Genomic DNA, 71,478 nt, shown 5'->3' with positions numbered 1-71,478 from the left:
ACTGACAAGCAAAAAAAAAAAAAGTTATCCAAAAAAAATTTGCACCTAAAATTTAGGTGCAAATTATATTCATTGAGACAGAAAAAGTTGGGGCTAAATATTTTTTCAAGGCCAATCCCGAAATTCCCACCTGTTGCAAGTGGCCGTAGAACACAACAATCTATGCAGCTGATGGCGCGGGAGCAGTTGAGTTTTATCCGGGATTCGACAATTATTACGCCGACAGTTCAGGCGGGAACAGCTCTCATCACTCCGATAAAAGAAGCTACAAATAAAATCTGTCGCGTTTCTCCTTGGTACAAGGGCGCCGGAAGCGGGGGGGGGGGGGGCAGGGGGGCACTTGCCCCCCCCAAATAAATTTTTTGGGGGGCAAAACGAGATTTTGCCCCCCAAATGTGCCCCCCTGAAAGTAGAAAAATGATAAATTATTTAAGGACAAAAGTAAACGAAGGCACTTTTCTGCCTGATAGTTGTCATTTCCATTGTCAAAAATGAAAAAATTTTGTCCTTGACGGGGCAAATACATTATCATAGTAAGCCTCGCGTCTTTTTGACGAACAGTGTTCCTCTGTGAAACATACCTTTGATAAGCTCCTTTTCCATCTTATTACAGTGAGATAACGTTCAAACTTTTAATGAATACATTTCAGACTAAAAGCGAATAGAAAATTGATAGTGGTCCACCAATGATTAGGTTTATAACTCTATGATGCTGGCTGTGTCGTCTAACAAACGCGCGGTCGCCCAGAAACGCTCAGACCGGACCCGATATCACTCACGCGCGTGAACACTAGTTATTCGAGCAACATAATGGAATCTATGCCCGGGGGGGGGGGGGCATTTACATTGACGAGTGGATACCATGCGCGACCACAAAAAAAAACACGAAAAAGGATGTCTTTTTCACGATATGGCACGTTACGTACGTAACGTGATAAGGGTGTCAAAAACACAAAAATAATGAAAAAAGGGTATCTATTTCGCTAGGAAAATTACGTGTTTTGGGTCGAATTTGTGGGGATGATAAAACAAAATTAAAATGTTCTATAAAGGATGTCCTTTTTGCCCCAACACTTCGTGTTTAGAGTCCGATTTGCGCAAGGTTTAGAAGGTGGGGGTCGTACTAAACCAAATAAGGTAAAGCAGACGACCGAAGGACCCGTAACAATAAAACATTCCTGTACTTGTTTAGGGGTTCATTTCAGGGAATATTTACTAAGAGTATCGTTTTGTTACGTGTTTAGGGTGCTTTTCGAGACCCCATGGTCGCGCAAGGTATCCACTCGTGAATGGAAGAGCCCCCCCCCCCCCCCCGAGATCTATGTCATAGCTGTCAAGCCCAGAAACCATAACATCTCGAGAAACTTGTTTCAATTATTTCATTTTCAACTCAATATAAATTGAGTTGATACAGTGATAACAAGACAGTGCCCTAAAGAAAATACCAAGGTCATTTCAACTCAATATAGACATGTTTTCAGAAAATTATACACAGAATAATCATGTGTAGAGGATTATAATTCATGTTGTGAAAATGATGAATCCCACTCGAAAGCAACTTAGAGATAATGTTTAGACATGAAAAAAATAAAATCATCTGTGAAAGTGTCTTCTTAACCGGACTCATATTATCCGAGATATGAATAAAAATGTAAATAAAAAATATAAAAGAAAAAATAAGCGTTACAGTACTGCTCAACTATAAAAAAAAATCTTAAGATATTTTCACAGCCCCGTATTTTCCTCTATTCCTTTTCATTGGCATGATTGGAAAGCGTTTTGTCTGATACTATTTCAGCTCATATGATATAGCACTAATGTATTTTAGATTCCAAAACTTCTTCCCATTACCTGTTACTAATCAGATCGAGATGGCAGCTAGCTCTGGTTCATCCCAGCTTTTGTTATTCATGGACGTTTGCAAAAAAAAAAAAAATCCGGGAGTGGGTGGGGCTGCAAGACCTAAATTTTCGAAGAAACTTAAGAGCGAGGGGGCTTGTGATGGGGAGCTTTTGCATTTTCTAGAATAAAATTGAAGGATTTCGTGCACAATTTTGGTGAATTTTGCCCTCTCGATCGGCGGCCCCCGCCGCGTACGGTCAAAGGCCTATATTACATTGGTTTGAAACAATTTCATGTGCAGTAAGGCTCGTAATTTGCTGGCACTGCGACCCTGATCATGAAGAAACACCAGTCTGGGTCAGAAGAGGGGGAAACAGAAGGAGCAAAAGGAACTCCAATACTGTTTAATTCTCAAGAAATTTATTTTTGAATGCTCTTAGAAACGCAACTTTTATACTCCATTTTTACACAAAGTCCTTACCGTGGGGGGGGGGGGGGTGTCCCACAGCCTCTCCCGCTCGATTGCTTCGGTATCTCACGCTGTCAAAAATATTGTGCCCCCTTCGGGATTTTGCCCCCCCCCAAAAAAAAAAAACTGAAAGTGTTCCGGCGCGCCTGCCTTGGTAACATATAAATGCTTCGACTTTGAACACTCAATGATGTGATATGAACTGTTTTCAAAGTCCGCATAAAATTTAGAGAGGGGGACACGTCCCCCCCCCCCCCCCCCCCGCTTCCGCCGCCTATGAGTGTGACTGATTTTTAACCAAAGATGTACAAATCTGTCGTTCAAATAACAACATAACCTGTCGGAAAGCTTTGTACACGTAAGATTATGTGAATCTATAAGCCTTCTCATTGAGCTCATCTTCATTAAGATTAACTATTGTATGACAAAAAAAGAATGAAATATATAATAAATACTAAATAACCCTTTATATGCAGTTAGAGAGGTTCCTAACTTTTCTTTTTATTCTACACTATTTTATTTTGAAATTAGTGACCATTTCCCATTATAGCAGGTTATGGTCATTTATGAAAATGATGAAAAGAAAAAACTTTATAATGATATAAATGAAATGATAAATTATTCTTTTTCCTGGAAAGAACATAGGCCTACTTGAGCATTTATATAGGTTTCCCGTTTATCCTGATGCACTGGATAGTTCCGAAATGCTTAACGGAGTCATATTCACTAACGGTTCCAGGTGGGGGCACTTCCGGCCTGTGCCCCAACCCCATCTTTTGAGAGGCATAACAACAAATCGTAATGTAATTCTAACACAAATGTGCCCCCCCTTTTGAAAGCGAGGGCCTTTTTATTGGCTTGTGAATTTTCGTGGACAAAATGACCTCAAATATTTGGTGCTTATCCCATTCGATATTAATAGCCACCATTCCATTTAAGTTCAAATGACCTTCTTCTGACCATGCGCAAAATGGAACGAGGAACTGGTTTACTGGAGATCATTTTTAGCTGGTGTGAAATTTATATTGATATTGATGATATTAATAATGATAACAATAATAATTAATAATAATGATATTGATAATAATAAAAATAATGTTAACAATAATAGTAATAATAATGACAGAGGATAGGCACATCTATTAAGAGCATAAGTAAATGGTGTAGTTCTCTCTGCGCTTTACTCCTATAAATAAACAAAGACAGTACAGCCGAGTGCACATTATGTGACGCGATTACACTAAAATCCGAATGCAATAAATTCACAGTTAGCCCAGGGCCCGACCTGCCATGTTCTAGGTGCGATCCGACTTACTGCAGAAAATCGCTGACCAAACTTGACGTGTCATATCTTTCTGCGATTTTTCTGCGACTTTGATGATTTTATCCAATTAGATTTGTCCTAGAAGTCTATACGTTTCCAGTACCACCTATAAAAGCACAGACAAACCAGTGCCCCCCAAAAAAAAAACACACACAAAAACTAACAAACAAACAAACAAAACCAGGCGGTCGTTCTTCTGGCCTGACCGCGCCGAATTCTGACCCAGTCGCATTATTAGTTTGTTGCTGCGCTTGGCCTGGATCTCCATGCGACTCGACATAGTATAAATTGAAAAAATGACGTATTGTTTGACTGCCTAATTTGGTGTAATGCTGGATTGAATAAATGATTAATGAATATTATTTAATTCAGAATGATTAACATTCAGAGCATTTGAACATTTACTAGAGAACTCGGCAGTATATAATTACGAATTCATTTGACAATCATGGTGTTGTTTTATAGAACGCACCCGCCGTCAAATAACGTTCATGGTGCTTGATCAACAAGTTACCCCCTGCAAAAATCATGATAAAGCTCCGAATATGAACAAATTCTCCAAATAAATCTTAAATTACACGATACAAACAGGTACAAACATTAGCTAGTATATAATTTTGCTCATTCGTTCATGAACCGACGGACATAGAAGGTAGTCAATAGGAAGTTCTCGCCATGTCGAACTCTTTACAACGCATGATAATGATCCGGGGGGGGGCACTTCCATTCACAAGTGGATACCATGCGTGACCATGGGGTCTCGAAAAGCACCCTATACACGTAATTTCCATATTCTGAAAATGCACCCCTTAACAAGTATTGGCGTGTGAAACCCTACCCTTAACAAGTATTGGAAACAAAACGATATACTCTTGGCAAATATTCCCTGATATGAACCCCTAAACAAGTACAGGAATGTTTTATTGTTACGGGTCCTTCAGTCGTCGGCTTCACCTTATTTGGTATATAGTACGACCCCATCTTCTACACCTCGCGCAAATCGGACTCGAAACACGAAGTGTTGGGGCAAAAAGGACATCATTTATAAAACATTTGAATTTTGTTTTATCATCCCCGAAAATTCGACCCTAAACACGTAATTTTCCTAGCGAAATAGATACCTTTTTTTTCATTTTTGTGTTTTTGACACCCTTATCACGTTACGTACGTAACGTGCCCTATCGTGAAAAAAGACATCCTTTTTATGTGTTTTTTTTGGTCGCGCATGGTATCCACTCGTCAATGTAAGTGGCCCCTCCGGGGATAATGATTCATGACTAGTTCTATAGTCAAACCTGTCATGACATGACTTGTATTTTGCATGTGGCGATAAAAGAAAGAAAAAAAATCAGAGTGAATTTCCAATACTCAGCAGTCCTAAGGTGGAATTGCTAAATCCCGGGCTAAATACATCAAGAAAACAATATAAGGTTTAAAAAAGGAGATTTTGCTACCCCGAAATTTTGTCGATTGTTGTTGAATCACAAATATTTTTTCATGTCATAGTTAAGCGAGCATGTTGGGTTACGGAAAGAACGGCTAGAATCCACCATATCATGGTCTGAAAAATGTCACCTGTGAATTTTGGAAAAAGTGTCAATCTTGCATTTAATGGGTGCTCAATATTGCATGACCTGTAGCGGCCGCAGAAACGGGGAGGGGGTGGGGGCTTAATTTTTAGCGACCACTTTTTTCCCAAACCGTAAAAATTACCATCCGATTGTGATTTTGTGCATGGTCAGTCCCCCCACCCCACCCCACTTCCAAAACAGTTCCGCAGTCCCTGACCTGAATCGCCGTTTTTATTGTTTAACACTGAAATAAGTCAATAGATGAAGGCAGACTTCTTTCAAAATGATTTTGCTCAAAACCCTTTTTTGTTGAATATTTACATCTGAGTCACGCCATTCCACCTCTCCATCACTCTCTCCTTTCTCTATCTAAATATCTATCTATCTCAACCCCCGCCCCTCTCTCTCTCTCTCCCTATTTTTTCCCCCTCTTCCTCTTTTTTCTTCCCCTCCCTTTTCTTCTCTTCCTCTTTTTTGTCCTCTTTTTCCTCTCTCTCTTTTTTTTCCTTTTCCTTTCCCTCTCTCTTTCCTTCTCTTTCTTTCCCATTTCCTCGCCCTTTTCCTTCCTTTCCTCCCCCTCTTCCCTTTTCTTCTTTTCTTTCCGCCTTTCCTCTCTCTTTTTTCTCTTCTTCCTTCCCCCTCTTCCTCTCTCTCTCTCCCTCTCTCTCACTCTTCTCCTTTCCTCTGACTTTTCCCTCTACCAACCACGGTTTCTCTATTCATCAGTGTTTAAATCATAACATATCAGGTCACGATAGCATGTGAAAGTATATAGTTTAATTAGTGTGCATGTTCATTATCTCACAGATATTCAAAGTGGGAGATTCCTTAGAAGGATCGTTTAAGTATGACACTTCAGAAAAAAGAGGTACAAGAAAAAGCCAACTTTTACCTTTACAGAGACCATTAACTAGAAAATGTAATTCAACTTACAAAATATTCATTTTTTAAAACGACAACTCTACTTTTGGACTCTCATTTTGCATTTATGCTCTATTGTTAATCAATAGTTAATCATGAAAATGGATAGTTTTCTTTTGGAAAATGTTATACTCCAGTAGGCACGCTTTACCAAATTACAATTATGGCAGTATATGATATCTTACTTGGCATGATAACTGTTGTCAAGCAACCCCCTTTATCAAGTGTCGCATAGTCATTACGGTTACGTGGGGGTATAGAGCAAGTTTAATTAATTAGAGATTTGACTTCAAAGCCATTACCTTGATGTATCTATATTGAACAGAAATGTAATGGATCATCGGCTGCGAATACTAGACACAATGGCCCGAATTCACAAAGGTTTTGAAAACCCACGGTTGAATCCATGGTTTATGCAGATTTCCTGTATAAATTACGCTTAATTTAGCGCGTATATAAAAAATGTCCAATGCTGATGCGCGCTTTTGTCACAGTGCGCCAAATTGACGCCTGTTATCGTGGTTAGATACGCTATTTTATTCATGAGTCCACTGTTTGAAGAGTGGACTCATGAATAAAAACAGGGGCCGCGGAGTCGGAACCGGGGGTCATCCTCAACTTTTAACGAGCACAATCGCGTAACAATATATACATTTCTATTCAAGTTTTTTATGTACAAGTTTTGAGAAATAGTTCCTTATACTTTCAAAGTTATGACCTTTTAAAAACTCAACTTTGATTGTAACTTCAAAGTTGACGACGCTGCCATCGGAATCCGGAGCGGCGCCCACAGCCTCGCTTCTGCTATGCAGGCAAGACATATTGACAGTCTGATTGTGATTGATCAGCCCACCCCATTTTCGGCTCAGTGCAGCCACCCCCCCTTTCATTTCCAGGTGACTCGGACACGACACTTATACCTCGGTCACATATTCTCTACGGCGAGTCGAAAACAGCCGTTTTAACATTTTTGTACCAGCTACACATAGATTTTAATGATAAACTAGCACATCAATGATGTGGAGCTTATCCGGCATCTCGCAACACAATTTAACACAATTTTTAATTTCAGCCAAATTGAAACTGTAGTGAATTATATTGGTGACATAAATTGAGGATATAGAATTGAAATTGATGAAGAAATGACAAAGAAGCATTTTTTGTGATCTATGAATAAATTTCATATGAATTAAGTATTAATCATTATCTAGTCAAAGTTTCTTAACTCTGTGTAGAACCTTGGTGAACCTAATGTAGCTCTCAGATGGAACAAAAATAACCAAAGTCAATCAACAAATAAATAAGTAATTTTTGTGAGTTTTGAAAATATATGAATAAATTAGCATATTTACTGAGTTTCAAAATTCTATGTTGAAATTTTGTATCACCACCCCGAGCTAAACAAAATTGAAATCGATCAAAAAATGAAGAAGAAAAACATTTCTTTGTAATTCTGTGTAGAAGTTTGGTGAACCTCATAAAGTTCTACAAAATGAAAGAAGAAAAAAAGTAAAAATCGGTCAAAAATTAAAGAAGAAAAGGCATTTTATGTGAATGTTTACAAATAGGCATAAATCAATTTCACATAAATTATCATAAAAATTGTTCTAATCAAAATTTCAAAATTCTGTGTAGAAGATTGGTGAACCTCATGAAGCTCTACAGGTTGAAGAAAAAAAAATCGTTCCACAAATAAAGAAAAAGAAGCATTCTATGTGAAGTTTTAAGAATATGCATGAATCAATTTCGCATAAATTAGCATAAAAATTGTATTGGTCAAAATTTCAAAATTCTGTGTAGAAGTTTGGTGAACCTCATGAAGCTCTACAGGTTGAAGAAAAAAAATCGTTCCACAAATAAAGAAAAAGAAGCATTCTATGTGAAGTTTTAAAAATATGCATAAATCAATTTCGCATAAATTAGCATAAAAATTGTATTGGTCAAAATTTCAAAATTCTGTGTAGAAGTTTGGTGAACCTCATGAAGCTCTACCAGAATGAGGCAAAAAATTCAAAATCGGTCAACAAATAAAGAAGCCTTTTTTGTGAATTTTGAAAAATGCGCATAAATTAGCATATTTAATGAATTTCAAAATTCTGTGTAGATGTTTTGAATCCTCCACCTAGTGCTATCATATAAAGCAAACAGAATTGAAATCAGACTTGAAATGGCGAAGTAGTAGCATTTTGAAATTGTGGACGGACGACAGACGCCACGCCACGGCATAAACTCATCTTGCCCTTCGGGCCGGATGAGCTAAAAATGAATAAAACGGCTGTTTTCGACTCGCCGTACGGCCGCTGTTGAGCAAATGTGACCGAGGTTTAAGTCTTGCTCCTGCATCTATTGCCACGGGATTTTTTTTCGTCGAGTTATAAGATAATGCTTACAATGTAGGGTTGTAGGGTTTTATTTAAGGTTTAGGAGTAGGTTCTGGGTAGGGTATATCGTTAAAGGTTATTATCGGTTATTCGGTGTGTGGAATAATATCGAAGGAATAGTCGCCTGAGCAAATGCCATATGGAACCCATGTTTCAAAACCGTCCAGCGGCCCCTGTGTATAGTCAGGTACCTTTTGTTATGGTACATATATATAAATATGTATTGTATAACACTTTTTGCATTTTACGGTGTATCAATGCCAAAATATATGCGTGTAAGGGTGGTGTATGGTATGAATGTATATTATTTCTGTATTACAAACGATTCTTATCAATATCTTATTTGACATTATAGGATTCGCAAAAAATTATTTCAATGATATTGAAGACTCCTCAGCATATCCAATGTCATGGAAAACGAATTGCGTGATCGAGCCCTACCATGTCGAATTCAATAGTTCAAAAAACACCATGTCTAATTTGATGAAACATGAAAAAAATAAATCAAATAAAAATTAGAACAAATTTTCGGTAAAATGTTAAAATGCTATCTTGATTGATCACAGAATCAAGACTGTTTATGCTCTAAAATCTTTTCTTTGTATCCCCACTGTTTTTAAGAGTAATTCATATTTAAAACACTTTGACATACACTTTTGTAATGAACATTTTTTACGTTGTATTATTATTATTATAGTGATTATTATCATTATTATAGTGACAGTGAGAAAATATTCGTAACCTTTATTTATTTATATAAATATAGACACACCTATAAGTTCATGAAATACTTAATCTAAATTTTGCTAGTAAACAATTCTTTTGAAGTGCTATTTCGTCTGGTCAATTAACACAGTGCTACAAACAACAAATCTATTATGAACAATATAATGTAAAACAACGGCAACACCAATTTATACCAACATGATATTCACTTAAAATTGACACATCTAATTCTGAAGTAGTATGAACCGCTTATAATGCATTTCCTTGTGCGTTTGCTTTCTTTTAAGTAGCTATATCTTCAACCTGTACAAATTACCACAATAAAGCTACATACGTGACCAGGTTGTCGTTTCATAAAGCTGTTCGTCAGTTAAGAGCGACTTTAAGAACGACTGGTGAACCTTTTTTATGCGCTTAACCATCGCCAATGAATATACCCTTCACCACAAGAAAGGATCACCAGTCGTTCTTAAAATCGCTCTTAACTTACGAACAGCTTTATAAAACACCCACCAGGAATATTGAGAAATTGAAAACACACAGTGTTGCCAGGTCCGAGCTGAAGAAAATCCCCAAATGGCACTCGAAAAATCCTCAAATTGGACCCTGATCCCCAAATTTTAAAAATCACAATAATTTATGAAAAAGTGAAGACATTTATCATGGTTATTGCCCAAAATTAGTCAATATGTGTTTGTCATACCATACACAGCAGATTTTTTTTTTTAGGTTTCGAGATTGGCAACCCCACCATCCATTTACGGTAACGTATCGTACAACCAATGAAGTTCATGTAATGAATTCATCGGATGATCTAGTAGATCAAAGCGTAGAGCATAAGATAATAATCTATCTCTATGTATTTTAGCATCATAATTACTGAAAAATAACGAATCTTGGTGCTTTTCATCAAAACCTTCAAAAATCCCCCAAACTGCATGAAAAATCCCCAAATAATTTTTTCCATCCCCAAAGGCTTCTCGAAATCCACAAATTTTCAAAATTTGGGGAAGGAGATCCCCAATTCTCTGTCCGTGAACATAATTACTACTCAAAATGTATATTTTTCACACTGATAATTTTCTATGTGACTAGAAGCATGCAAAAATCGTAAAATTAAATAATCTTAAATTCCAAATATTAGAGCACAGCTGCACGAGAGACGAAGCAAATCCACATCAAAGAAGACATACGTTTACATACTTCTTTTTTCAAACACATGCACACAATTTTGTCAAATTTCCTTTCTTAAGAGAGTTCTAGGAGCAGTGAACGAGAACGGCGTCGTAGTCGTCTGAACGTTCGAGTCAACGCCGTCGTCTGCCCTTGTTCGTACCACAAGAGCGCAGTTCACTTGCTCAAATGCATAGGTAACGTGGCGAGGAATTAAATCACAGATTTTCACGTGTGCAGTCAAGACCACTTAACTCCACAACACTAGTCCACGGCAGATTACAATTGTATATACAAAACTTAAAATATCTTCATCTCTACCTATCATCAACTTAAAGCCCTCCGCACACCTAACGACTGGTCAACGAACCTATTTTGGAACAAATCGCATTATGGTTAATTTCTGAAAAAATATTTTTTATATTTTAGCTTCAAAGCATATGCTTATTTGAGTTTAAAATTGAATGTTAGAAATACGAATATGTACAGTTTTTGAACAATGGCGCATCTAGGGGGGGATGCCACTTTGATTTTATTTATTCATTTCCACATTCCAATAAGCATATACAAGAGTAATCATATTTTCTTAGTATAACATAATAAGGAAATGATATAATCAATAACATATACATATATATATATATATACAATCTAATTTAAATATATCTATACCTGATAAAATTCTTTTTTTTTGTAAAAATAAATAAATGAATATAGCAGAAAAAATCTATACAGATATCAACATAATACATTTGAAATGTGGGAGACCTTCGTCTTAAAGCTTGTGTAGAGTTTTGGTAAATCCACCAAAATGCACCTATCACTATTCCAATTCATTGCTAGCTAATATGAATGGATATGCCCTATAACAGTTGTGATGTGGAGGATATGAAATGAAAATGTGTTTTACAGGATAAATTTTGCTATTTTACATGGAAATTTAACTTGATCGGGTCACCCGATCAAATTAAAATATCTGTGTGTTCTTGTCTTTCAATTAAATCCTATTCCAATTCATGGAATGGGCTGAAACTTTCAAGATATGTTCTTTGTCTGTAACTTTTGGATATCTAATCACTAAATTTATAAGATAAGTGCTTGAATGCCCATTTTTTAATTTAAAACAAGCATCGCCGAGAGAGGGCGCTATATATCCAAGATTTGAATATTTGAAATTTTCTCAGAGAAGTGCAGTTGGAAAAATATCTAACGGTCTCTATACGCTTCAGTAAGACTGTCATATTAGATGATATTCGATTATCAATCACATTATTGACCCTTTACCAAAGCTATACACAGGCTTGAAATTGATGAAGGTCTCAAAAGGAAAGGGGAATGAAAATCAGACAGACAGTGCAATAAAAGAGACTTATCTTTTATTGCACAAACTGATAGGAATATTACCAAAAAAAGTAGATAGGGAAAGAAAAACTAAAATGAGGAAGTTATAATCATGTTAAAAAGAGTTAAAGTGCAAGTGTGCGAGAGTGCAAGTGCTGGGGGGGGGTTGTAATATCGGTTGGTACGTAACACACAGAGATTTTAGGTATTACATTTTAACAGTGTATTTCTCTTCAAAACAGCCTTGAATGAATAAAGTGTAGAGCATAACTTAATGTCAGGTGATAAATTATTCCATAAATCTGCACCGTAATGTCTAATTGATTTGTGTGCTTTATTAAGGTTTGGATTTGTGAGATGAAATTTGTTCGAGTTTCGTGTTGGATGAGAAAAGGCAATGTAAAAAAAGGACGAAGAGAAGGAAAATGAACGGGTAAAGGAAAAAGGTAGGTACGAAAAATAATAATCCGCCTAAATACCCTGTAAACAGAGATTCAATTTACATTTTTCATTTCAGTTCTGCAAAATATATGCTTGTAGGAGAAAGTTTGCATTCATTGTATGCTGCTCCTAACTGTCATCGGTCAGTATACCTGGCAACTGAGCGCGCTCACTTAGTGACTCAAAAATTTTGCTGGTGCCCCCTCCCCCCATGCCGTGACCCACGGTACGTCACTGGACATATATCTATCAGAAATGATTATTTACATGCGGCACCAAGTCATCAACCTAAAAGGTCGCCATCCGACAGACGTAACCAGGGCTTAAACCTGGAACCTCTGGAATACATTCAAAGTTTCTATTTTTTATTCATGTAAGCACGTAAACACGTAGAGCATGCACGTTTTTTTAACCAAATTCTTCGATTCATCAGCTCATTATATCATCAAATTACCTTCCATTAATATTCATTCTTGTAAAAGTATGTCAAATGCAAGGAGAAAAAAGTGTCCATTCTTGTTAAACGTGCGTGATCATGCTGACCAGTAGCATCACCATCTCAAAAGTCATATGCAAACATTTTCTATGATTACATTAGCTGGTTAACAAGAATTCCACGCTCATTTCAATCGCACTATAGGCGTACATCATCATATAAAAAATTAAACTAAGAAATGAAATATTTCAATATTAATTATTTTAAATATCAAAGTAAAGAGATAACCCCACACTCAAACTTAAGGTGGTATGACCCACAGTAGACATTTGACCGAAGGACACTGTAAGAATTAAGACAGAACGGTTTAGTGACCAAAGGCAATTATTTACAAATTTCATCTTTCAAGTTGCAGAAGCATATACAGGCATAGCAATATATCTTTTTAATTTTCTGAATTCATACATTATTTCATATTGGAAACTATACAGTGAGTAATGAGTATCACTAAAAAACTACAATTTGAATAGCCCCTTGCAGTTGAATAAAATACTTGCGTTCATGGGAATATATTTTTTTTCATAGGACTTTGGTCTATGATGGAAGCGTGATTTATGCTTGGGTCGCAAAAATTGGTTTGTGCAAAATTGTTGATTTTCACGGTGTATAGGAAAAATACAATGAAACGAAGTCGCTGTGACGTAAGTTTCTCCTAATACCTTTGCAGTTTTAGTCCATGAAAGTAAAACAGACATATCGCAACTTGTTTGAACTACTCTACTACCAAAACGAACCTACTTCTAGGTTACGTATACCAGCTGGAGCTGAGGTCATAAAATGAAGTAAATCGATGCCAAAACAAGTAATTGCAATAAATATATATCTCCAGTCTCTTTCGTATTATACACTTTGTCCTTTGATTGGAGGTTGGCATTTCATCCTTCTGTGAATCATATTTCTCCACCCTTTTCCAAGCATGACTTATCGGAATAATCAAACCGATGTCATGCAATGGCCTGTATTCTGAAGTCGGGTTTAACTTAGGCCATAGTCTAAGTCTGTGCTGAAATTATGGGAAGCCAAACACGTCAACGTGTTGTTTCTATTGTATGCTTCTAATATTCACTGTGCTCTTTCCTAATTCTTTAATAGGGAAGGCACCCATCGTATTTATCCTTCACAGACAGTTGATAATGATTTGAGAGTCAAATGAGCTGATTCATTGGACCTCTACTGTTAGAGATTTATGTCACAATTGGCTATTCATAGTTAAACCGCATTTTTAGACCAGAGTTTGAATTAAACCAGACCTCAGAATACGGGCCATTGTCTCTTTATGATTTATATTTTGCACAAACTTTTTTTTTATCATTAAGTGCATGCTCACTCAATCGGAATCTTTTGTCGAAAGAACAGTAATGGTGGTCATGTTGCCATTCGCTTATAGACTTGTATAATACACGTTTGGAAATAGCTTCAAGATGTTACAAATAGGCCTACATATCTAATTTTATGTGATTTTTTTTAAAGTGTGTACCTTTCGTTTTATGCGTGCTGTATATATTCATTTATATCCCTCTTATGAATATTCATGAGTATTCCAGATAAGGGATTGGTCAATTCGTGATCATGTAGCAAAGTATAATTTCAATCGGAAAGCACATCGCTGCAAATAGTTCCGTATATTTTACAAATATATCAGGCTTTGAGAAAGTATAGTGGGAATTATTTATCAAAGGTTGAACTGTCAATTACTATTTTCCCCGAGGGCCAAAGCCCCGAGGAAAAATAATTATATTGCCAGTCCAACCAATTAATATATTTGTTTTATAACTTGTAGACCTATAGTCCGTGCTGATGTGTAACAAATCTAGACCAATTCTAACGTTCCCGGACATAGTGCAGTTTCTGGGTAGGCAGCGCGCGGCTTGTGTCCGACTTCACATAATGAGAGGTACGCTGAGCCGCTATACAGTTGCACTAGCACTCAAGATGCAAAATTAAACGAGCAGGCTAACTACAAATACATACAAATTATAGTATCGGATCTTTCCAGGGAAGTGGGAGTGTAAAATTCTCACTTCCCTGCTTATTAAATCCTGTATGAATGGCCGTCATGGAATATATTATATTCTATATGTATATTATATTATATTTTCTGCATGATAATCTAGAACCTATTCAATATCCAAACAGACTTTTGTCGGTAAAGAATTAGAGCGAGATGCTTGTATCTTATTTATTTTTTTTGCGAATAAACGGTATACGGATCTCTGGATCCTGTCAGATCAGGGAGCATGCGCAGTTCAATATCGAGAGAACATACACGACATATCGAGCATGAACATGCGCAGTTTTACCAAGTGACTGGCTAGCGTTAGCTCGATAGGCCGCATGTTAGGACGAGGTCCGGCAACGTTAGAATTGGTCTAGATTGCTAACATATCAACAAGGACTAGGTCTACAAGTTTTAAAGGGATATAAAACAAATATATCAGGCGTTTTCTTCGAAAGAATAGTGGGAATTTGGACTGCCAATATAAGCTTCGCCCCTTGGGGAAAATAGTTATTGCCAGTGAAACCTGGGATAAAATTCCCACTATACTTTTTCAACACCTGATATATTTGTATGATATACATATATACATATTGCTAGAAGCGAACTTGAAAGAAACGACTGGTCAAGTTTTTGACCAGCTGTTTGTTAAAATACATGCATTTTCCAGAAAGTATTATGATTTTACCCAGTACTCGAGCATATTAGGCCTACTGCATTTTTTTAAGATCATGTTTTCCATTTATTTCCTCGATCCTCTCCTTATTTCCCTACCTTCTCAAACTCTTGTTGTTTCATGGCAAATGATACTCTATTACCCGATGGAATTAGATTAATCGGGGAATCTACATCACATAAGCTATGCTTCATTATCCCACATGCTCCAATTTTATCAAGTTTTTACAATGCATCCTATATAGAAATATGGTTTGAACAGAAATAGTGTATCTATTTGCGTAATCTGAATATATCAAATTAATGAAATCAATCAATACATACATCAATTAATCAATCAATCAATCAATCAAACAATCATTCTATCAATCAATCAATCTATCAAACTATCAATCAAACAGTTAAGTAATCAATAAATCAATCAAGTATATTTTTTGTCGTAACAATCATATTCTAGTATCAATTGTCTTATAATGGCTTCCATACTCTCTTTTTCCTGAAAGTGTAAATCCATTCACTAGCAGCCATCTTTATCATTGAGTGAATGTTCCAAATATACTGTTCTATTATAGCTCATTCATATTTGGAATATCCTTCCAGATAGCTTCTTATGATCTGCTTCCATGTGTATTACAATGAATAAACTTCTACGATTTATAAATTCATACAATTTATACATTTAAATTGAATTTAAAATGTTCAGAATTTGTCTCTCGTTGCATCCGGATCTCGGAGTGCCGAATCTAGAGTGATGTCTTTCTCGATGATATAAGGCCTACTTCTAGGACATGAAGGACTCGAACCCTCAACTTTCAATGAAGCGATGATTGGTGACTATGTCTAGGGTACGGTTGTAGTCAAGTTTTTCTGCCCATGTTGATTAATTACAAACCTCGGGAATGCTTAGCGTCTGGCTCACAGGAGCGGGAGCGACTCGAACCAGTCTCATGTTAGACTTTGCTGTTTTGCCCTGGTCAAAATGATGTCACAGTTATGAAAACGTTTGCAAGACTCATGTATCAGAGGAAATGACAAGAGGAAGAAGGTAATGATGGTGGCATCTATACCATCTACAGCTCAACCATTTTATGAGGAAAAGTATAGAAATAAAATGATGTTGTTGGTGGTGACGATGCATGATGATGATGGTGATAAAAATGATAGTAGTAGTAATACTGACTATACTAATGATTATAATAACGATGCTGTTAATGATAAATCCATCAAAGTACATTAATTACTGCACATGTTAAACAATGAGAGAACCGTTATAAAAAGGTAATATGATATGCCCTTTAAGGGTTAAAACAAAAGAAACATTCTAATTTCAGATTTCAATCGAACTTTCTCTATTATATACTTTAGAAATTCACCAATTACGTCAGGAAGACAATGGGGATGGATAAAAAAAACCGAATAATTAATAAAACTTGCTAAAACAAATGAACACAAATTGAGACTTGCTACATCAAAGTGTTTTTGGGGGAAATGTTATAAAGTTTGATTAAGCTTAAATTGTATAAATTATATTCACCTCTGATGTTGAAGCTGTACCAGAATTGGTGTCCAAATTCCGGCTGTCACGAGCTTTACGAAAATGTTCTTTAATGACGTTTCGGACCTGCTCCCCCAAAACACACACAAAAATAACGTTTAGCCATCTTGTTTGTTTACACATTGACAAGTATAGCAATCACTTGAACAAAGATTAATTTTTCGTATCCCATTTCTCGTACCGTAATGAAAATTCCCTGCCGAGTGCTATACACGTATTAATTACCAAATGACATCATAAATACATGCATAGTTGGTAATGTGTCTATCGTGTATTTGGAATTTTTTTTTTTACACATTTTTCGTCTTATGATACACTACGGGGTTTTTGACTGCCAGATTTATGATTACATAACATACCTCGGTATTCAGAAAGCAGTAAAACAGTGATATGAAGAAACCCTGAAAGGAGATAATATGAAACATGATAAACATGTCAGTAAATGAAGAGCCACCAAGCATTCTATAAAATTTAATAACGAATTAGTTTCTTGATAAAATATACTGATTACAATAGTTTTTCATAAACAAAGCTTTGCAGTATGTTGGTCCATCGTAACCGAGGAATCAATATGAATATTTCGAGGAGGAGGGAGTTATCATAAAAAGTTTTTATTCTATGTTTGTGAGCGGACCAAAATTATTTTGATCAAATATAATAACAAATGATAATGATAAAATAGGCCTAATGATTATGACAATTTTCAAGAAAGTGTTTTAACAAAAAGATTACTTTTATGACTAAATAAACTCACGTAAAATCAAATTAAATTCAATTCAAAGCAAATTTATTTTCTTTCAATTATTTTCTTTACCAACACTTTACCAAAAATATAGGACATGTTTAAAAAAAATATCATCATGTCACGATTGCATGTACCTCGCTGTGTAGTTCAATTTTATCTAGTGAGCAGAGGAGACAAAATATTTTTATAGGATGTAGATACATCTATGTATATATTTCACCTCATTGATTACTTTTATTTTAGAATTCATCGAGAGGCAAACACACTTTCTCTCCTAATTTGGGGGAAGTTTTCAAGTAATAAAATTAAGGACATGCCTGGGACATGCATCCACGTACTATACACATTGATCATTCAATATTAAAGTTCAAGACAATACCTGGAGAGGGTTAAGCACGTTATAGATGTAGGTGAGTGATCTGATACCAGGGAATAATATCAATGCAGGTGCTAAGAGCCAAGTTGTACCGAGCAGAGGGAAAAGCAATATGGTGCTGCGAAGCCCATTTCTGAAAACGAAAACGAAAACACAAAATGCAAACTGAAACCCATTGGTTTTTTATGCGAAAACATTCAACATAATTACACAGCATATCAACTCTACATCATGTAATCTTTCCATGAATAATATGTATTCCCCCTAAAAATGCATAGAAAAGTACTTGTGTCAATAAAGTAATATAATATTTTTTTTTAAAATCAATGTTGATTGGAAATGAATTAAGAGGTTATACCAGTCTTGCCTTCAGCTTAATATAGTTTTTACGAATACGAAACGACTATAGTTATCAAAAAATAGGAATAATAACTAATTATTACCTGATTTGCTTGATTTTATCATTTTCAAGTTGTCCTCGAGATGCCGCTACCACTGCCTTTACAACAAGTGCAAGAATAATGACGTTGACCTAATGGTGCCAATTAATAAATATGAATACATGTATTTCATTAATAAAACAATCTTTATATATAATGTATATAAAGGTTTTAATTCTAAACTGCAACTTCTTAAAACTTCTGGGTTATTGCATTTGTATTGTAGATTAATATGATATAAGGACGATTAATGTACATTCTTCGAGGTAAAGTCATAATCGTTCGATGTTAGGCACAAAATCCATCAGTTACACTTTACAAAAGATATAAAGCATCCCAATGAGAAGCTCTGTCGCTTCACTCCCTCGCTTTCGATTTTTTTAAAGTCTTCGCGTCCTGCCCCCCCCCAGCAATAAAATTCTGCGTACGGACATGTCAATAACGATACATACTGACGAAGTCGGAGGTCTGCCGAATGCTGTATACTCTTCCATATGGATGTATGTACAATACATGAATAACATGTATAGCAGAAGAAGTATGGATTATATAATGAAAATTTAAAATCAAATGATTGAGTGCAGAGTTTAGATTTCTTACGAATGTAATTAAGATAAGAGGTCCGTTAAATGCCCAAATAGTTCCATCGTTTGGGTTCAGCCAGCAACTGCATTATGAAAAGGAAAGAATAAAGTCTTCAGAATGGTAAATACACAGTCAAACGTTTAACATTGTCCAATTTGTAATATCTAATATTCAATAAATTAAGCATGATGTTAAACTACTGTAAAGTACATTAAACAACGTTGTATAAAACAACGTTGAATAGCCATGGTCATGGTGGTGTAGCGGTTCTGACTCTCACCTTGTAATCAGAGGGTCGTCTGTTCGAATCCCACCATGACCTAGCGTCCTTTGGCAAGGCGTCAATCTACATTTTGCCACTCTCACCCAGGTGCTAATTGGGTACCGGTATAGGAAACAATCGTCATTGTGGTTGGTTTAGCAAGTGTGCGCCTTGTAGCCTACTTGAAATGCTATGAATCCAGTGACCGGGTAATAATCATTGTGAAGCACTTTGAGCAGTCGTAGATTGATAAAGCGCTATATAAATACAATTTATTACTATCATTATAAATATTTAAAGTGTTTTACGGTGTAAGAAAAACTTAATAAACCATGTTCACATGAGGAAACTGCAGTTGTCATCTATCATGTCTATGGAAGAATGAACTTATACATACATCATTTATTACAAAACATGTTACACAATGTGCTATTATAAAACATTGACCATGCACTCACTATTGATCATATCCATAGCTCTGATGCCTCACACCTCCAGTAATAGTGATTATCAGGGCTGGCAAACCTTGAAAATATTTCGGGAAATAGTAAAACAATATTCGGCAATTTTATTACTTTTAACTGAAGGCTTAACTTGAATTTGTATAGTAATAATTTTGATTGCAAACACGTCTTTTAACGCTAAGGTGAAGTTTGATAGGATGATGATAACACTGATATCCAATTGGATATAATTCGTCAGGATTATCAGGAAATTAATTTCCTTCACTTAAGGCAGCAACTCTACCTGCACGTGCAACACCACGGTAATATTGTGTCAATCGCTGGTTCATTGGTAGGATCCATCATCTAAAAAATACAAAGTGTTCAGACTCCTGTAGATTTTACTAGCAGGGAGTATCGGAAATGAATCCTAAATCACTCATTAAATCACAGGGGTAAATCGGACCCTATCATACGAAGTTTAGGCGCAAAAAGTATACCCTTTTTAGTTATATTCTATTTTGTTAATACCTTCGCATATCTGACCCTAATCACATAGGTTAACGCACAAAAAACATACCCCCCTTTCGGCATTTTAGTGTGTTTGACACCCTTATTTTTTGTTATCAGGCATGCCACAGGTATGGACTTACCCCATCCTATGATACCGTAGACCCATGTTCGTAGGTTGTCAGAATCAAACACTTTGATGATTTGACGATAGAGATGTACGCCCTCTACGAGCATCCAAAACATCATTGCCAGAGAGAAGTAGTGCAAAATGAAGGCATATGATTTGCATGCAGCCTAGATACAAGAGGTTCAAGTAAAATCAAAATAATACAGGATTTAGATGCAACAACATTGGTTAAAATTTTTATGAAAAACAATAATATATATTTCATTCAAAACCGATCATCATACCGATTTGAGCAACCGATCAACAAAAAATAGCTTTGCTTTATTTAAACTCATGGACGCTTACCCTGGAGCTTTACTTACTGAAATACATTATTAAATAGCATAGGAAGATTCAACGAATTGAAAGCGACCAAAGAGAAGCAATACTAATGTATCCGTTTAATCATTTCACCGACCTTGCGTTTGAAGCGTCTTGAAAGTCAAATGAAAATTTCCAAAACAGTGTTTTTTTAAAATAGTTTTATAAGCCCTGATTCCAGAAATAAATTACATTCATTTTTTTTGCTGTTACTATTGCTGCTCGCCAATCAATATGTTTTCAGCTGGCGGTACAACGATATAAGGAAATTATCAGGCGTGCTCGCAAACTTAACCAATATTTTGGTGCATTTGGAATGAAAAAAATAACACAAAACACAATCAAACAAAAAAATATCAAAATGATTATGGAGCAGAAATTAATGTTGCGAAATATCAAGTAAGAAACAATTGTTCAATCATAATCCGTTAAAAATGAAATGTGATATTTTCATTTTATGTGGAGTAATTTCTTGTTGATTAATGATAAATCATTGATAGGGAGAGTGAGTCACTGCTATGTAATCCAGTTTTTTTGCTGTTACATGTAACAAAACTCAATATAATATTAACTACACTAAGTGAAGATTAAACTTTGAAAGGCCAAACTATCACTTCTGATCATACAGAGAGAAAGAGAGAGAGAGAGGGGGTTGAAGGCCATGGATTTACCCAAATTTATAAAGAGAGAAAAAAGAAAAAGAAAGAAATTTGTTCCATACGCAATATCTGGCCGACCTAAATTCCTTGGCTTGCTCATTACGCCACCACTTCTGATCCAAACTGGAAAACCTTTTTTTTTTTTTTTTTAATCCGAAGATGAGAAATGATTACGAAGGCATTCATATAGCCAAGGAAGTGATAGTGCATTGCATTATTTGAAATCAATATTTGCTTTTTGAAATTGAAAAAAACACACAAATACAATCGGATAATACAAGTTTCAGAGGTTCTACAGGATATAGAATATGTAATTACCAAAAGCTTTCCATGTGGAAACAAAATTACCTCGATTTCAATTGGATTTGTGTTGAAAAGGAAGGTGATGTCAAAGAACAGAATAGCAATCATCAGGTTGGTGTGAATTATTACACGGTCAGCTGCCATGGATTGTCTAAGTATAAAGTGAAAACAAATTCTATGAAAAAAACATTCATTTTCGTCCTTAGGGATAAGAAGAAAATTTCCTTGAGATTGATTGGGAACAATCACGAAACTACATTTTGATATAGGCGTAATCATAAACTTTTCATTAGAAATCAATATGTGTCCCTTTGCCCTAATTATATAAGTTATTGCGAATTCTTCGCTCAACTTATTTACTGAAAGCCAATGCAGAAAACCCAGATAGTGTGAAGGCAAGTGGAATGCCTCTGGCCGTCTCACCTGCATCACGCGGTTCAATATAGCAACAGTGCTGACTTTGAATACTACTCTAACTCGCACAAGATGTTCAGTGATACATGGTTACTCTTATGTCCACTTTTTATGAACTAGACCAATAAACTTACAGAGATATGATGGTTATTCAACAAAAAACCCCAACATGGCCAAAGTTCATTGACCTTACATGACCTTTGACCTTGATCATGTGACCTGAAACTCGCACAGGATGTTCAGTGATACTTGATTACTCTCATGTACAAGTTTCATGAATCAGATCCATAAACTTTCAAAGTTATGATGGTAATTCAACAGATACACCCAATTCGGCCAAAGTTCATTGACCTTTGACCTTGGTCATGTGACCTGAAACGCGCACAGGATGTTCAGTGATACTTGATTACTCTAATGTCCAAGTTTAATGAACTAGACCAATAAACTTTCAAAGTTATGATGGTAATTCAACAGATACCCCCGATTCGGCCAAAGTTCATTGACCCTAAATGTTCTTTGACCTTAATCATGAGACCTGAAACTTGCACAAAATTTTCAGTGATGCTTGATTACTATTATGTCCAAGTTTCATGAATCAGATCCATAATTTTTCAAAGTTATGATGGGAATTCAACAGATATCCCCAATTCGGCCAAAGTTCATTGACCCTAAATGACCTTTGACCTTAGTCATGTGACGTGAACCTCATGTAGGAAGTTTAGTGATACTTGATTAATCTTATATCCAAGTTTCATGAACTAGGTCCATATATTTTCTAAGTTATGATGACATTTCAAAAACTTAACCTCAGGTTAAGATTTCGATGTTGATTCCTCCAACATGGTCTAAGTTCATTGACCCTAAATGACCTTTGACCTTGGTCATGTGACATGAAACTCTAATATGATGTTCAGTAATACTTGATTAACCTTATGGCCAAGTTTTATTAACCAGGTCCATATACTTTCTAAGTTATGACGTCATTTCAAAAACTTAACCTCAGGTTAAGATTTGATGTTGATGCCGCCGCCGTCGGAAAAGCGGCGCCTATAGTCTCACTTTGCTTCGCAGGTGAGACAAAAATGGTGTCATCGCTGAATTCTATATCAAACAGTTTCTTGTCAGAATGCTACCTTTGTTCATTTTCCTTGTCTTTTTTCAGGCTCGCTTCAATTTAGGATTGTTTTCGTCCACATGACGATTATCAAAAGTTTTTATTTAATAATGATTTACAAAACAAATAATTTTCTCCGTATATCATTTAATTGACTATCTGAACACAAAAGATGACCCATTTCGGGAATTTCCTAATGAAATTCAGTGATATAGATTAAAATCTGATGGGATCACACCTGTGCAACAATTTTCTATGCTTAATTCAATTGAAAAAGAAATGGGCTTTGGTTAATCTTATATTCAGGTCTTCAATGGGGTTTTCATCTGTTTTTTTATTATCGTATTTTTTAAAACATAAGAATATTTATTTATTTATTAAAACATCTTTATACAGGATAACATCTTCAGATAAAATACACTGTTGATATATGTATTGCTATCAACAGGGGTAGCGAAATGGTATTAATAGCTGTTTTTTTTTTCGTGAAAGGCGACATCGAAGTGACGTCATTTTATATTGAATAATCAAGTGTAATTATTTTCATTTTTATATTCTTATTAATTCCTCTTTCCATCTCTTTTTCTTGACAACTTCAAAAATCGAAGTGAGAAAGGGCCCTGCCGGAAAGAACAGTATCACACAGCGTTATCATAGTGTGTTCACAAAGTAGACTTATGTGATAAAGTGCAAAAATTCCACAGTGTGAAGATATTTTAACACTGTGGACACCTCGACAGTGTGACTGTTCAGAGCGTGTTCTCATGCGTCGACTATGTGGATATGTGATGTCCACAATGTTGAGGTGATTTCACTTTGTGTTCCACACTGTGAACACGCCGTGACACACACTGTGGGACACTGTGTTACTTCTAGGGGGGGGGGGTCTTACCCCGCCCCAGTAGCAACAAAGCCACTGATTATAAAAGAAATATAGAGTTTCAAAATTTATTGATCAAAATCCACACATATTGTATCATTCTCAATTTTACAAACAGACACTTAATATGAACAATGACAGAGATACACAAAGTTACAAATCAAAAATATATATTATTTACCCGGGATTATTTAGGGGGGGGGTCGTACTGATTTCACATTTAAAGATATATGTAGTACCTAACTATGTATTTATGATTTTGAGAGGTTTCCAGCCCACAAAACAAACGATACATATGATATTCTCACCTGAGAATAAAGAAGATAATCAGACTAATGATGAGTGACGTCACTGAAAGTCCAATACCACACCGGGTCAGAATAGCACCGATGAATATATCGATCTCATTTACATCCTGCAATATGGTATTGTTAAAAGACAATATCTTTTATCTGGATTCATAATCGAAATCAAATATCTAGTTTCTGTTGTAAAATAATCACTAAATCTAATGAGATTATCGTAATTAATGTAAGAAAAATCATTAGCCGAGTTTGAAGTTAATCCCAAGACACATTTATTTAGTTATCGAGAGAAATTGGCATTTCAGTTGTAAAATGCTATGTAACATTTGATCCTGTGTCCTCTGCGAAAATTATTCAGAACATTATCGCTCTTAACATCATGATTTAGTCGAATGGATGCCTATATAGTTATTGCGAGTACAGAAACGGGACGGATGGATGGACAGGCGACCTGAAAACACAATGCCTCCGGCAACTATACTTGAGTTAAATGTCATTCTTTGAAAAGTTATTTGAATACATGAGGATTCAAATTTAATTTGGATTGCAGTCAGTTGTCATATAATTCCTTGAAATTGGTTGGGACAAATGGAATTTCTGTATGGTCGTGTAATTTCTTTAGGTTGTTTAATTTCTATATTTTTGTGTAAATTCAGCATGGTTGTGCAATCTTACCCGATCATTCGGTCGCAACTGCACGAGAATGGCAAAGCTAGTCATGTGATCACAGTAACATGACGTCATATTCGCGTTGTCTGTTGGGATCTCCCGGCAGCCGCTGAAATTCCAGTTTCTTTTGGAAAATATTAACCAGACACATCACTTAATGAGCATTTTAAAAATGATATGTTTGGTTTATTTTCATATCTCATAAAATAATGCAACGTCCAGCAAGAAAGAAAAAATCATTTATGATAAAATAATACAATACATCACAATAATTTAACCTAGAAGATAAAAATGGTTATAACATTTTGAACATTCCAGATTGGAGACAGAAAGTGAGGATATGAAGGGTAAACTTAAAAAAAGCAGAGCTTGTAATTTATAGTTTCCCAATAATATCTTATAATTATTTTAATTTGTGATATATGTTACAAAAAGAGATTAAAAAATAACTAAAAAGAAAGAGAGAAACTGGGGAGAAGGAGAGATGAGGGTGAACTGACAAGAGTTAGGGAGAACATTCTGTCCCGAGGGATGATCATTCAGATGTAAGTTTTCGATTAACGTGTAAAAGAATATGCGGATCTGGAATCGAATTGTAGATCATTCCAAAATAATGGACCTGTGATAACACTTGTATTATGTGAAAAAGCGGTACGAGTACGTGGAAGATAATAATAATTACTTTGACGAGTTGGGTAACTATGAATTCCGTCATTCCTTCTATATAAATAAGGAAGAGACAGTGCATGGCGGGCAATGTTTTTTCTTAAAATTGAAACAGAACTATTCCAAGGTTAACTGTATGAAAATCATGGATTTGTAGAATATTACATGAATAAAAGCGTGGTTTAGAATGAGCCCGGAAACTTGTATCGTATATAATTCTTAATACTCTTTTTGGATAATAACATTTTATTGATATGAAGTTTTGAAAAAGTTCCCCCTAGAAAGATTACCGTTATTTAAATACGGCAAAATTAGAATGGATTTGATTTGATTTTATTGTCCACTTCTGCAATTACATCATTCGTATAGAATACATTTTCCATAACATAACAAACATAGTATATTGATAATTTTTTTGGCATGAATCATAACTAAATGTACTAAAATTATCATTACAAACAAAATTGATCTCATACCAAATTAGTTAACATTTACAATTTGCAGGAGGATTGTCATCATAAGCAGATTGCTTGAAAAAATGACAACCCCAGGTTAAAACTCATTGATTAATATAATACATTAATACAGCAGAATCGATACACAGTACATTTTATGAAAAACAGCAGTAATCTAATTTGAGCATTGAAGATGGAGATGATAAAGATGAAGATGACGGTGAAATGGTGAAGATGAAGGTGATGGAGAGGATGATGATGGTGATGATGCTTTAATGACACAACGACACAGAAATTTTACTTCAAATATTCTGATATCAACATGGATTTAACGTTTGCTTTAAATGAGTAAAGGGACGTGGATCTTTTTATAGATTCTGGTAGAGAGTTCCACAAATCAGGACCATGGTGTCTTATGGATCTCTGCGCAATAAGCAATTTGGGGTTGATTAAATGGAAATTAGAAGAGTTCCGCGTAGGGTATGAATGGATAGATGTGTTCATAGTATAAAAATTGTGAAATGAAGGTGGGAGCATGTTATTTACGTATTTGAACATAAGCAGTAAGCTTTGAAATGAATTTATGTCAAAAATAGTTAGAGTCTTTAGTTTAAACTCTTTAAACTCTTTAAAGTCTTTAGAGTCTTTAGTTTAGATTCTAAACATAACAGACACGAGTGGGAAAATGTAGACTTAAATTTGGAGATTTCACCAGTATTTCTGGATACAAGTTTGCTAATTTGAAAATGTGAGCTTTCCAAGTAATTATGATGATACTAGCACTACTACTATAACTATTACTACTACTTCTACTACTACTACTACTACTACTACTACTACTACTACTACTACTACTACTACTACTACTACTACTACCATCACTACTTCTACTACTACTACTACTACTACTACTACTACTACTACTACTACTACTACTACTACTACTAATAATAATAATAATAATAGTAATAATAATAATAATAATGATCCTAATAATGACGATGATAGTGATGAGAATAATGATAAGAATAATAACAATAATGATAATCATAATAAATACAACTATAATGTATCTTATATAGCACCAAATGCACTCTTTCTAGTGTTCAAATCACATAGAGACTCAATGATCAATTCACAACAAATATCACAACCAATCTAATAAGCACAATGCCGAAAACAAAAGAATTGTGACGACATGGCTTCCATATTAAACCCATATTATGATACCTTGATTGTGTGTCGAAGAAGCCACATTTCGGCAATGGAGGCTGGGATAGTACCTGCATTTTATGTAGGGAAAAGAAAATGAACAAAATAAAAATAATGTTTTGAAAGCATCAGCTGCATTTGACATACATCCCGGGTTACTTCCCCTTTTCATATTATACTTTATTTAGTATGGAATGGTCAGTATTACTTTTACATTTCAAAGACACCTTACATTTTTAAAAGAAATTGGTAATTATAATATTTTAAATGAATAGTGTGAGTAGTTTGAGTACCAGTGACATATATCACTATTCTTAGTTGATTCGAAGGTCAGGGGCGGTGCCACGGGGGAAGGGGAGGCAGGTGGGGCAACCTCTCGTATGATGTTTCAAGTAGTGGAAACAAATAAAGGCCACAGAACAAAGATGAAGGGAAAAATTAAAAAAAGAATGTCGTATAACGGGGAAGTCTTTGTCGTCTAATTCTATGATACCTCCATAAAATATGAGTTCCACTTTAGGTCACCATGCCCACCGTCAAATTTTCCTGGCGCCGCCCCGAAGACGGTTATTATTTTCATTGATTATGAAAGGTTTGTTTCTAACTTTCGTTCTGAAGATTTATTTATTTCTGAGGAAATACTGTCTTGCAGAGTCTCCCAATTAATGTTAAATGTTGTTCGAGGTTCAGAAATAATACGAAGCACAAGCCAAAGTAAAATTACCTATACACCGTTTCTGTGATCATGCTTTAATTATTGCCTTGAATTCCAATTTGAAACACTGAAATGTATTTACATGTAAAACTGAAACCAATTCCTACTTTTATAATTCATTTTGCACGGGAAGTTGAAAAGATTGTAAACTCTTCGGTATATACTCACTTTAGAATGTGTAAGGTTGAAACTAAAGGGAACAGACACTTTCTCGTCACCAATAAATACAAATGCTGTTACAACATCACTTGCAACTTGAGTGATGACATCAGTTTTATCGGTGGCGTCCTTCATCGTGTAGTTATTTAAAAGCTCAGCATGACGTGCCGATTCAACGACAATTATTGTGACGGTCAGTAGGTCTTGTCCATCTGTACAGACAATAAAAAATCATTAAAATATTTCCTTAACTGCCTGATCAGGGTTCGTTTCCTTTAAAAGAAGACAATAATAGTATTTTGTAGAAAGAGCAGTTACCGTAATAGTTTTGTGATGCCCCAAATGTACTAAAACAAAAATTGAAATTATTTATAGCTTCTGACATTATCAGTTACATTCTTTTCCCTTAGACAATATGATACGATTATGTGTGTGATGTGTGAAAGTAACGTGCGCGTGTGTGTGCACTGTAAAATAAGGTTCACCTTATATTGGGTAAAATGTGAATATGCATGTTGGTTGGGTAAAAAGATATTTGTATATTTTATAAAAGTTTGTGCAATGTTGCGTTGAAATAGCCCGATATGAGGTAAAAAATACCCAGCAAACATGCATGTTCCCTTTCTACCAAATATTGGGCAAAATTGTACTCAGTGTTTTTTGAGTGTGTGGGGCGAGGGTGTGTGGGTCAGAGAAAAGAGAGGTTGTGTATGTGTGTGTGTGTGTGGGAGAGGGAAAGAGAGAGAGAGAGAGTGGTTGTGTATGCGCACGATGGGTGGATTTTAGGTATATGATTTGAGATTAATTTATTTAGGAATTTTTATTTCGCGAAATATATATTTATGAAAATATATAAAACATCATAACATAATAATCAAAATATTATCAAATTCATCAATGTGTCTAGTACTAAAAAAAAGCATTCGATTTTTCAGTATCGATATATAGATGTAAAGTAGTTTTACTATTTTTTTTAATAATTGTATTGTTATTATTGTTATGTATATTATGGTAAATATATGTCCATGTACTATTTTATAAACTTACCTTCATTGGCTATCATTTATGATTTAATTTTAATGTTTTCCTGTTTTCAGGAAAAATAAAACATCATTTAAGAGCAAAAAACAACAACAATCAAGCAAACATAACAAAACGAAACGAAAATAAAAAATGTGTTCTCAGTTTATGTGTGATGATACGTATGTGGATGTGACGCATTTGCTAGAAATCCAGGATTCCTTCCTTACCGTTTTGTTGATCAATTTCATGACGCAAAAAGTTTGCTGGTATGGAAAATTGATTTCCATTTGAGGTGGTTTCTTTCCATCCAGTAGCATTCAAATCAGAGACTGTAGATCGGTATACATAGACATCTAGTGGAAACGTATTCCAGTAAACAAGGGGAGAAATAAAATATAAAGACAAAAATAAAAGTTTGATGCAAAACAGGCTTTACATATCAAAGCCAACCCCCCCCAAAAAAAAACACAAAAAAAAACAAGCATAACGTTTAAATTTCATCAAACTTAGATGTTGAGTATAAAAGTTTCTACATTTTTACTTTTTTTCAATTGTAACTTAACATTTCCTGAGCAGTTTACAAGAAAGTAAGAGGACTGTATCACACACCAACGTTCTCTTTCCTTATTTGTTATATCAAATATTTTAGCTTTTCATAGGTGTGATGATACGCTATTTACCTCTGTCATATATCATTATTGTTGTAATATTCTTCTTAAATTGTGAAAGAAATGAACCTGTACACTGTAAAGTGTACAGTGTTCAACGTGCTTAAAATTGAAGAAAAAATATATTATTATTATTGTAATATTCTTCTTAAATTGTGAAAGAAATGAACCTGTACACTGTAAAGTGTACAGTGTTCAACGTGCTTAAAATTGAAGATAAAAATAAGCACGTCGTTTAAGCCCATCACTCTAACAACTGTTCAAACCCTTTCAACAAGTTGTTTAAAAAGTTTAAACAATTGCAAAAAAATATTTAAACAACTTGTTGTTTGAATAACAGGCATTGTTTTACTGTGTATATATGAAGAGTTGTTACAAGCAGGATGCTTTCAATTGTACCGGAGATTTTTTTTTTCTTGTTTAAAAACATCAATATTTCCTGATCGGGAAAGTGGAAAGCTAACAACAATTTGATCAAATAGGTAGATCTGGTTTATGCGAGTAAGATAATGCATGACTTACTATTCTCTTCAACTGGTTGTCCTTTATTCAAATTGGTGCCAATATCCAGGAGACTTTGTTCGAAGTCTCCAGAATTCAAAAGAAACTGAAGATCCTGTGAAAAGAAAAAAAAATGACATTGCCATCGCTATTTTAGATAGTATACATGACGCATAATATGGAATTACCTTTTACATGCCTGGGCATCTGATCATTTGACATGCAAAAAAAAGAATTAATATTAGATACATATACCTATATATATATATATATATATATATATATATATATATATATATATATATATATATATATATATATATATATATATATATATATATAGAGAGAGAGAGAGAGAGAGAATATTGGGTTCAAAACCCAACTTCATATATATATATATATATATATATATATATATATATATATATATATATATATATATATATATATATATATATATATATATATATATATATATATATATATATATAGGTTCCCCAGAGCTATCTACCCTTTGGAATATTTAAAATATTTAATATAAATATTCAAAATAAAAGATTTGCCAAAGGTGTTGTACATGCATAGCTTGACACATTTGTATACTTTCTCCCATATACGTACACTGTATCAAAGCAATAGCTTTGATCCAGCTGAGGCATGGCGGCTTGTCATTGTTCAAAACCCAACTTCACCTGACAAAGGAAATTATAATTGGTATGGTGTCGAAAATCTGTCTATCTGACGGTCAATCGGATCAGGGTCGCCCTAGCCACTAACCCGTCTCTGTGGTCTAGTGGTTAAGGCACCGGCGTTCAAAGCTGGGGGCCGTCTTCTCATCTCGTCTTCTTGGGCCACTTTTAAGCTTCCGTAGGATTTACACGAGACGAGATCCGAGATCTTGTCACGGATCTCGCCATCTGATCATCTTTCCCACAAGATGTACACATGACATAATGGTTATCTGAACGTCTGGGTGGCACTTTTAAGCTTCCATAAAATTGAAGTGAAATTTATGAAATAAAAACATGGTTGAATCATTTCGAATAGATACTTGTCAAATGAATTATGGAACAAACCCTTATTAGAACACTTGAACATATTAGACACTCACTCAAATATTTTAGTATACTCACAAGATACGCAGTAGCAGACTGTTTAGGTGAAGATGATGCTGTCGTTTCCAGTTCTTCACTTGGCTGTGTCATGACTGCCAGTGAAGTTGCTGGAGTTGTTGCTGGTGGTGTCGTAGTTGGCGCTGTTGCTGGTGATGTTGGTATCGCTGTTTCGGTTTGCGTCGTTGTTGCTAATGGCGTCGTAGTTGGCGTTGTTGATAGTGGCGTCGTTTGCGTCGTTGCTGGTGTTGCCGTTGGCACTGTTGGTGGTTTTGTTGCTGTTGGCGCCGTTGTTGCTAATAGCGTCGTTGCTGGTTGCGCCGTTGTTGGTATTGTTGGCTCCATCGTAGTAGAAGACGTTGATGCAACAGCTTGCTCATCACAATCTCCATTGGCATATCGAGTAAGACTTGAGTTAGCCCCCGGTGTCGCGGTTGCACCCGACGAGAGGGATTCGATAGTGAATGATGTACACCCACCGAAACTGCTGCCAATGAAATGGCTATTATCGTTCCATCCATCAAACGTAACTAAGAAACTGTTCTGACTCGCACCTAATATTATAATAAAAATGTTATGCATAATGAAATGAGCATTCGGAATTATTCGGACATCTCGACAGTGTGACTGTTCACAGCGCGTTCACAAGGTCGACTGTGTGAATATGTGTTCCATAGTGTTGAAAATACAAATTTAACAGTGTTAAGTTGATTTCACACTGTGTTCCACACTGTGAATACACTGTGGAAAACGCTGTGGGACATCTTGGTCTAGTAAGTGCTATTCAAAGAAAGAAGCCACAAAGACATGGTCAAGAAACAGTCTCCATCAATATTTGAAGCTTATCTAATGCTTTGGTAAAAGTTCAGTAATGCAAATTACACTCGAGTAAGTGTTAAGGTATTTGTATAGCACATGGAACATCGTGTTTAATAGGTGCTCAAGGCGCTCTTGTGCTAACATACATGTAGGCTACCGATTCCAGCGCTCTCAGCTTTTTAAGGAATTATTTCCTGTACCCATTTTCCTGCTGAAGGAAGTTATGCCAGGGCTAGTGGTCATTTGACCTATTTTAAGCCATTAAAATTCAAATTTGGCATTGTTTGAGCTGTTAAAATTCAAAGTTGACAAGTATAGCCCTCTCTCACAGTAGTTTTTGTTTGATTTGTTTTATTTTAAAACAGCCTTTAGACCTCTTATCTTACTTCATAAATTCAGTAATTGGAAATTACAGACAGAGAATTTATCCTGAAATTGTCACCCCATCCATGCTTGAATATATAAAGACGACAAGAGCACGCAAGTATTACTTTTTGACCGGGCACCAGATCATAATAAATTATGATATACAAAATTATGTATTTGCTTTCCAATTAAAGAAATTGCTTTATTTTCTTCACATCATAATCGTTTCATGTATTAAAAAAAAACAAATTTCGTAATCTTGAAAGGAATTGTTATCTGTTCTACGTGAAGCAAAGTCATACAGAACTGCTCTGAGCAGTGGACGAGGAGGAAGAAAGCCAGCTGTATTAAGTGCAGAATATTATGGGACATTTTCTTGCTGAAGGAATTTGCGCCAGGCTAGTGGTCATTTGATGTTGTTTAAGCCGTTAAAATTAAAATTTGGCATTGTTCAAGCATTTTAAATTCAAGTTGACATCTAGCCCCCTCTAACGGTGATTTTTAAACAGCCTTTTGACTTCTTATCTTACTTCACAAATTTAATAACTGGATTTTACAAAAATTCAGGCGGATAATAATCCTGAAATTTTCACCCCATTCCATACTGAATATAAACATGACAAGAGTAAACAGACATTTTATTTTGACCGGGCACCCGATCAAAATATGTTATGATAAAATTTGTACTTTTCCACTTAAATGTTTTTATTTTATATCCTTCACATCATAACCGTTTGAGGGAACACACATTCATATAATATTGTAATGAATGGGAACATTGATATTCACTCTTTAGCAATTTACCAAACCTAAAGACAGGCCTTATTAAAAAACTATTGTCCGTATCATTTTGCTATATATGTAAATTGTATTAAAATAATCGAATTCGTAATCTAGAAATCAAGAAAATGTTGGATCTGTCCTACGTAAAGAACATATAATGCAATCTACCCACTTGGCACCTTAACAGTGTGACGTCACAATAATATCCGTCAATATTAATGAATTATATATGTTTATTTATTTAAGTCGTGTTTGTAAACAATGTGTCTCATGAATAATAATCTTGCCCATTATGCACCTGAATAAGAAACTGCGATTTCTGCTGTTAATGGGTAAATATGACCAAACTTCTGCAAAGTCAAACAGAACTGCTCTGAGTAGTGGACGAGGAGGAAGTAAGCCAGCTCTTTGCAGGACTTCTCGCTGCATTGTATGATGTCATTAGCGGCTTCAGTAGCATCGACACTGGTCCCAGAGTGGGTGACGGTGGCGTTAGTCACTGTAATATTACTCCTGATAGCAGCACTGCATTCGGTAAAGGTCTCGAAAGGGCATGCTCCTCCTGATGTGGCTAAGCATAGCAATAATTCAATCACAGTTAATCATTTCGCTGAATTAATCATTAATTCATCAATTGCGAATGTCAAAATGTAAATTTCATCAAAGTAGAAATTCAGCATAAAACAATAAAAGAGCTAGTGAGTATAAAATAGCACATAATCAAATCGACAAAACAAATATGAAATGTTATTATTTTTACGTGACTACGCAGTACTCAGTGATTATAGAAAGTGCAAATCGCTATATATTGTCAAATGGATGGAGTAGAACATATAGTTTTTTATTGGTAACCGCGCTATATTCAAATGTAATGTTTTTATCATAAAAAATAAAGATACATTCATAGAGAATAAATCATAACAAAAAACAAATAAGATACATTCATAGAGAATTAAGCATAAAAAAAAGTCCTTTTTTACAAGAAATAGTTTCAACGAATTATCAAATGCAAAATGCAATTGTCCAAAGGCAACACAGGTAATTTTGGGGTCTCTGATTCAGAAAGTTGACAAATCTGTTTCTGAGAATAGGTAAGCGCTAATAATTGTAATCAAATATGGATTGATCTTTTCACCTGTCTCTCGAATTGTTTACGATTCAAAGATTGTAAATGTTCTTACATTTTCTAAATTGTAAAACCATTAAGTTAATGTTAAATTGTTATTATTAGTTTCCAATGAACATAATGTACAAAATAAGAGTCGTGTTTAAGGGGGATACTTAATAGTTATTTGTAAACGAATGATATGCATTAGCGTAAGTTTGGTAATGTATTTTAATGGTGACAGTTTTGCCTTTATCCATGACTTAACGACATAAGTTTGGGAATAAGAATTCTTATTCTATGCATAAGAATACTTTAATTTGTTTAAAAAATGGTTTGCTAAAATTTATGGTTTTAAGACATGAACGCGGTTACGATTATTTATGTTGATGCATTATTATGGTTTAGAAACACCTTGGTGTCAATGCAGACAATGAATTGACATGAGACGTTCATATAAATTTCATATACGTTAACAACAAATAATCGTCTTTAGGTGATTAAGACACTACGTTTTATAGCGAGACTACAACAACTGGATTATTCACACGTGTTCACTATCAACATTCTACGTCCATGATTATGAATGTAAACATGATAAAAGAAAGCAATTTTAATCGTCAAATATAAATTTTCTGAAAATTGAAATAATAGTTAGTTAGTGGAGAGAAAAATATTCAAATACAACTTACTTATCGAAAGACGGCTGCAAGATCCATTGGTCCCATTTATCAACTTCACCGAAAAAGAAGAAACGAATACACAATACAAAAAGACATTACTGATCATTGTTGGGCATATACATGAAGCCCACTGGGGGACATCCGGTCCGAGCAGTGAGGGGGGGGGGTAGCAATATATTGACCTGACAATTCAAAATTTGGGGATATCCAACACCAATCGTTATATATACTGCGCTAATATACTACCATCCTTCAACTTAAAGCCTATAACTATTTCGATTGCTGTAATGTAATGATTATTGTAGTCAATATCAGTTGCTAGCGAGCAAATTTTCAGAAGTTGGGAGAAAAAATGGTGTCCAAAAGGCTCTTTCAAGTGGTGTGCAATTTATTATCACACCACGGGCAATGTGTACGTAGGCATATATTGCAAATGCGTAATTCTCTATCGCGATTTTTTCGATGACTACATGTGTGTTGCAATGGATCTGTCGTGATAAAGTAATCAATTACAGTAAACATCAATATAAAAGCGAACGAAGCGAGAGAGCAAATTTTCAATAGTTTGAAGACGTAATAATGACAAAAATGGTCTTTCAAGGTTTGTATGATAATCATGGAAGAAATGCAGTGAGTGAGCGTAGTGGGAGAGCCTTGAAACAGTTGCTGCATTCGTTGAAAATAATGTGTGATAAAGGTAAATTAACTATAAATTAAGAAGAAAGTGGAAATATATAAAGAGCAAATAAGTCCATATTTTGTTCATTGAAAACTCGCTGCTTGCTGGTTAAAGTTTAGATGAGAGTGAAAAAAAGGTACCATGATTATTTGGTTAAAGGGTGCTTTTTGAAATGATAGGTGGCCATCACAGGTCACAATATAAACTTCAAAAAAGGTTGAAATAACACTGACAATGATGCAAATAAGAGGAAATATTGCAGAAAGGAAAAAAAATCAATTATCTTTAAGATTACATTGGGAGATGAGGCAACACTCTGAATTGAGAACAAAAACATTATAATCGAAATATTTATTAGATTGTTATAGAATTAATTTGGTTTAAAGTCTCTTATTAACGGATGAAATTGTAAAGTGTGTGGGGGAATATTGCTGTCCTAACTTGCCTCAATGTTTCATTAACGGCTTGATTTGGTCAATGTCATCAGTAACTCTTCGTACACGTAACTTGAAGTGTAGGGTATGCCTATATTTTTTGTACAAATTATCCTCCGCTCCCAAAGATGATTTCTGATCAAAGATAAAACCATACTTAAAAGTCATTGGCACTGGCGGATCCATGGGGGGGGGCTTGTCAAATATTCCTCGGGAAAATGTGTCCCCTTTTGAAAATCCTGGATCCGCCCCCGGTCAATGATATCATACAATTCTTAAATAGATGTATTAAGTTATAACCATACTTGCATGATGCAGTGTATGTAACATTTGCATGATGCAGTGTATATAACATTTGCAATAGGCTAAATGTAGGGATTTGTCATGGTCAAAATATTGTAGGATTGGATTGAGCGCGGGGGCGGAGCGACCGTGCGAGATATTTTGCGTTTTTTGAATGGAAACTTGGGTAAATTTAAGCAATTCGACCACAATTCAATATGAATCACAAATTAACAGTACGGTAATATCAATCATTTGATGATTAAAAAAATATCGATTTTGTCTTGAAAAGTGTGGGGAATGGCTGTACATGCCACCCCCTTTCCGAAAAGTTTGTGAGGGTGTGTGTGTGTGTGTAAGATGTGTAAGATGTGCAAAATAATATTCATATTGTATCGAAACCTTTTTCTTTGTTTTCAAATTAATCGGGACCAATTTTTGCTCCATTTTGTATAGTGAAAACCATTTTTTTTCTTATAACATTTACATCAGCACACCCCCCGTCAAAATAATCGTTCCCAGGGTCATGCACTAAGCAACTCGTTCCATCCTATTTAACTTTATACTACATAGTATATGAGTAGAGAGAGGGGGGGGGGGAGAGGGGTTTAGAAGTGGGGGGAAATGGAGAGAGATAGGAAGGCAAACAGAGATCTTTAATATTTTTTCTTAGTTGAACGGAACAAGTATCCAGTAAATCGAGTCACCTACAAATAAAACAATAAAACTATCCATAATTGAAGGATATTGATGTGAAATTGATTGAATCAATTAAATTTGATTAAAATCTTGTTAAAAAATTCCTGTACTCAAAAGAATGAAATCTAAACCCTTAAATTACAAACGGGGATAAAATTTTGAACGAGAATACCTAAAGATCTGATTGTCTAAAATTTTGTCGAAATCGGACCGGTAAAGATTTAAGAGTTAATTTACTTTATATGATAACCTCAAAACCCAGTATAATATTGATAAAAACATCTTTATCTGCTTTGAGTCAGATTAATGCAGCTAAAAAATATTTTGATTTTATTCGTTTACTTACCATCATGAGAATTCCACAAAAGGAAAATATCCTCCGTAAAAGCAAAGAGTTTTCGACCATCATCAAGAATTTTATTTTTTCAATCAGAAGTGTATAATCGATGTTTTATTAAATGATAATAAAATAAAATGAATATTTTTATGATGAATATACTCTCCTTTCCACTTATATTCTTTATCGTTTAACCGGCAAGAAAGTTAAACAGAAGGACGGATGATTCTCGAATGGTGATTGCGAGTGCGTCGTTACGAGAAAGAATTAGTGTCAATTTCAAAACAATATTTGGTTGTGAGACATTCGATGCGAATAGTATGACAGGCAAAATAGAAGAATTTGATCAGGTGATCGATACGGTTTGCCGCTTTGATGAAGCCATCAATGCGAGAATTCCTACCGCCGCGCAGAACGAATTCAAGAACGCAAGAAATATGTTGAAATATGTTAAAAATGTCCATCAAATTAGAATGAACCGCTGAAAGGTATTTTTTTCTCCAAAATTTGAAGGACTGGAACATCAGAATGTCCTATACGTTCGATTGGAGTAGACGAAAATTGCATATATGTCGTTCGTCCAGAGTTAGGGACGGAACTGCTATTTTCATACTTTCAACAAAGACCTCATTGTCATGAATGACACTAGACAATAATTTTCTATGTTGTCAAATCCGTCATGTGCCGTGCACGTGGGAGCGAAAACGCCCTCTCATCATCATCAAAAACCATGAGATCAAAAACACTTTTAGGAAATTCGAGGTGCTAGCAATCGGCTGGGACATCGGAGTATTGTAATCGAGATAATTTCATACATTATTCATTCATTGTGATAGTAGTATTACCTCTACTTTCTTCCCTCGTATGTCTGGCAGTTTTTCTATTCTTGTCGTTCAATTAAAAAAATTGTGTTTAAAACACAATTGTCGGATGAGGTCTGAATTGAAAGGCTGCAAATCGAGCAGAAGTAGTCATGAAGGATCAATAAAAAACATGATTCTTTTGTCTGTATCAACAGAGATGAAAATCCATTAAAAATCAAGCCCCTGCTGCTTCATTTTTGATGTTTTGTTGTGGTTTATGTAGTGATGGTTCTGTGAGATAACAAGGGTTTGAGTCTTGGTTTGAAATACCCATGCATGTTTATTTGTTTGTTTGTTATGTGTTTGCTTAGTTCATTCAGAGCTTGATTCCGTGTAAATGTTTATATTTAGGTGCATGAAAACAAAAGAAACCGTTGAGGAACTCACTCATCACCACGGGAAGGAGAACAGTGATTTTCAATAGTGGCATTTTGCAATTTTTGAATTTTGACCTTGCCCCACATTTCAAGGCACTGCACCTCCATGTGAACCATAATCATTTCATGTAGATTATCATTTTAAAGAAAAATAATTAATCTATTCATTGGTATCAATCACAGATTGATATTCACTCCAGCTGAGGAGGGATTATCGATCAATATATATATATATATATATATATATATATATATATATGTTTATATATATATATATGCGCGTGTGTGGATGTGTGTGTGTGTGCGTGTATCGTCGCCGATTCAACGAAGTGGCACATCACTCGACCATTGATAAATGCGCGAAATCATTTTTCGAGATAAAGTCGATTTTGTCATTTCAACTGCCCGTTGCTATGATCATGGACCTATTATAGCAAACAGAATGAAGATTGCATTACATCTTTAAAAAAATATCGAATGAACATCAAATCTTGACATACAAGTGATTCAAACGGTGCGCATCTGTTTTGGCAAAGGATTACTAGTGTCGCTTTTTTAATATCTCACTAATTAGAAAGAAGAGGCTTCTAAATTTCGGTGAAATGAGAGACCATAGCTAGAGAATACTAAAACTAAAAGAACTTATTTTTTCACGTGATTTTGGGACGCTGATGTGCCACTTCATTGATTCAGCTGCGATACCCGGGGCTACGATAATTATGATAATCTTTTATGACGGAATGTTTTTGCTTTCTGGGTTCATCATCTTTACGCTAAAAAGAGAAATAGGACATACATTGTACACTTTCTCGTACTTTGGTGAATCCATATACCGAAAATTAATATCCATTACACCCACGATTGAGCTACAGCATAATTATGCTGATTACAACTGAGAGAATCATGATGGTCTAGTGTCAAGCAATTCGATATTGAATTATTAATGGAAACAAATTTCAGCTCGACTCTAATTAATGAATTTGAACTGTCGTTACCATGTGTACGTAATTATTTAATGGTGTTTTCCAGTACAAAACTGTTCGGAGTCATCGCTTGCTAAATATATACTTTCATAATATACTTTCCAGGAAGAAACACTGCAAATATTATTTGGGTTGTTTTAAGGAAACATAGTTACAGGTTGTCAACTATTTCTTGAGTTGAAAGTGGACAATTGAAGTAGACAATTGAACAGAACAGTTTAGCGAAACAGTCAGTGCATAGCGCCAAATCTTGCAGGAGCGGATCCAGCTTTCGTCAATGGGGGGGGGGGGGGATTTCTTCTATTTTCATTCGTGTATTGTTGTTCTCGTTTGAGGGAGTGGGGAGGGTGTTACTATATGAATACTGAAGTATTCTAGTACATCTTGATTTTCATGTATTTTCCTGTAATTATACCTGAAAATTGAACATTAATTTTTGTAATCGTTTTAAACAAGATGCAGTTCTCACTATAAACACTTAGGCCTACTGACCTAAAAAAGGATATTTTAAGTACGCTTTGTAGGGATTTTTTAAAAAATGAATCCGTATCTTACCAATTAATCAATGCAAGCGCGAAGTACAGGTGGAAAATTTTGTTATTTCGACACACCCAGATAATTCTAGTTCGTTTTCAATAAAGATATTTTTAATACACATGTTTATCCAATATATAAAATCAGTGAGAGCAAGCACAAAGTGCAAGCTAAATTATATTCCGTCATGAGAATTTAACATACTGAGCACTTTTTAAAGTAAAGAACAAGAAAGCTTCTACAAAAAAATGATAATGAGAGCGCAGCGTGAGTTGATTTTTTTTAATTCCAACATAAAAACTAGATATTAAGCACGTGTTTAATGAAGAACAGATTATGTTTCTAAAAAAAAATAAAAATATTTACAATATTTTAAGCGTGAAGAGCGAGCTAAAGTTTTGGGTATTCCGACAAGAAAACTTCACATTCTAAGCACATTCTAAAGTGGAGACAAAACCATACAAATCAAGAAACAATTAATACGAGCGCGAAGTGCGAGCTGAAAATTTGTTACATTCCGACAAGAGAACTTGACATTGTTATAGGTGGGCTATTATTGGTGATGTAGCAAAATCAGGTTTTACATATTTCACTTGAAGTAGATTGTTGTCCTGATTAATTCGACACCATTTTTATCAAATCTGTTGATAAAAAATGGGACAGTGAAGGCCTAAATATGATTTGAGGGGACGTACGTAGCCTATAAATGTTGAGTCCTCGTACGTTGCGAGTGGAAAGTGTTATAATTGTCTTTTTCGAAGGCCTATTAAGGTGATTTTAGATAGATAGATATAATTTTTGAGAGAGAGTGATATATTAACTTGAAAACGGAATATTTTAACGCCCATGTTAACACGATGATAATGTCACTATCTTTAATACTTAACAGACAATGCGGTCACGAAGCGCGAGCAAAGTTTTTGATATTAGACAGTGACTCGATTTTTTTTTTAAATTTAAATCATTCCCTTCCCCTTATTTCATTCAATCTCTTCCTCCTCTTACATGCCCTTTTCGTGCCTCCCCGGCCCCGCCTAGTTCGAGTACAGGACATAAAAATGATACATTGAACCCAAAGAAAAGTTATCATAAGATGGTGAGAGATATTTCGATACAAACACATCGTTCAATCAAACGAAATGATTGAAACACATGCTTGCCTACATAGACGGCGCTGGTAATAGCGGATCGAGTGTATTTTGAGGGTCGGGGGGGGGGGGGGGGGACAAGACGATCTATCCTTTTCTAAACTGAATTACAGGGGTAGATCAGGGACACAGGACAAAATAAATTACATATTTATGTTCCAATATCTTCCGTCTATCTTAATTTTCTATTTTCATTGTATCTCTCCCGCTTTCATGAAAATAAACTCCTCAAAAAGTTTGGAAATCTGACTTTGATCGATAATCCCTCCGCGATTTTAGTAAATGTCAATGTGCATTTAATATTAATGAATAGAACATTTAATTTTCTTTAAAATGAAACCTACCCTATATGATGTGATTATCGTTCACAGGTAGGCGCAATGCCTTGAAATGTGGGGCAAGGTCAAATTTCAAAAGCTGCAAAATGACATAATATTGGATATCACTGTTCTTTTTTCCCGTAGTGATGAGTGAATTTCTCAGCGGTTTCTTTTGACTTTGATCGATGATTTCACCTCAGTTTTAGTAAATATCAATGTGTAATTAATATCAATGAAAAGATCATTTAATTTTCTTTAAAATGATACCCTACATGATGTGATTAGGTTCAAATGAAAGTGCAGTGCCTTGAAATGCGGGACAAGGTCAAAATTTAAAAGTTGCAAATTACACAATATTGAATGTCACTGTTCTTTTTCAGTGGTAATGGGTGAGTTTCTCGGCGGTTTCTTTACATTTTAAACATGGAATCAAACACACCTCTGCACAAGCAAACGCAGAACAAACAAACAACATGGACATAGGTATTTCAAACCACGACTCAAAGCATGTTATCTCACAGAACCATCACTACAGAAGCAGGGGCTTGATTTGAATGGATTTTCATCTGTATTGACACAGACAAAATAATCATGTTCTGTCTTGACCGTTCATGACAATTTCTGCTCGTTTTACAGCTTTTCAATTCAGACCTCATCCAACACTTTTGAATCCTATTCTTTTTGTGATGACATGATCACAACAAGCATGGTATCATTTTAAAGAAAATTAAATGATCTTTTGAATAATGTCAAATATGCATTGTGTAAAATTGAGAGTTGGGAGAAATCAATGGCCAAAAATCAGATTTCCAATCTTTTTTTTGAGGGGTGTAGCTAGAAATATCGCAATCTCCTTTGCCAATTAACATAATTGTATCCATATCTCGTCGAGAAATATCTGGTATACCAATGAAAAGTTGAGGACTGGTTCATGAAATGCTTCCCCCTTTCGTTTGTTAGTGGTCAAGTAAAATTTAGAGAAAAAGGATAATTCAAAATTTCAACATATGAACTCAAACGACCCTAATTGACCTTAACATGAACTCCAACAGCATAATAACATGCAGGACCGGCATGCAGGTCCCAGGCTAGTGCATAGTTGGAAAGTGAGTGACGGTTGTAATAAAAACTTGCAGGTAGACTTTAACGTTTGACCTTAGTTGACCTTTTGAGTTGACCTAACCACGTGACCCACGAATACATCATAACATGAATGTATCACCCAAGTTTGGTTGCCATTGCAACATGTACAGAGCTATGTGTCGTAACAAAGTCTTGGAGCAAACTTTAATGTTGGATCTGAAATGACCTTTGACCTTACCTTGTGATCTCCGACTGCACCATAATTATTAATGTTCCCTAAGTGCATTTACAACCTATGTTTGGTTAAATGGTTTGACACTGGTGCAGGGTTATGCGTCATTAGAGAGTCTTGCATGTAAACTTTAACTTCTGGGGCCAGTTGCCAGTTGCATAAAACTTTTTTACCCGAGAAAACTCAGGTTGTTTTAACCCCTGTGTTGCCCTGTGTTAAAGTCAATGGCAGAAATCAGACTAACCTTAGTTTTCAGTTTTTACCAGAGTTTTCTCATGTAAAAAGTTTTATGCAACAGGCCCCTGATCTGACATGAGCTTTGACCTCACCAAGTGACTGCCGACTGCACTATAACATTCAGGTCCTATAAGTTCATCTAAAAGCCAAGTTTCCTTTAAAAGTGACTTACGGTTACAAAGTTATGTCATGTCATCAAATTTGTGACGGATGGATGATGGACGGACAACAATTAGATCCCTTAGTCGCTCGCTTTCACCTCCAGTGGGCGAGACAAATTCAGCATCTCTATAACAATTTGCTTTTGTTATCAAACCAAATAAATAGGAATGAAGCAGGATAATTTTTGTAAATTTGTAAGCTTTTAATTTAAACAATTTTAAAAATATGACAAAATTTTGTCAGACATTTAACATGATACATGGGGTAAACACCACCAATATACTGTGTATTCAAAGTAGATTTTCATCAGCATAAAAACAATTGGATCTTAACGAATTAAAGAGAAAAGAGGAAATGACATTACATTTCAATTATAATTTGCAGTAGTTTACTTATGAGGTGAATATTTGGCGAAAAAAACATGGAACTAAATATGAATAAAAAATGCTGAGAAGTCATAATTTCAATTCAATGTTACATAAATAAGGCACTATTTCATATAAAACTTTTGTTTTCAGTATGAACATGTAAACTATTTATATTCAAATGACAGCATCTATATTCATATATCAAAAGGAATGCAGTAATAATTATTGTACCTATTGATCATAATTATGAGGAAGAAAATTTGCTTTGTGAAAGGAGCTATCATTTACGAAATATATGTGATGTTCCTGTCTGAAAGACTTTATATATATCTATTCATCAAACATTCATGTTCTAATAAGTTTACATTCTTAAGCACTAGATTCAATGACATTACCTCTTTCTCCGACAGAACAGACAAGGCAATAGATGCATCACAATAATAAGATTGAAATACCAAGACTGTTATTTTCCACTGCTCTTCCTTAACCAGTTCGTTATAATAATCAACTCTCTTTATTGCGGGCATAAATAGAAAGACAAACATGACAATTGAATACTTGGGAATAACTAATTGATATCAGTACTGTGTATTTTACTTGGATAAATAACATCTGAAGTCAAATTCCAGTCACATCCAAGCATTTTAGCTTTATAAGTAGACCATAAGCTACAACTCTTATTAGCAGTCATTGGAGGTCATATCGTCTATGCAATCGTTTACAATCAAACTTTGCAAAATTAGACATTTTAATGAAAACAGGAGTCACAATCACTTATACTTTCCAAGTAATCAATGTCTCCAAAATTCAAAGTTTATGTAGTCCTAGGATATATTTTAGATTTTGGGTGACATATAGTTGATAGATGAACTGAATACAATAAGTTGGTAAAGTATTCTATCAAAGTTGAGAACCAATGAAAAAAATATAACTCGAATGAAATTATACGTCATTCCATTATATAATTATATGTGTATATAAAACATATGGATAAAACTCTTTGGGTTTATCAGCTCTTAAATCAACACAAATTTAATACAGAAGAATGCAACATCATTAATATAAATATTAGGAAGATATAAAAATTATAAATTTGGATACCTATGTCTTGTACTATATACTTTTTCTTTCAAATACATGCAGCTGTAAAGGAAGATTGTTCCTAATTCTAGGTGCACATGGTCCAATGCTATTTGTTCATTTAATATGTTTATAATTAAATTCATACATAAAATAAGTAAAAAACATTACAATCAATCACTTAGTACAAAATCAATTAATGCTTCTTATCTGATTCATTTATTTACTTGACCTATAAGTGAAAATAATCAAACTTAAACTTGCACATTATATATCTTTTCAGCCTCTGTAAATTCATTAAATTGCATTGATATAGCAGCCTAATGTGTGAGATAATTCATGTCATTGCGTCTTTTGAAATTTTAGTTATCACATCCTAAGAATGACATACTACATAAATGGATCAGTTGTTTCAAATACTAGTGCTTCAAATATTGCAAGCTATTCTAAAGCGGGGGGGGGGGGTATTTTTAATATTTTCATTAGACATTACATATTCTCAGCCTCGGAGGGGTCATAAGCTGCGTTATATCTATACATCCCATTGTTATATTCCGGACTATTCGTCCATCTTGTACTGGTTCCCGCATCACGCATGTTGTCACGGTCACCAACCATGCTAATGCGGACATGACCTGGGTCGGCAACCACATCTTGACCGTAGTCGACACCATTGTGGTGATCGTCGACCTCCGATGATGTGTATGAGTTACTGTCCGTCACATAGAGGACATCCGACTGTCTGTAGCCCCGTTGGGTGCCATTGTTGACCTCTTGAATTTTAGCCATCTGGGTCCGTCTCCTAGAAAATTGGAAAAAATAAAAAGCAAAGAGGGATATAATGATATATTATGATCTGCTTGAACAGAGGATTCATAATTTGCATGATTGCATGTGGGATCTTTTATGAAGCAATTCATAGTCACACCACTTAAGGAATGACTATTTTAATTTGTGTGCCATATTGCCATTAACTGAAAATAAAACATGATCTTTGTATTTAGAATCTTTGATAAACACGCATTCTATTTAACAATTTTATTAATTGTTAATATTCAATTAGGGATATGGGAAATCAAGCCACACTTACATGTATTTCAAACTCTATGGAAATACATGGCATCTCATAGCAAATTATATGCATTACCAAAACATACACACTGTACACTGAACCTATATTTACACTCAACCTATATTTAAATTGAACATATACTTATACTGAACCTATATTTACACTGAACCTATACTTACACTGAACTTATATTTACACTGAACCTATACTTACACTGAACCTATATTTACACTGAACCTATATTTACACTGAACCTATACTTACACTGAACCTATATTTACACTGAACCTAAAAGAATTGAATTGAATTGAATTGAATTGAACCTATACTTACACTGAACCTATACTTACACTGAGCCTTTATTTACACTGAACCTACACTGAACGTATACTTACACTGAACCTATATTTACACTGAAACTATACTTACACTGAACCTATATTTACACTGAACCTATATTTACACTGAACCTATACTTACACTGAACCTATACTTACACTGAACCTATATTTACACTGAACCTATATTTACACTGAACCTATATTTACACTGAACCTATACTTACACTGAAACTATATTTACACTGAACCTATAATTACACTCAACCTATACTTATAATGAACCTATATTTACACTGAACCTATATGTACACTGAACCTATATGTACATTGAACCTACACTTACACTGAACCTATATTTACACTGAACCTATATTTACACTGAACCTATATTTACACTGAACCTATACTTACACTGAACCTATACTTACACTGAACCTATATTTACTCTGAACCTATACTTACACTGAAACTATATTTACACTGAACCTATATTTACACTGAACCTATACTTACACTGAACCTATATTTACACTGAACCTATACTTACACTTAACCTATACTTACACTGAACCTATACTTACACTGAACCTATATTTACACTGAACCTATACTTATACTGAACCTATACTTACACTGAACCTATACTTACACTGAACCTATACTTACACTGAACCTATATTTACTCTGAACCTATACTTACACTGAACTTATATTTACACTGAACCTATACTTACACTGAACCTATATTTACACTGAACCTATACTTACACTGAACCTATACTTACACTGAACCTATACTTACACTGAGCCTTTATTTACACTGAACCTACACTGAACCTATACGTACACTGAACCTATACTTACACTGAAGTTTTACTTACACTGAACCTATACTTACACTGAACCTATATTTACTCTGAACCTATACTTACACTGAACTTATATTTACACTGAACCTATACTTACACTGAACCTATATTTACACTGAACCTATACTTACACTGAACCTATACTTACACTGAACCTATACTTACACTGAGCCTTTATTTACACTGAACCTACACTGAACCTATACTTACACTGAACCTATATTTACACTGAACCTATACTTACACTGAACCTATATTTACACTGAACCTATACTTACACTGAACCTATACTTACACTGAACCTATACTTACACTGAGCCTTTATTTACACTGAACCTACACTGAACCTATACTTACACTGAACCTATATTTACACTGAACCTATACTTACACTGAACCTATACTTACACTGAACCTATATTTACTCTGAACCTATACTTACACTGAACTTATATTTACACTGAACCTATATTTACACTGAACCTATATTTACACTGAACCTATACTTATACTGAACCTATATTTACACTGAACCTATACTTACACTGAACCTATACTTACACTGAACCTATATTTACTCTGAACCTATACTTACACTGAACTTATATTTACACTGAACCTATACTTACACTGAACCTATATTTACACTGAACCTATACTTACACTTAACCTATACTTACACTGAACCTATACTTACACTGAACCTATATTTACACTGAACCTATACTTATACTGAACCTATATTTACTCTGAACCTATACTTACACTGAAGTTATACTTACATTGAACCTATACTTACACTGAACCTATATTTACTCTGAACCTATACTTACACTGAACTTATATTTACACTGAACCTATACTTACACTGAACCTATATTTACACTGAACCTATACTTACACTGAACCTATACTTACACTGAACCTATACTTACACTGAGCCTTTATTTACACTGAACCTACACTGAACCTATACTTACACTGAACCTATATTTACACTGAACCTATACTTACACTGAACCTATACTTACACTGAACCTATATTTACTCTGAACCTATACTTACACTGAACTTATATTTACACTGAACCTATATTTACACTGAACCTATATTTACACTGAACCTATATTTACACTGAACCTATACTTATACTGAACCTATATTTACACTGAACCTATATTTACACTGAACCTATATTTACACTGAACCTATACTTACACTGAACCTATACTTACACTGAACCTATACTTACACTGAACCTATATTTACACTGAACCTATATTTACACTGAACCTATACTTACACTGAACCTATATTTACTCTGAACCTATACTTACACTGAACTTATATTTACACTGAACCTATATTTACACTGAACCTATATTTACTCTGAACCTATACTTACACTGAACTTATATTTACACTGAACCTATATTTACACTGAACCTATATTTACACTGAACCTATATTTACACTGAACCTATATTTACACTGAACCTATATTTACACTAAACCTATATTTACTCTGAACCTATACTTACACTGAACTTATATTTACACTGAACCTATATTTACACTGAACCTATATTTACACTGAACCTATATTTACACTGAACCTATAATTATACTGAACCTATATTTACACTGAACCTATATTTACACTGAACCTATATTTACACTGAACCTATACTTACACTGAACCTATACTTACACTGAACCTATACTTACACTGAACCTATATTTACACTGAACCTATATTTACACTGAACCTATACTTACACTGAACCTATATTTACTCTGAACCTATACTTACACTGAACTTATATTTACACTGAACCTATATTTACACTGAACCTATATTTACTCTGAACCTATACTTACACTGAACTTATATTTACACTGAACCTATATTTACACTGAACCTATATTTACACTGAACCTATATTTACACTGAACCTATATTTACACTGAACCTATATTTACACTGAACCTATACTTACACTGAACCTATATTTACACTGAACCTATACTTACACTGAACCTATACTTACACTGAACCTATATTTACTCTGAACCTATACTTACACTGAACCTATACTTACACTGAACCTATATTTACACTGAACCTATACTTACACTGAACCTATAATTACACTGAACCTATATTTACACTGAACCTATATTTACACTGAACCTATATTTACTCTGGACCTATACTTATACTGAACCTATATTTCCACTGAGCCTCTATTTACACTGAACCTATACTTACACTGAACCTATACTTACACTGAACCTATATTTACTCTGAACCTATACTTACACTGAACTTATATTTACACTGAACCTATACTTACACTGAACCTATATTTACACTGAACCTATACTTACACTGAACCTATATTTACACTGAACCTATACTTACACTGAACCTATACTTACACTGAACCTATATTTACACTGAACCTATACTTACACTGAACCTATATTTACACTGAACCTATAATTACACTGAACCTATACTTATACTGAACCTATATTTACACTGAACCTATATTTACACTGAACCTATATTTACACTGAACCTATATTTACACTGAACCTATACTTACACTGAACCTATATTTACACTGAACCTATATTTACACTGAAATTATATTTACACTGAACCTATACTTATACTGAACCTATATTTACTCTGGACCTATACTTATACTGAACCTATATTTACACTGAACCTATATTTACACTGAACCTATACTTACACTGAACCTATACTTACACTGAACCTATATTTACTCTGAACCTATACTTACACTGAACTTATATTTACACTGAACCTATATTTACACTGAACCTATATTTACACTGAACCTATATTTACACTGAACCTATATTTACTCTTAACCTATACTTATATTGAACCTATATTTACACTGAACCTATATTTACACTGAACCTATACTTACACTGAACCTATATTTACACTGAACCTATATTTACACTGAACCTATATTTACACTGAACCTATACTTACACTGAACCTATACTTACACTGAACCTATATTTATACTGAACCTATATTTACTCTGAACCTATACTTATACTGAACCTATATTTACACTGAACCTATAATTACACTGAACCTATATTTACACTGAACCTATATTTACACTGAACCTATATGTACACTGAACCTATATGTACATTGAACCTATACTTACACTGAACCTATATTTACACTGAACCTATACTTACACTGAACCTATAATTACACTGAACCTATACTTATACTGAAGTATACTTATATTGAACCTATATTTACATATAAATATAGGTTCAGTGTAAGTATAGAAACACTGAAACTATATTTGCACTGAACCTATACTTGTCCTGAACCTATATTTACTCTGAACCTATACTTATACTGAACCTATATTTAAACTGAACCTATATTTACACTGAACCTATTTTTATACTGAACCTATATTTACTCTTAACCAATACTTATATTGAACCTATATTTACACTGAACCTGTACTTATACTTATACTGAACCTATATTTACACTGAACCTATATTTACACTGAACCTATATTTACACTGAACCTATACTTACATTGAACCTATATTTACACTGAACCTATACTTATACTGAACCTATATTTACTCTGAACCTGTACTTATACTGAACCTATATTTACTCTGAACCTATACTTATACTGAACCTATATTTACACTGAACCTATATTTACACTGAACCTATACTTACACTGAACCTATACTTACACTGAACCTATATTTACTCTGAACCTATACTTATACTGAACTTATATTTACACTGAACCTATATTTACACTGAACCTATACTTACACTGAACCTATATTTACACTGAACCTATACTTACACTGAACCTATACTTACACTGAACCTATACTTACACTGAACCTATATTTACACTGAACCTATACTTACACTGAACCTATATTTACACTGAACCTATATTTACACTGAACCTATATGTACATTGAACCTACACTTACACTGAACCTATATTTACACTGAACCTATATTTACACTGAACCTATACTTACACTGAGCCTTTATTTACACTGAACCTACACTGAACCTATACTTACACTGAACCTATTATTTACACTGAACCTATATTTACACTAAAACTATATTTACACTTAACCTATACTTATACTGAGCCCATATATACACTCTGAACCCATACTTATACTGAACCTATATTTACACTGAACCTATATTTACACTGAACACTTACACTGAACCTATATTTACACTGAACCTATACTTACACTGAACCTATACTTATACTGAACCTATATTTACTCTGAACCTATAATTATACTGAACCTATATTTACACTGAACCTATATTTACACTGAACCTATACTTACACTGAACCTATATTTACACTGAACCTATACTTACATTGAACCTATATTTACACTGAACCTATATTTACACTGAACCTATATTTACACTGAACCTATATTTACACTGAAACTATATTTATACTGAAACTATATTTGCACTGAACCTATACTTGTCCTGAACCTATATTTACTCTGAACCTATACTTATACTCAACCTATATTTACACTGAACTTATACTTATAATGAACCTATATTTACACTGAAACTATACTTACACTGAACCTATATGTACATTGAACGTACACTTACACTGAAAATATATTTACACTAAACCTATACTTACACTGAACATATATTTACACTGAACATACACTGAACCTATACTTACACTGAGCCTTTATTTACACTGAACCCACACTGAACCTATACTTACACTGAACCTATATTTACACTGAAACTATACTTACACTGAACCTATATTTACACTGAACCTATACTTATACTGAAGTATACTTATATTGAACCTATATTTACATATAAATATAGGTTCAGTGTAAGTATAGAAACACTGAAACTATATTTGCACTGAACCTATACTTGTCCTGAACCTATATTTACTCTGAACCTATACTTATACTGAACCTATATTTAAACTGAACCTATATTTACACTGAACCTATTTTTATACTGAACCTATATTTACTCTTAACCAATACTTATATTGAACCTATATTTACACTGAACCTGTACTTATACTTATACTGAACCTATATTTACACTGAACCTATATTTACACTGAACCTATATTTACACTGAACCTATACTTACATTGAACCTATATTTACACTGAACCTATACTTATACTGAACCTATATTTACTCTGAACCTGTACTTATACTGAACCTATATTTACTCTCAACCTATACTTACACTGAACCTATATTTACACTGAACCTATATTTACACTGAACCTATACTTACACTGAACCTATACTTACACTGAACCTATATTTACTCTGAACCTATACTTACACTGAACTTATATTTACACTGAACCTATATTTACACTGAACCTATACTTACACTGAACCTATATTTACACTGAACCTATACTTACACTGAACCTATACTTACACTGAACCTATACTTACACTGAACCTATATTTACACTGAACCTATACTTACACTGAACCTATATTTACACTGAACCTATATGTACACTGAACCTATATGTACATTGAACCTACACTTACACTGAACCTATATTTACACTGAACCTATATTTACACTGAACCTATACTTACACTGAACCTATATTTACACTGAACCTATACTTACACTGAACCTATACTTACACTGAGCCTTTATTTACACTGAACCTACACTGAACCTATACTTACACTGAACCTATATTTACACTGAACCTATATTTACACTGAACCTATATTTACACTTAACCTATACTTATACTGAACCTATATTTACTCTGAACCTATACTTATACTGAACCTATATTTACACTGAACCTATATTTACACTGAACCTATACTTACACTGAACCTATATTTACACTGAACCTATATTTACACTGAACCTATATTTACACTGAACCTATATTTACACTGAACCTATACTTACACTGAACCTATATTTACACTGAACCTATATTTACACTGAACCTATATTTACACTGAACCTATACTTACACTGAACCTATATTTACACTGAACCTATATTTACACTGAACCTATATTTAGCTCCCACCTTTGTGCCTGTTTTTATCACTGATCTTCACTTCTCTTATTTTGAACTTGTATTAAATGCATTCTAGATACATTCTAGAAAACTGTGGTTTTCAACTTATTCATTCATATGCTTTTTTGTTATTGAATACTTGCATTTACCTATGATCACTTGTAATTATTATTTTTCAAATGCTTAGTTTTGATCCTAAGATTGACGTTTTTAATTTGCTCAGATTTTCTGTTTTAAATGATGAGTTTCTGTCTATATGATAATAAATTGTGCTCTGTAAATTGCTGCCTACATATACTTTTCAGTCCCTGTACAAACCCTATGAAAATTACAGAAATTCAGTAGAAAGTGTCTTTCATCAATTACCAATGCATTGAAACATTGCAATGTTACAGTGTATTATCACGCCACTATAATTACAATCATTATTCAAAACAGAATTCCTCTATATGACAATAATTAACAAGAATTATGTACTGATAAATGAAAGCATCACGGACCTTTTGACCTTGCCATAAATAAGGATGATAATGAAGATTACGATGATAACGAGAATTCCAAAGACCACTAAAAGACCAATCAGAATATCCCTCCAAGGAATACCTAAAATGGTAAATAAATACAGAAATGTAAATAGTTTTCCAACAAACCACAATTTTAGGATTTTAGAAAGGACATAAGAGTCCAACTTTAACACAATCACACCATACGATGCTACAAAATCAATATGACAAAGATTTTTTTTAATTGAACAAAATGGTATTCAGCACATATTAAAAGTATGCATTCAAATTCGAGTGCCATGGCATGCGGGTTATCTGCAAGATATCGTTTCAACTATTTAATAAAATTAACATATTTAATCATAAACATTGAAAAAATATCTAACTCTTATAAATCATGTTCAACACATGAAAATACAATGGTAATTACAATGTAAAGTGTCTATGATGCTGTACGTTTTATTGTCAAGACATCCACACATCCAGACAACTCCTGTCACTTGCATTTATTTATTTCTTCTTCATTCTGTTTGCTTTAAATGAATGAAAGCACTATAAACTCCTTTTGTAAAAAAAGGAAGGTAAATCTCATTCCCTTTACAAAACCATTTCCGTTTGAAAGTGACATGTATTGTCTAGTCAATCAGGGCCACATCTTACAAAGAGTTATGATTGATCCAATCAATCTTGACTTTATGGAAATCCATCCACACCCTAATTTTTTTCTACAGGAAATTGACATAACCTCCTTAGTACATGAAAGAGAACCACAATGAATCTTCAAAAGAAAGATGAATGTATGAATATATATCATACCTAGAAAATATTTTGAACAAATTTGCATTTTAGATGTTGACATTGCTGGCCATCCATAGATGTGATTGTCAATTGCAACTCTTTGTAAGACGGGGTCCAGGGGAGCGTTTCATGAAAGGACTTGTCGGACGTTTTATCCGACAGTTACCATAGTAACACTGCCTCTTAGCCAATCAAAATCAAGGAAAGATGTCAGATCTGACAAATTGTCAGACAAAAATGTTGATGAAAAGCTCCCCTGATGTATACCTTCCTGCCAGAGAGGTCCAATCATGGGCATTTATAATATATTCTGACAGAGCAAAGAACATTATTATCATAAAGGGAGAAAAAAAACCCACCCACACTAGAAGCTTTTGAAATATCAAGCCAGAAAAACCTTTTTGATATCTATATCAATTATTTATGTGAGTGCAATAAATGCATGGCTGCTTGCTTAATGAACAATTTTTTAATATCAATTTTGATAATGAGCATCCCATAACCTATTTCCATTTCTAATCATACCCTGAGGCATTGAACATTTGTTGTTATATATTACATACTGTAGATTGAATCCTGTATAGTGATTGGTTCAAATAGCATCATGTGACCGAATATATTTCAACTATGATGTTGCTTGACGTCAGACCTCGATATATTTTTCGCTATACCAATATTCTGATGTCATTATTTCCAGAAAATGGATATTTAGCTAAACTCTTGGGCGCAGCGGTCAGCTCTCTCTCCCGGGCAAGTCCCGCGATGCGTCGACGCAGGCGCTAACCTGCGTTCCACAGGTGGATCGGAGAAAAGTACATGTAGGTTCGGAATTACGAAGTGTAACCGGTAATTCGACGCAAGTTACCAGACTTTGCAAGCTCAGCGCATAGATTAGGATATAAAACAAATACATCAGGCGTTTCATTCGAAAGCACATTGGCGGCGGAAGCCAAAAATTTTAGGAGGGGACAACCCCCCAAAAAAATTGACAAGCAAAAAGAAAGAAAAAAAGGTTCTCAATCTAAAAATTTTTTGGGGGACGCGTAGGAAAATAAATTGACAAGCAAAAAAAAAAAAAAAAAAAAGGTAATCAACTACAAATTTAGGGGGGGGGGGACCGTCCCCCCCCTTCCGCCGCCTATTCGAAAGCATAGTTGGAATTATTAATCCTCGGTTGGACTGGCAAAACTGCTATATAAAACAGTAATTGCCAGACCACAACCTCGGATAAATAATTCCACTATACTTTCTCAAAGCTTGATATATTTGTTAACTCTGCTGATGGTGTAACTGTTGTACGCTGGGGCAAAGTGGGCGGTTCAGTCGGTTGTTCAGTGGATGGATCAACTAGAAATTAAAGGGTGAGATCAACATTTTTAAAGTCTCTTTTACTCCCCTAACACGACAGTAGTATGGACATTGAATTTAATCATAAGTTGAAAATTCATGATCCCCCAGTGGTCATGTACATGTAGCTCTATAAATACATAAAATGCATCCTTGAATTCTAGTTAAAAAAACATGTGCGATGGGAATACAAAAAAACCCCAATATGTTTATTCACTATACAATCTGTCTAGCATGCAATGTGTCCTATATCACGAAGGACAGAAATCAGGAGATACATGTACATGTATAAATTCATTGAACACTTCTTACATCAACACATACAAAGAACCGACAACTGAATCCTGAATGAATTGTCTCGGCCTATTCCGCCACTAGGAGAATATGAAATAACATTGTCAAGACAAAAAAAAATCCAACCGAACGACGCTTCGTAATCGCTACCCACCTTTCCTTTCATTTTTTTTAAAATCCACAACTTTTAGAAGGTTGCACTAAGAAAAGCTAAAGCCTTCAAAATACACAGCTGCTGAAACTTTGGAAATAGCTAGTTTCCAACATTAATGACTTTTTGTGCGTGGCGTGTGCATACAAAAAATCCCAAATCCAGACCGACCCTATTTTTGTTATTAAAGAAATGAATTCACTGTACAACCAAACATGGGGAGGGGGTAAATCTACAGGTAGTTTTTTGTTTCAAATCCTTCCTAATACGTTTGTCCATTTATTAGAACTCGTCAGAAGTAGTCGTTCTCATGTCAATTAGTAGAAACTGCAGGAAGGGCTTGAGTTTGGCTTACGGGAGCTGGACGAACTCGAACACGTCTCCTACCAGTCTTTGCGGGTTTTTGCTTAAAATTGAAAATATAAGACAAAGAAATTAATAAAGCCATGACTAATGGATATAATGATCATCTAAAAGAAGATAAGGATTTACATAACAGCTTATTAATTTGGTGCTTTAAACGTTTAACGTTAACAGTGGTAATGATGATGATACCAACATGCCTGTAGTAACTGATGACGGTGTTATGATTATGATACAGATGAAAATGATAATCATAATAAGAGTAATAAAGGAAAATGATGCACATTATGATAAAAAGACATTAATGCATTATGTTCAATACATACAGCGTGTCCCACCTTAAAAAGTTAATCGCGGTCTAAATGAGTATAATGCGAAAGTTACACAATAATATTGTATGTCGTTTTCTACTCCGAAGGTGAATTCCAATTGAGTTTCACTCAAGTTAAGGTACCAATTTTGTGTGAAAGGTTCGATGATTTATATTTACGTGTGAAAAGGCCCATAGTCGATTGAATACTGATATTTGCGCCTCTTTCAACTCTCATAAGAAAATCTCTCAATCCACGTTTCGTTATTCTATATACGCTGAATAATGTATGCAGCCCAGTGTAGGTCTTCATTCACTCTTTTTTTTAATTCATTTTTTTAGATTTTGGGCTCGCGACTTGCAGGCCCGTAGGCCTACTTACATTTACAAAATTTAAGCTTATTAAGTTGGTCTTGTATCCAACATAGAAATCTCATCTTGAAAAAAAAGTTTCTTTATTTTCATTTATTCTTTTCATCAGCAAAAAAATAAACATGTATGTGTCATCCCCAAGTCTTGAGCAAAAGGAAAGCCTTGCAGATTCGATTCACGCCCGTGGCTGAACGTGAATTAATATGATTTGCATCACTTGAATCTTACTTGCTGAACTTGACGACGCATACTAATTTTAAGTACAAAGATACAAAACTTGGATGGCGAGGTTTTCTGATCCGTAATAAAATACAAATATCTTTGTAAGTGCTGGACCTTATCCAGGGGCGGATCCAGCTTTCGCCAATAGGGGGGGGGGCGAAAAATATTTTGATCAACATTTTTCTCGATTGGCCGCTACAATCTGGCTTTTTTTGTTGGTTTTTCAGGGGGTAGTCCTAACTAAAGACTGAAGTTTTAAGTATATGTTAGTTTTTATTGCTATAAACAATATAAGGTATCTCATGTGGTCTTAATAAATAATGCGAGCGCGAAGCGCGAGCTAAAAATCTTTGATACTTTATGTCCTTAGAACTGAAGATTCAGAGCAGTTTTTATAATCATGAACAAAGATAAGTATCCGACTAAACAATGCGAGCGCGAAGCGCGAGCCGAAATTTTATCATATAGTAACGTGAAAAGTGACTCAATTAGGACTGTTTTAGTGATTAATGAAGAGGATACAAGTATCACCAATTAAATAATGAGAGTGTTCAAAATTTCTGATATTCCGACCTGAAAAAAGTGAACAGTCTAAGCGCGTTTTTATTAAAATAAAAAAAGCTGTGTGTCTCAAACAATTAAATGCGAGCGCGAAGCATGAGCTTAATTTTTTGATATACTGACATGATAAAGGAGCATTTTGACAAATTTTGGTAAGAATTTCCAAAGAGCATAGGTTTCTCACAAATCAAACAATGCGAGCGCGCAACGCAAGCTGAACATTTTTGATACACATTAACAATTTGTGTAAATCAAACAAAATACTGAAAGCTTGATGTGCGAGCTAAAAAATTGTGGGCAAATTGATATCAGAACTGGATATATTGTATGTATAAATATTGGTTATATATTAGTGTCATTTAACCCTCTTGATTGGGATTCGTTACACAGACAATGCGAGCGCGAAGCGCGAGCGAAAAAAATGATATAAAGTATATTTTCCAATTCTTCCCCTCACATTTTTTTTTGTATCCTTTCGGGGTCGGGCCGGTTGTTACGAGGCTGTAAATTACACATTATGGGTAAAATACCTCTTTCTTACTTTTCTTTCTGTTTTTCGTAGTTTCTATCAAGGTAAAGAGTACACTTTTTTCTGCAGGTTGTTAAAAAATAGGGGGGGGGGCGGGGCCGGCTCGGCCCCCTCCTGGATCCGCTCCTGTTATCCCATACAATTTCATTCAGTTGTAGAAAATGAATCGAATTTTATGAGCGTAAAGATAAAAACAATAATTTATAATGTTATAAGTTTAATATCACACTCATCTAAAGTGCCATTAGTATGTTTTGTGGGACACTTGTATAGGCCTATAATAGCAATCAGAAGGAATAATCAGATAATAGGAAAAATGAAAGTGAAAAAGAATACGGATAATGATGGAATTCAAAATATAAATCAAAATCGTTGCTGATATTGCATCATCATAATTATGCTCCGCCCATTATTTTCGTCTTGTCTCCTTTTGATTAGATTTCATTAGTTAGCAGAAAAAGTCGGCCACGCTCCCGGATCCGCTGCTGGTACAGTCCTTCACAGCAAAAACTGTGGTGTTAACCGGTGTACATAGAGGACCACACCAGTCGTTTTACACTGGTGTTAAATTGATGGTGTTAGTTTTACACCTATAGGTGTAATTACAAAACCTTTGGTTGTCCCTTTAATTCTCTTTGGTGTTAGATTCAATCTCTAGGGTGTAATTTTAACACCTCAGGGTGTGGTCCTCTATTAACACCAACTGGTGTCAGTTTTAACACCACAGTTTTGACTGGTTGGACATGAAAACTATCAAGGTAAATATAAAATATAAAATTACGCATTTTCATTTTCATTCACGTCATTCACTTTTTGCAATGGACAGCATGCAGGAAAGGACATCATGAAACAGTTTCTTAAAAAAATTGTCTTTACTAGATTGCCATGCAATAAAGCTTATTAAAAAAAAAACTTCATACATTTGAAAGTCATCTAACCTAAAACAAGATGACGTATATTCCCTTCATTATGTTAAATTGAAGGGGATTTAACATAAATCTAGGTGGGGTGTAGTTTTAGACCAATCAAATCCGGATTAAGTTTTAATCCACACTTTTTGAAAAAATCTCGATTGATTTCAATTTAAATCTTTAGGATTAAAACTAAATCCAGAATTCTATTGCAGTTCACCTGGATTTGTTTTAAATCCCTGTAATTTACAGTATAGGCAACACCGCTGAGAATAATAGTTCCTTACTAAAGAATCAGAAGAGTATTATGTTTAATGCGATTACCTCGGATGCTGAAACTGTGGCAGATTCACTGTCGAAATTCTGGCTGTCTTGTGATTTACGAACATGTTCTCTGATGGCGTTTCTTACCTTCAAAAAAGAATATTTACTTCTTTATCATACCAACAAAATACCCTTTCCGAGATGTTGTATAAGTCAATATGAATTCCTAAGATCTTCAAGAAAATGTGATTGGCCACTGGGTAAATAATATTGCATTAATTTTTTTAGTTTACACTTTTTTCATTTGTATGTGATTTTTGTATTTTTGATTTGTATGTAAAAAATGGAAAGAAATGAAATAAATCAATAAATTATTAATTATTATTATTTCTAATATAAATCTATCAATGATATGAAATATTTTTAATACAAAAAGGATTCATGAGGACTATTCTTCTACCCAGAGATCAATATTCAGTTAGAGCAAATTCTGTGAGACGGATAGCTTTGATGACATTCTATTTATTTGAACATTATGTTGAAATTAATTCAAGTACCGGTAAACATTTATTATTTCTTCCAGATGAAACTTTTCATACAAAGTATACAAATCAATAATAAATGTATAGAATAAAACACAAAATGGGTATGAATGATGGCTGTGAGAATAATTGCTTATTCGAACATCAGAGCAGAATCATTTTAAGGCACCAATCGCCTCTTTTATCTACGTGGTTAGCAAAAATTCACTTCCTTGACATGAGTATTTTGAGCTTTTTGCCGACATTTTAGAACATACCTCAGCATTGAGAAAACAGTAGAACAGAGAGATAAAGAATCCCTGAAAATAGAAAATGATGCATTAATAAGTCATGAATGAATAAAAATGAAATACACATCAAATATGAATTTGAATATATTTTGCATCAAGGAGGAGAAAACGTATCCAACTATTTTGTTTGTTAGTCTTTTGAATTACCCAACGAACATAACAGTGGCGTACCTAAGATTTTCCAAAGGGGGGGGGGGCAAATTCGTTCGCCCAAAAATTTGACAAGCAAAAAAAGGCCTTCAACCTCAAGGACATCTCGCACTAGAAAAAGCAAAAGAAAAGAAAAAAAAAGATCTTCAAGCTCCAAGGAAGGCGCCACTTATGGCTCGTCAGGGGGGGGGGCAGTCTGCCCCCTGCCCCCCCCCCGTTAGTTACGCTAGTGGAACATAATGATTGTTCAACTTAGATAGACATCCACACCTAGAATATTTAGTGAGTTTGATTATATTTTTTATGAAAAGAATCAGTGATCTACTTTTTAAATATGTCTTTTTCTTTAACAAGAAAATCAAGCCAATGAATGTAATACCAACATCTAATTTCATTTCATTACTTAGAAAATACAATCCAACATCTAGGAGCCAGTGTTTTTACTTTACATAGGTCAACATAATAGTTATGAAGCCACAGTAAACTAAACATGATAAAATGAAAATATCAATAACACTGACCATGTAGAATTAGATCATTAATGACATGAGGATGTTTACAAGAATATATACCTGAAGAGAGTTAAGCACATTAAATGTGTATTCCAATGCCTTTATACGAGGGAAAAACACCAATGCAGGTGACAGCAGCCAAGCCATTCCAAGCAACGGGCAGAGCAACAAGGTACTTCGAAGTCCATTTCTAGAAAAAAAAGGCCTCAAAAAGGTGTAACTGCAGACCAAACTATTCTTCGGATACTCTTTACTTTTTTCTCTAGAGGTCGCCCGCTGCCCCCATTTGCGTCATCACTGAATATAACACTAACGTTCGGAACGACAAAGTAATTTAAGCAAAAATTATGATGAAAAAGGCCAACACTTTGACCGTGTTGGCGGAATAAAGCGTGGTCAGTATACGCCGAACAAACACAAGACAAGACAATAGGATCCATCTAAATCGTGGGAATCAGGGGGGCGTTTCATGAAAAGACTTGTCGGACGTTTTATCCGACAAGTAATGTTTTATCCGACGGTTGCCTTAGAAACAGTGACTCTCAGCCAATCAAAATTAAGGAAAGATGTCAGATCTGACATCTTGTCGGATGAAAATATTGATGAAACGAAAGGACTTGTCGCACATTTTATCCGACAAGTACCAGTTTATCCGACAGTAACCATAGGAACAGTGCCTCTCAGCCGATCAGAATCAAGGAAAGATGTCAGATCTGACAACTTGTCGGATGAAAATATTGATGAAACGCTCCCCAGGTCTCAATTTTATCTCACCTCATCCTGACACCAGTACATCACACAATATAGACGAGCTGCATATTGACCTCGAATTCAAGCATTTTCGATCCCTGACCCAAATACAATTACCATACTCGCAAAGGAGAGTGTTGTGTATTTGTATATTCAAACCAAAACCTCGTTTGCCATCAAAATTAGAGTGACCTACTAAATATTACATGAAAAGACAACAATATCTTAATCATATTTACGTGCAATATCTTCATAACATTCGTCTGTAAGAAAACAAGCATAATCAAGACAAAATTCATTTTTTTTAAATCTTAAGATCAATTTGTTATTACCTGATTTGCTTGACATTATCGTTGTCAAGTTGTCCTCGAGATGCAGAGACTACGGTCTTGACAACCATTGCGAGAATAACGACGTTGACCTAGCATAACAATAGTTAATTGTCCAGCATGAATTTACATGACACGTATATAAGCATATTAATTAAGTAGGCGGACGGCACTCAGTTTCGACTGATCTATTCCTTCTCGTTCGTAAGTTTGAAATCATTAAAAAAAAAAAGACGAGCATTTGGAAAGGTGTTGACGATGAGACACGCCGGGAACGGTTTTATGACACATTTTTGCATTCGAATCGCAGTGCACGGACATTCAAAGCAGAAATGGTGACAGTACATATACCATGCCGTACTCCTCATTTGATAACTTATTTTATCTGCAAATTATCTGAATATCATGGGTTTTGATGGCAAAATATTACAGGGTATAATTAACCTTTGTCACCAGTGGAATACCAAGGGAGTAGAAGAAAAACAGGATATGAACTGTGGATAAAGTTTAGGAAATTATATTGATATCAAAGTTTTACGAAGGAAATTTAGGAATTGATATTGGGAAATACTCGAGTCTTGTATACAGGTTACTCCCGGTGGAGTCACACAACATGCAGGATAAATTGTCACTGCTTTTCATTAGAGCAATACTGACGATAAGGATGTATAATTCACACCAAAGCATGTTTCTTACCAATACGATTGCAAAAGCCGGTCCGCCAAATGCCCACATTGTTCCATCTGATGGATTCAGCCAGCAACTGTATTTTGAATTGGAAAGATAAAGTCACATCAGCGAAACCGACTCCAAACCGACAGAACTGATGATATGCCATTGGGAATAACATACTATCTTTGATTGGTCTGGTATGGGCTTCAATGATGTGATTGTAGAAAATTAGTTAGTTCTAGGATTCAAATTTGTAATTATGTCAAATCATTACCCCCCACAAGCCCTGTGAACCCCCCCCCCCAATGTCATTCGTATATCCATGTATGAGAAATGTGGTTGAGACTGTAAGTAATTCATATCTATAAACCACCACTTACCATTGTACATCAAATCGAGATAAATTTCCGGCATAATGAGATTAATGAATGCGAGTGTTAATCAGTCTGCAGGCACAAATCTTGATTGAAACTTTGATCAACAAGTGTGTCTCCACGCAAAGAACATCACATTCAAAACTTGCTGATTCAATTCGAGGGCCTTCAGTACACAAGGCATGAGTAGGCTGCATATTCAGACCGTTAACTCGAGTGAAGGGTTTGCACAGCAGACTTAATAACGAACTAGTTTAGGTTGTTGGTTGGCCTGGCTACCATCTAAACTCAAAACAGGTAGGCCTCCGGGAGTCAGGGAATTGACAAACCAAACATACTAATGAGTAAAAAGGCTTCAAATGTACACCAAAACGGTAACGGTTGCAGATGATGATAGTAAATCTTAGACTGATACAAAAAGTGGATTGAAAGAAACTGAAATATACCAGGCTCATTTTTAACTCGGTGTCAGCTCACGAAACATATTTTTATATCTGACGTCCCTTATGTCATTAAACAATCGTGGTTGTTTTGCATTCATGTTGAAAAATGTTTGACTTCATTGGAAAGATTTTGATTTTGAAATTTATAGTATCATAACAATGTGTATAGCAAAGTGCCTATATTTACTCACCTACGCCCATATCCATAACTTTCATGTTTCAGACCTCCAGTAATACTGATAATTATTGCCGGGCATCCTTTGACATAATTAAGAAAATATTACACAAAAAGGTCGAATATAGTGACAATAGATGCAAACATATTAATTTCTTTATTTTAAGATATTTTTTTTTCATATTAGATAAAACTTGATCTGTAAAACTTGTTCTTATCGTTTTCGATGGTACATTGATCAGTTAAAATGATGATCAGGGATACAGAAAAATCCCTCTTTTTTAATATAATTCAAATCAATTCTGGATATGTAAAGCGACTGTTTAACATAAAAGTATACAATCAAGAAGTTCCTGAAAGATGGATTAACAGAAAAAAAATATTCATGCAGTTTCACACTTCTAAAGTAGTAAGAATACACGAGGTTACTGTAACCATGGATAGTTCTGGGGCCCGTTGCATAAAACTTTTTACCTGAGAAAACTCAGGTTGCTTTTACCGGAGTTATTGCCCTGTGTTACAGTCAATGGCAGAAATCAGTCTGACCTTAGTTTTCAGTTTTTACCAGAGTTTTCTCAGGTAAAAAGTTTTATGCAACAGGCCCCTGATAATGTTGATGGCGATGTGTGATGCCATCAGATCATGGGAAAAATGAAAAAGGATTTGAAACAAAAATGATAAGAATTATTTCCTCTTTTACTCGTATATAGGCCTATACAAAATCTAGATATTATGCACATGATGAAATTTTGTTCCGAATTGTGTCATGACATTTGGCTATATTTGGCAACAGTAGGAATCTAATGGACAAACTTTCGCAAACTTTTAACGGACACAAAAAAATAAGATTAGATTGTTAGAATAAATCTGTTTGTGATGTTATGTGTAATAGCTATGACACATGTATACCCTGTGGAATAGTTTCACATCATGTTTCAAGAAAAATAGATGTCACTTGCCCCTGTGAACGTGATCAATATAACTATGTAAGGCCTACTGTTCATATAATCCGACCAGAGGTAGCATAAAGAAATATCCGTTAAAAACACATTTTTTTACAACTAGCCAGTAAGTCTGCTGGAATATTTTGTCTAAAATCTGCAAAAAAACAAAGGAGCATTTTGGCATTATGTCCAACATTACACAATTAATCCAAATTGCGGCATCAACATAGCCTCAAATGGAATAGGTTCCACGATCATTTCATCCTTGATATCATCAACTTACCCCATCCTAAGATTCCATAAAGCCAAGTTCGAGGATTCCCAGAGTCAAATACTTTGATGATCTGACGGTAGAGATGCACGCCCTCAACGAGCATCCAAAACATAACCGCGAGGGAAAAGTAGTGCAGGACGAAGGCGAACGCCTTGCACATGGACTACGTAAAAATATGCAAAGTGAAATGAAAAAGGGTAATGTCATAGTAAGTCTTTTATGAAATTACAAAGAACGGTTACACACGGATATATAGAATATCACCATGTGAATGTGCCAAAGAGTGGACGCTAAACGTCAGTTACAAAATATATGAAGATGCATGACTTATAATACATGGATCGTACTCTCTATTTAGAATTCTGATTCGATTTGTTGGTATCGTGTTACAGCTTCTCAGCAAATAAATATTACATATACTCAACAAGCCATCGGTGACAAGACATAATTATGCTCCTGCGACTCTTTGCTCAGGTATTAATATCCTAGAGGACATGCGGTTAGAGGTATGATTGCAATAGAGTTTTGGGGACTAGAATAATGTAAAGATTATGATTAGGGTTTATTTAGTTTTTATGTTTGGCTTAACGCTTGTCATAAAACCCAACCATCAGGACTCCCTTGCACATCGTTTAGCAACTGATCGTGGAGTAGAAGATTGATTACAACTCGCAAAATATTTACAGTCTAGTTCTTACGATCGGGGGATCACACATACCGCCTACGCAAAAAAAGTTTTTAACCAGCGTATACCCACTTACGTAGGCTAAGGATAGCTGTTTTCTTAATCCCAATTCTTGATATAAGAAATACCTTTTGTTAGCAACAAAAAAAATTATTCATAAATCAGAATTTTGAACTTGTACATTTTTCTATTCACAATGTGCAGGCTACAAATTATGATCTGATTTTTTCATGAGGAGTCGGTGAGGTTCTTTCGAGTCCTGTTGCCGTTACGTAACGTGCATGTTGGGTATACAGTACAGACTTCGAAAATGAAAGCAATGAAAGGTTGTCAAGAAAATAAATAAATCGAAATGGACAGGACTCACCTTAATTTCAATTGGTTTGTATGTGACTGAAAAGAAGGCGATGTCAAAGAATAGAATGGCAATCATCAGGTTGACATGGATTATTACACGGTCAGCAGTCAACGATCGTCTATGAATAGGTGAAAATTGATTCATTCAAATAATTCATTGTCAAACACGTTTTGAATGTAGTATTTAGTATGCTTTTAGACGAGTTAAAACGTATGATTATTGATTATACATTCCGGATAATGAAACAAGCAATTCTGAAAACAAATACTTGATAATGATAATGATTCAGCTCTATTCAGTGCTGACTTTGAAAACATCTATTAAATGTATTCACAAAAGAAAGCATTATACTCTGTCCATTGACCCAAAATGGCCTCTGACCATGATCATGTGACCTAAAACGTGTGCAAAACAATCATTCATACTTGATTAGCCTTAATCTGTTTCATGAACAAGATCCATAAACTTTCTAAGTTATGATGTCAATTCCAAAAATACTCCAACATGGCCAAAGTTCATTGACCCTAAGTGACCTCTGACCTTGGTCATGTGACCTGAAACTCAGGCAAGATGTTAGAAAATACATGATTACCCTTATGTACAAGTTTCATAAACTAGGTCCATATACTTTTTAAGTTATGATGGCATCTCAAAAACTTAACCTAAGGTTAAGATTTCAACGTTGACGACGCTGCCATCGCCGCCTATAGCCTAGCTCTGCTATGCAGGCGATACAAAAATATAATTATTTACAGTGGTGCATCACGATTGCCACTTGGTCTTCACCCATTTTGTCAACTTCAGTTTGGTTTAATTGCATTAGGTATAATTGCCACCTGACCCATTAACCATTTTGTCGAATTTATAATAATGCTACTGTACATCCATTTCTCCTGATAATCCACTTTACCATTTATTTTATTTGATTTGATACACTATTAATGAACCGAACTTTCATTTATAAAGAGTACAACAAATAGACGAATTGGAAAGTAGACCATCTGCTCATTTAAATAAAAAACATTTAACCTAAGTGATCATGGACACAAACGACAATTGGACCCGATTGATAGTAGACCATGTGGGTTTAGCCATGGTGGTTTAAACTATGGAGAAAAAAAAACGATCTTGGAATTACACCATCAGATATAATGGTGACACGACTTTGCTTCTGGAAGAACAGTTGCTTCGGGCTTAATTTCGTCTAAGATGTAGGGTTAGGGTTGCAATAGGGTTTTTATGTTAGGTTTCGGGTAGGGTATAGTGTTAGACCCAGGGCTGAAGATGGTCATTCGATTAGTGTGTGGAATTTAGAGCGGAGCTAATATTGTTGCCGGAGTAAATGTCATGGAACGGTATAATAAACCAGTATACAAACCGGTGTATCGTTGTAGTACTGTTCAGGAGACCAAGAAAAGGAAAACATGAAGTATTGAGTTTTTTTACTATGTATATAGCTATATGTCACCCTGTAAGTCCTCCTCTAATTTTATCAAAAAAGTTATTCAATCAGCACCGTTTTCATATGTACTCAATCGCGTATTTAATGATAAACATGACAAAAATCACGTTTTTATTTATAAACGCTCAATACAAAGTGTAATAAATCTCTTATTCAAATCCTATTTTGTAATTACAATTAATTTTAAAACTGATTAAAAGTTTGCTCTCTTTTCTGATAGTCATATTTCAGTATTTTTGTCAATTTTTTAGCCCTCCATATGTATTATAATGAATCAAACAAAACTTATTTTGCGAATACATAAATATGAAATGAGTTTTAAACTCAACAATTCACAACGCATCATTTTTCTATCCTTTTCTTTTATGTAAGTAAAGGCTGGAGTGTCATTCATTTAGAAAAAAAGTGTTAAATGAATCATGCGTGTATACTTTTAAGCAATAAATAAATATATGGGCAAAACATGATACTTCTTTAAAAAGGAAGCAATTTTTTTTGTAATTCAACTTTTATGCAAATAGTTGTTGCTTAATCAAAGTAAAAAAAAGATACAAACAAAAATGATTCAACTTATGGGCAAATATTCTCAAGTCGGGTTTAACTTAAACCACGGTCTAACTCTGTGCTAAAATTATGGGGAGCCAAATATTAAAAAATTCTGCTTACATTGTATATTTTTTATGTTTTCGATTTTGTTTCCTTTTGCTTTCATTATGAAGAATGAAGTACTTCAAAATACTTCAGTTATCACTCCCAGAAAATTTGGGCGTCATATGAATAAATAAATTGAATGTGTACTCTAAAAGATTTGTACCCCGACTGGCTCTCCATAGTTAAACCACAACTTTAAACCAGGGTTTAATTTAAACCCTAGTTCAGAATACGGGCCATTATAGCTACATGTAACCTGAGAACGAAGAGTGTAATGAGACTGATACTGAGTGACGTCACAGAGAGTCCAAGACCACTCCAGGTGATAATATTACTGATCATATCTACTTCCTGCAAATTTGGTTAAACATTAAAAAGATGTGTATTTCAATGTTTCCGTGATATGCATCTTTGCCTCATTATCATGGAAACTATTTGTTTCCTAATAAAAAATAACAACCCAACATTCTTGGAAAACAGATAAATCGGGATGTCGTGATAGTGTGCAATATCTTGCAAATGTCAGAGCCGAAGTTGTGCTCATAAAAAAGTATTTAAAAGAAAAGTACGTGGTGGCAAACAATGGATTATTGTCAGCATTATTAATATCATTGTTGATATTATTATTATTATCATCCTCGACATTATTATCAGTCTTAATATTTCAAATTGCTTTTTTCCCAGTTTGTCAAGTTTTCTGGAAGGGCAGACTGAGAGGAACTGGGATATTGGCCAATATATAATTACCTTTAAAAAATATTTTCGAGGGAAGGATTGATAAATGTTGAGCGAATTCGTTATTGGAAACCTTTCGTTTCCTTAAAATTATTATAATTATTATCTTGAATATTTTTAATACCATTGCTTGTCAGATTTTAGGGGAGGATAATGTCGACCAGTGTGGGAATCAATAACTATTTTTCATTTGTTTTGATCCTGGTTCGATTTCCAGAGACGAAAATTTGACCGATTCTACTTCTATGTGGTCGACCTGTAATTTCTGAGCCCCTCCCCCTCGATGGGCCACAAAATCCATGACATCTGGGATCCGCCGCTTTTTTTGAACGATTTCTTCTGTAAAATTTATTTATTTTATTCATTCATTCACTTATTTATTTATTTATTGGTTTTCTTTATTTCATACTGCAGGGTATGCTTGTTCATGTTATGCAAAATTGTTTTCAGTTTAACAAATAACTTAACATCATAACGAATCAATGTATGTACCATATAATAAAGTAAAAACAGAACACATTATATACATAATAGAGTGAATGAACAATTATCATGGAATCATTACATCTACATACATCAAGAAATTCAGTGGAATTACATGTATGACAGTTAGAATTTTAATGATTTACACTATGGAGGGACGTGCATTTTTGTATATCACAATGTAAGAGAGCGGATTGAACAAGACGGCAGCAACATATTCAAAAGAGTTCCTTTTACAATCCTTCCTTGGGCAGGGTATTTGATAGATATATATTCATATTTTACCAGATCATACGGTAACAATCTCACAAGAATGGCAAAGCTGGTCATGTGATCACAATAGCATGACGTCATTGTACCGTCGCTTCCGATTTCTCTAAAACAGCCCGTGGTATTCCAGCTTCTGAAATTAAATAAAATCAGACCTTTTGATTATATCGACATTTTTTGGGTACATTGATTGATTAAATCACATGAAATGATCGTACTGAATTAATACACACATCTGGGACACTCTTCACTCCTTACTTTGGCAAAGCGTTTATTATCGCATACATTCTTCATTCCGAAGCTTCGTTATTCCGAAGGTTCGTAATTCTGAAGGTTCGTTGGTCCGAAAACGAAATGACGTTCGTAATTCATAAGGTTCGTTAATCCGAAAACGAAATGAGGTTCGTAATTCCGAAGATTCGTTAGTCCGAAACGTAATGATTAACGAACCTTATTTCGTTTTCGGACTAACGAACCTTCGGCACAACGAACCATATTTCGTTTTGGACTAACAAACCTTCGGAATATCGAAACTTATTTCTTTTTCGGATTATCGAACCTTTGGAACAACGCCATAAATGTTCGGATTAACGAACCCTTTTATACGTTTTCGGATTAACATCGAGGTATAGGCAATTTACGTGTTTCGGAATAAAGAACCATCGGAATTACGAAGTGTAACCGTTTATTATATTTTCAATTCCCACATTCCATCCAGGGCCCCGTCTAACAAAGAGTTACGATTGACCCGATCAATCGTAACTCTATGGAAAGCCATCAGTGTCATAATATTTTCTACAGGAAATGTGCAACATGTCCTTTGTAAACACAGAGAAGCACAATGAATTTTTAAGACATTGATGAATGCATGAATATACATCATAGCTACAAAAATATTTTGAACAAACATGCATAATAGATGTTGACCTTGCTGGCCGTCCATAGTTGCGATCGATGCGTTCAATCGCAACTCTTTGTCGGGGCACAGGTGTTTATGTGTACCCGGTTGGGAGGATATCAATGAATGCTCGAACACCTGAACAGGGTAGCCATGCTGTATTAACCGCTAAATGTTGCATATTATTGATTATTATCATTATAATTTTGAAAGTGAAAAC

General features: G+C 34.6%; 2 protein-coding genes across 2 annotated transcripts; both read right to left on the bottom strand.

Moving 5' to 3' along the window:
* Nucleotides 1–14,160: 14,160 nt before the first annotated feature.
* On the bottom strand, nt 14,161–29,719 carry LOC121408524 (adhesion G protein-coupled receptor L3-like). Its single transcript, XM_041600010.1, has 14 exons — nt 29,564–29,719; nt 28,323–28,525; nt 27,458–27,510; nt 25,113–25,230; nt 24,441–24,547; nt 21,770–21,875; nt 20,416–20,569; nt 19,778–19,844; nt 19,073–19,139; nt 18,476–18,564; nt 18,036–18,165; nt 17,271–17,312; nt 16,891–16,977; nt 14,161–16,326 (listed from the first exon to the last, which is right to left on the bottom strand). The coding sequence occupies exons 2-14, from the start codon at nt 28,446–28,448 to the stop codon at nt 16,237–16,239; spliced, it is 1,236 nt and encodes a 411-aa protein (XP_041455944.1). The 5' UTR covers nt 28,449–28,525; nt 29,564–29,719; the 3' UTR covers nt 14,161–16,236.
* A 14,220-nt stretch (nt 29,720–43,939) lies between these two features.
* On the bottom strand, nt 43,940–69,218 carry LOC121408523 (adhesion G-protein coupled receptor D1-like). The gene is made up of 12 exons (XM_041600009.1): nt 69,129–69,218; nt 66,769–66,877; nt 65,726–65,879; nt 64,515–64,581; nt 63,531–63,597; nt 62,838–62,926; nt 61,816–61,945; nt 61,061–61,102; nt 60,322–60,408; nt 57,085–57,135; nt 54,137–54,239; nt 43,940–45,993 (listed from the first exon to the last, which is right to left on the bottom strand). Exons 1-11 carry the CDS (start codon nt 69,212–69,214, stop codon nt 54,216–54,218), a joined length of 906 nt encoding a protein of 301 aa, XP_041455943.1. The 5' UTR covers nt 69,215–69,218; the 3' UTR covers nt 43,940–45,993; nt 54,137–54,215.
* Between the last annotated feature and the right edge of the window lie 2,260 nt (nt 69,219–71,478).

The sequence above is a fragment of the Lytechinus variegatus genome, chromosome 2 (genome assembly GCF_018143015.1).
Source record: "Lytechinus variegatus isolate NC3 chromosome 2, Lvar_3.0, whole genome shotgun sequence".
In the NCBI taxonomy this organism is placed as follows: Eukaryota; Metazoa; Echinodermata; class Echinoidea; order Temnopleuroida; family Toxopneustidae; genus Lytechinus; species Lytechinus variegatus.
This window is presented reverse-complemented; position numbering and strand designations above follow the sequence as displayed.

What these genes read in the sequence shown, in the direction of transcription:
- LOC121408524 (XM_041600010.1), bottom strand. Translation starts at nt 28,448, where the DNA reads ATGAAGGACGCCACCGATAAAACTGATGTCATCACTCAAGTTGCAAGT. An exon ending in CAAATCCAATTGAAATCGAG is followed by an intron (nt 20,570 to 21,769) that starts GTAATTTTGTTT and finishes TCTTGTATCTAG; the next exon opens with GCTGCATGCAAATCATATGC. An exon ending in ACGTGCTTAACCCTCTCCAG is followed by an intron (nt 17,313 to 18,035) that starts GTATTGTCTTGA and finishes ATCTCCTTTCAG; the next exon opens with GGTTTCTTCATATCACTGTT.
- LOC121408523 (XM_041600009.1), bottom strand. Translation starts at nt 69,214, where the DNA reads ATGATCAGTAATATTATCACCTGGAGTGGTCTTGGACTCTCTGTGACG. An exon ending in ATTACACTCTTCGTTCTCAG is followed by an intron (nt 66,878 to 69,128) that starts GTTACATGTAGC and finishes ACCTATTCATAG; the next exon opens with ACGATCGTTGACTGCTGACC. An exon ending in CGGCTTTTGCAATCGTATTG is followed by an intron (nt 62,927 to 63,530) that starts GTAAGAAACATG and finishes TTGTTATGCTAG; the next exon opens with GTCAACGTCGTTATTCTCGC.